The sequence below is a fragment of the Mytilus trossulus genome, chromosome 1 (assembly GCF_036588685.1).
Source record: "Mytilus trossulus isolate FHL-02 chromosome 1, PNRI_Mtr1.1.1.hap1, whole genome shotgun sequence".
Classification (NCBI taxonomy): domain Eukaryota; kingdom Metazoa; phylum Mollusca; class Bivalvia; order Mytilida; family Mytilidae; genus Mytilus; species Mytilus trossulus.
The window spans coordinates 92350567-92403011 of NC_086373.1; the positions used below are offsets into that span (position 1 = coordinate 92350567).

Below are 52445 nucleotides of genomic sequence, written 5' to 3' on the forward strand. Positions count from 1 at the left end.
AGGACACAGATGATGCCCCAGCTTGCACATAACGCTATAAAGAGACATAATTTGATCTGAGTTTTGTGGCTATTAGCATTGTTTTTAAGATTCATAACATACTTCAGTTAGAAACAAAATTTGTCAATTTATTCAATTGTAAAAGGGCATGACGCTAGAAAGGTAAAAGTGATGCCATTTAAGTCCACACTTGATCTGTGTTTTGTAGAAATAAGAAGTGTGTACAAGTTTAATAACATTTGGTTGAGGCCGACAAGTTAGTGATGCCACTAAAATTCAAACGTGATCTGTGTTTTGTAGTAATAAGCATTGTTTACAAGTTTTCAATCATTTAGTTGAGACAAACTTAAGTTAGAGAATAGAAACGAAAAATTCCGCAATTTTCCATTTGTTAAGGGACATAACTCGACATGTATTACACTAAACTTGACACCACCAAAGTTAATCTGTTCTTTGTGGTTATAAGTATTGTGCATAAGTTTCATAATATTTTTTTGAGGCAAACTGTACAACTTTTAACTTTTAGATTCTTGTGTACAATTTGAAGTTTAGTATGGCGTTCATTATCACTGAACTAGTATATATTTGTTTAGGGGCCAGCTGAAGGCCACCTCCGGGTGTGCGGGAATTTCTCGTTGCATTGAAGACCTAATGGTGACCTTCTGCTGTTGTCTGCTCTATTGTTGGGTTGTTGTCTCTTTGGCACATTCCCCATTTCCATATTCAATTTTAAACATACACACGCACAAGGGTAAAACTTAATGCTCCCTCTGCTACTGTGGATTCATTATTATTCTTTGGATACCAATTTTTGTGGTTTTTGTGGGTACAGTTGAACCACGAATTAAAATGATCAACAAATTACACATTTTCTATTGGATATGTATGCAGTGATTAATAAAACCATGAAGTCAAATACCCACGAAAATGCAAGTTTTCCTCAATCCACGAAAATAAATGAATCCACAGTAATATGGGCATAATAAAATAAACAGACATGTGCTAGAAATACATGCAATTCTGTTTGCCCTTTGGGTTAGTGAAAGTGTATGTATCCAATAAACTACCGTGAAAGTACTTTTATTTGTGAGGTACCAATTTTCGTGGATGACTTTATCCACGAATTTAATTGTCCAACGAAATAAAACAACCTTTGTCCAAACAGGCACTTTCTATACTAATAAATATAGTATAGAAAGTCCCTGGTCCAAATCAAGAAATGGAAAGATCCCCATCGGTAGGTTTGACCAATGATATGATCTAGAGATTATATTGAATAATGCCATATCTGAGAATACTTTAAAAGCAGTCACAGAACTACAACTGCATGCAGGATTATAACCATTTAATCTTTAATAACCTTATCTGTACAACTTTTAATCTTTTAATTCTCATAAAAAATATTATTTTTGATCGATGAAAGTCATATTTCTGGTATTGATATGCTAGTATGATAAAGTGTATATTTTATATCCTCATAGTTCTCGATCATATGGGATATAATAATTTCATGCTGGGCTTGATTTTGATAAGAATAATTTGGCAATTCAAGATAAGTTTATAGCATTTGTTAATGTTACTGTTGGTGGTCTTTAATCTGTTGATCACTTTATCTTGGATTAATTAGAGTTATCATTAAGATTTACACAGGTCAATGTTTACTTTGCAATTTCCTTCAATCAAGACTATTTGTAACCTTCGTTTCTAAAGGCTTTCATTTTTCAATTATTTTTTTTTAAGAAAACTAAAATCCACGAATTTAAAAACCCACAATATGTAAATATTGCCCAAACCACGAAAATTGATACCCACGAATTAAAGTACTTTCACAGTACATAAAATCTCTCTTCCATGGATAGGGTTACAATACATAGAACTACATTTGTACTATCAATTTTGATATATTCTGTATCCATTAAAAGTACCATAGCAATAAATTAATCTTTCCGGCTTAACACATATGAATGTGATTAATGCATCTATATTGTGGTATGGTTTCTTTGGCATATAATAACATAACAACATAATTTCTCTAATATTTTATATCAAACATTTTTTGGTGATTTCTTCGACAAAAGAAATTATTCCATAAACAATATTTAACAACAAAATACATTTCAGGTCAGTAACTTTGAAATCTTTCAAGTTTATAAAATATCTCCATGGGGCAAGTAAATAAAAACATGATTATGTATAGATACAGTTCTAAAACTTTGATTAAAGCAGAACTGTATATCAAAGTACTCATATAATAAAACTACAAATATCACAAAAACAATTACTCAAAAGACATAAACAAATGTTATTGTTGTACAAATCCAATAGACAGATTCACTTGAGTCTGTTACACCATCTGTCTTAACTCGTGCAGATGTCCGATTAAAAAAAAACACATTACATTATGTGTTAACATATTTGTACACAGGCTGAAAATAGTGTCCATATTAATGTGTTAACACAAGTACATAGGCTGAAAATTGTGTCCATATCAAGGTGTTAACACAAGAACATAGGCTGAAAATTATATCTGTATTAACAAGCCCATGGAAATAATATCCAGTATACAAAATCTATCCATGAGCCTCCAGAGAATGAAATAAATAACTAAGTCAAATGATAAGATGGCTGGAGATTCATGAATCCTTTTTTTGTCATTGGTAACTATTTTGTTGTTGTCCAAACATGGGGGAAACACCTGCTGAAGCTGAGGCGTTGGGATCTTCCTGCATCATATTGGCTGAAATTATAAAATAAAAGAGGTGAATACGAAACTGAGCCAGTTTTTGTACAATTCATATATAAAACTGTCTTGTAAATAATTCTTGGTATTAAAATTTCATTACATAAAACTTTGACTTACTCATAATCTACATTCATTATATCATATCAATTACAATTTTACATTTTCTTGAAATACTAAATGGAATGAATGGATGTAAAATTGTTAAACTTGAATTTAAAGGCAAGAACATATGTAAATGAATATATGGCAGGGAATTCAACCAACAAACTCTGTTAACATCTTCATGGTTTGAAAAAAGTAAAACCACAAAAATACAGAACTCCATGGAAAATTTTAAAAACAGAAAGTCCCCTTTCCGAAAAATTAGAAAACAAAAGAAACCTGTAATTGATATAAATAAGTGTTTAATGCAATTGCCAAAAGGAGAGATACAGTTTGGAAATAACAATTTAGATGAATAAAACGGTGTACTTCATGCACTGAGAAAATTAAGACTAAAAGGGTCAATTAACTTTGCAAGTACAAAATGTATAATTGTAGTGCTTTAACTATGCTGTGGCAATTTATTACATTGCTGATCAGAGAAATTTAAGAGACAGCATTTTAAATTCCAAATTTGATAGTTGAAGTTGCTTTGTAGTTATGAAATTTCCACAAAGACAAATTAAACTAGTTAAAAAACTAAATAACTAAAACATGTAAAAATAACCAGCTGTTTCAAGTTTCTGTTTTATAGCTAGTTAATTCTACCTACAGCTATAACAAGGAATTGACTGAAATCATATTCTTGTACCCAAATTATTAAATAAATAAAATTTTCATTTTCTACCCTGAAAAAATATCATTTTAAAAATGTATTAGCTTTTTAAAGTCATTATGAACCTTGAAACAACTGCATGATAAGTACTGGTTAACCTTGTGAACTGTTACCATAACCTAAATGTTTTTAAAATTAATATGTGTTACATGTATTACGTTTAACATGTTATGTTTTGTACAAATAAAAAGATTGCCAATTCTTTTTTCTATTGTAGTGATTTAGGGATATTTTGCTTTCAAATAAAAATAAACTGTGTAAATCATTAATTTATTTGAAAACTTGTTCATATACTTTTTAAAAGTGTAATTGTCTTTAATCTCAAGTCCAACAAATTTATAAATGTTCTTTTGAAGAAGGTAAATAACTAGAGTATATATATATTTTTTTAAATAACGGAAAAAAAATCATCCTCTCTATTTGGTTCAGTAATGACAGCAGATATAAATGAACTTAATTTACTTATTTAAAATATCAAACAGTGTTCATAACTGACAAATTCCAACTCCAGAACCCTTCCAGAAAAGAAAAACAAGACATTTTTGCTAAACAACTCAACAGTATAGGACCTTACCTGCATTAAATTGTTCTGCTGAATACCGTGTAAACATAATACCCAATCCTTCAATCACAGCTAGTAATACTCCACCTATAATTACATATCAATGTTTAGTTTGATTATTATTGCAACAGTGAATAATCATAGACTGTTGCCACAGATGCAAAAAATCATTTCGTTTTATATACTGATTCAAAAAAGTGAAATCTTATTTTATTACAAAATCATAACAAAGTGGAATTATGACATGTCAGAAGCAACATGAATGTTTATCACTCACATTCATTAGGATTTTCTTTGTATGGAGCGCCGGACATGTTTAAATATTTTTTTTCCAGAAACAACAAAAAAACAAAATTAAAACAAGAATGTGTCCATAGTACACAGATGCCCCACTTGCACTATCATTTTCTATGTTCAGTAGACCGTAAAATTGGGGTCAAAACTTTAATTTTGAATTAAAATTAGAAAGATCATATCATAGGAAACATGTGTACTAAGTTTCAAGTTGATTGGACTTCAACTTCTTTAAAACTACCTGACCAAAAACTTTAACCTGAAGCGAACGGACACACGAAAGCACAGACGGACGAACGGAGGCACAGACCAGAAAACATAATGCCCCTCTACTATCGTAGGTGGGGCATAAAAAAGTGTTGCTAAACTTTTTTGGCTCAGTTTACTTTAACTAGTACCAATCCATGAGACTGAGGGATGTACTTTGAAGTGTTGAGACAGGACGTAGATATTGTGTCTTTTAATTCTAGCTAGTTCACAAAATAGAAGTTGACATGACATAGTTATATTCCTGATACATGAAATTTGGCAAAAGAATAACATTGATTTTCCAGGTGATAAAAAATAATAATGAAAGATTTCCTTTTTTAAAAGATTTTTACATGGACAAATCTGACATCTACAAATGTGCTGCAGAAGAGAAAATTTAAAACAATAGACACCTCTTGTCAAATAGATCCAATCAACTAAAGTTTACATACCAACAACTGCAGATCCTAACATTGCTCCAGCTCCATCTGAAAATACAAATTCAACATTCATTAAAAAAATGTTTATGTCCTTAAAATTTGTTTTAAAGGTGAAGGTGAGCTAAGGAATATTCAAGACATTAATTGCCCTCCTCTACATTTTTTTTCTGGAATGGCATTTAGGTCCAGATCTGTCTCATATAATTCATAAGAATTCTTATTTTTTATATTTAGTAAGTCAAGTTAAAAGTGTTTGTTTAAAATAGTGTATTGATCATGTTGATGTTAGCAGTTACTGAAAACATAGAACATAAGACAGAAGATGCAATCGTTCATTACATTAGATATTCCTTACCTGAAGATCAGTAAATATCAATTGGACAATGGCAATTAATTTAGGATTGTTATGCAGCATTGGGATATATGTAGTTTCACAATAATCTTAAACAAATTTCTAAAGAAATCTGGGAGAACCCTCACAATATGCTCCTTGAATTCAGGGATGAAAACAGTGAATTAACCAGGTGTTTGGGAGTAGGGAAATAGTGAGCATAGAAGATTATGTGAAAATATTTTCTCATGATAGGAACTTACGTCTAACTGATAATATTGCCCCTGTTAAGGCACCACTTGTTATGGAATTCCAGGGATCTTCCTTTTTCCTGATGTATACTAAAGAGCAGTCAATGGCAGAGAATAAACCACCCCACACAGCAAAATTTCCTGAAATAAAAATTGTATGATTAATTATTAATCAAGATGTGCCTGTTTGAAAAAATCTTACAATGGTACTTCAAAGCAAGTTGAATCTTACTATCAATAACTCACTTTAAGTATTCATTCAACAGGAATTTGATATAAAGCTGTAGATGTGAAAACACATCCATCAATATAACATGCTTGCTCACATGAGGCTCAATACCAAATTTTAGTAAGGTCATATTCATAGATCCTGAAAAAAGTGACATACAATTTTAACATTTTTTTAAATATACGATTTAAACAAAAAATACCATCTTTCTAATTATAGAATTCAATCTGATCAATCTGTGGGATTTTTGTCTTCTGGATACCTACCCCATATTATCTTTTTGTATTTCAATGAGAATTGAACAGGAGTTGTCCGTTTGAAAAGATGGAAAGTTAATAGTTCATGTAACACAAAAAGTTGAAATGTGTTAACCATTCTTTCTTTTAGAATTTTTTAAAAGAAATAAATCTCTTACCTCCAGTAATTGGAGCTCTTTGTCTTAATGTTAAAAAACTTCCAGCTAAGCGTCTGTATGTTCCCTAAAATTACACAAGATAGCATTTTAAATGCAATGGAAATAAAAAGAAAATTATTACTGACAAAATGGCCGAGTCTGTATTAATCAAACTACATGTATATATTATTTTTCAAATTAAACAATTACCAGTATCTGCACACAAAAAATATACTGCAATTATACATGTCTGAATGTTACATTTTAACATCTTTGACAAGAATATACCATTTAATGTCAATGATAGACTTCAGTTCAATGTTACTTTTTTGTATATAAATTTTCTAATCATATAACATACATGTACATTGTATATGTAAAATAATGAAGCTCATCATGTACTATGTCAGGCTATTCAGACAAGGTGTAGTTCATTAATATTGTAGTTAGGCGCTGATTTTACATGTATCTAGACAAGAATATGTTTGAGTGATATGGTCATTAACCCATGCCTGATTTGTACTAAACTATTATTCCTATTCCAAGCTGATCAGTCTTTGCTCATAGTCCTCACTGCTGCGGAGGAAAAGTAGAAAAATACAATTTTCAAGTCTTCAGTATGACTAGATGGGGGAAAGAAACAGACAATCTCCTACAGGGCTCACGCTACCAGGCGACTTGGGCGAAGAAGTCGCTTTCCAGACAGTCACTTCGCTTTCCCTGACCCTCAAATTTTTACCAAGTTGATGAAACATCAATTTTTTAATGATAATCAAAGAAATTCAGACATAAACGTTTCATTATCTTTAGAAAAGAGGTTGAAGCATTGTCTTGGCAGCGTGTAGCAGGTTATTTGATAAAAATACAACTTTTTATCACTTTGTGCTTTTTTGCAAGTTCTAGTGCTTCTTACTTGAAAACGTACATCAACCTAAATTTTCGGCGGCAAAATAAGTTTGTTACTTCATTTAAACGTGATAAATGTTGCCTCCAGTAAATGTTTAATCCATTTATTGCATTAAAAATGTCATGTTCCTTTCCAAATAACTTGTCAAACATCGTTTATTTTTGTAAATTTTCTTGCATTCGTCCGCCATTGACCGATTTCTATGGATCTGAACCTGACCAGCTATGACCGAAATCTGTACTTTTACAACAATTACTACGGACACACGGATGGAACAGCTGACGGAAGAATATTGGTTCCAAAGCGAAAAATTACGTATTCCACACACACTAAAAGACTTTTGGTTACATCTATTTGATTGGTGTATATAATTCCCTATATTTTGTTTATGGATTGTTTCAAACTATTGATTAAAGTTGCTTAACTCTGAGACTACTATAACACAGTAGTCTCAGATTATACTAATATCAATATATTATGGCCCAGCTTAATAACTTTTATATTTTTAGATGAGAAACACTGGATTTCATACACAAAGATAGTTTTGAATTAAACTGTAATTGATATATTATAATTTCTTTACATTTTTTAAAATAAACAATTTTTTTTTTAGAGCTAGATATTAAATATTAAGTTGGTAGTTTCTCACAAGAACCTTAGTAAAACTTAAACAACTTTTAATTTGAAATGTTACTTTAATTGTATACTAAGATATGAATTGAACAATATAAAAAGAACATTATTTACATATGACCCTTTATACTGTAGTAAAATCCAAACATTGGAGCACACCACATGAATGAGCACTTCTCTTTCAAATATCACCACTTCTCCCTATCAGTTTCAAAAAGAGAAGTCACTTCTCCCAATGATTCTGAAGTAGTGTGAGCCCTGTCCTATATGGACATGTCACATGTACAATGAGAAAACCAAACAATTCTTTTAATGAGGGATGATGTTGGTGTGGTCTGTTGTACTGTCCATATTTTCATAAATTACTGTTATCCTACATGTATATACATGTATGCATCATGCAAATACATAAATGCTTACCAGGACTAAAATCTATTGACTTACCATTAAAAAATATTTACCACTTTTTAGTGTATAAAAACTGAATGGTTTACTGAAGTCAAGTTACCTTTGGTGCATTTCTCATTCCTTTAATACCATGAAAGATACCTCCACCAATACAACCCATAGAAAAGGCTCCACCACAGTCATCTACAATTCTCCAGGGACTAAAAAAGATTGTTATGTTTATGTTTAGCAGCTGTTCAATAAAGACTAGTTGTAATGAGCTTTGTGTAAAAAAAATCAATTCTATACAGTAGAATGATAGTATAATTTGCAAAATACTGTGGATTCATTTATTTTTGTGGATACCAATTTTCGTGGATTGAGGAAAACTTACATGTTCGTGGATATTTGATTTCGTGGTTTTGCCGAAGTCTGCTTACAAGCCATGAGAAAATTTGTCATTCGTTGAACATTTAATTTCGTGGTTCAACTGTTCTCACGAAATCCACGAAAATTGGTATCCAACGAATAATGATGAATCCACAGTATGTCAGTTCATGGTCAAGTGGTTAAGACCGATGGCTACAGTAACAGTGCTGAAGATCCCAAGTTCGATTCTCATTCAGGGTGCTTAAAATATCCGTTTATCAGAAGGGTGATTTCCACACACATCTCTGGTACAGACACCAGAGTTTAAACTAGAGTGGGTACTATGGGGGCCTTGGCAGTTAGTCATGGTTGCTCCCGTCTTTGACCTGGAGATCAATCTGCTGTAAATATTGAACATTGTAAATACGTTAGTGACAGATCTCCATTGATCCTGACATGAAGTGTTCATGGATTCCAATGTACCCTCACAGCTTTCGAAGGTTTTTTCAGATTTGGGAGGAATTTACCAGTACAACATACATACATACATTTACAACCTTCAAAAAACTAATATTGGTTACTTTTGAAAAATTCTCATATATCATATGACATAAAAGATTAATCTAGTTTTCATTCAATTCAATACATCTAACTATAACCTCCACTAGATAGAAAATAAGAAACACTTTTAAGAAACACTTTTGAATACGCAGTAATTTTCAGCTTATGCAACTTTCATTTAGGTGCAAAAATTTCGTATGAATGAGAGCTAATGGTGACATTGAGATATATGTTTTCTGCTTAAATCATTTAAGTTTACTCGATATGGGCAAAGAACACAGTATGATTGATTTAAAATTAGAAATTACCATGGATCCCTGGCATATTCGTCCATGTCCTTGCTTTTGGTCTCACGTTTTCAACCACCGGAAGTAAAAGGTCAAATCTAAGAAAATATTGTTCGACAGTACATTTACACATCAAGAAAGTTCATTGCACTGTATAGGGAACAACATGAGACATATAATCCGACAAAAAGTTAATATTATAAAGGACAAGTTAAACTCTATGGATGCTGAAAATTGGCTACGCGATGTGCATAACGATCGAAACTGTGAAAATGGAAATAAACTTAGGGCGTTCAGACAGTATAAAAGTAATCTTCAGCCAAGCAGTTATGTGAAATCCGTCAAATTAAGAGACTATCCAGGCCCTCATGGGGTTTTTGATTATGTGATTACTTGGCCGTTTTTTTAATGATTATTTTATTATTAAGCCAAATATTTCATAATTATTTGATTACCTAGGACTGTATTTTTAGTTTATGATTATTTGATTATAAAGATAAGCAAATATTTAATGATTATGTGATTATATTGGCAAAAAAATGGTGATTATGTGATTACTAGGACCTCCCCCATGAGGGGCCTCACTATCGTAGAACTTTATCAAACTTTCGTTGTGGTTCATTGCCACTCGCCATTGAAACAGGACGTTACACCAAGCCAGTTACACCTTTAAATGAAAGAATTTGTCAGTTTTGTGATGGAAATACGATTGAAACTGAACAACATTTTTTAATGACCTGTAATTTTTATTCGGACTTGAGAGAGAAACTTTTAAATTCACCCTTTTTATCAAACTATGTTTTTATAATCTTGAGTGTAGAAGAGAAATTTAATTATATTATGAGCTGTGATGAAATTCAATTTTTGTTAGCTAAAACATTGCATTTGATGTTTAAGAGGAGAAAGATAAATTTATAACTTTTAAAGAACTTAAATTTTTAATTATTATTTATTTGCATATTATCAGAGACATATAATACTCTCTGATATTATTAAAGATTTTTAAATCAATTCTACCCTTTTTGTACTTTTTAGTTAAAAATTGTTGATCTACGAAGTAATTGTTTTGTATTTTTAAATTTTACTTTTGAAAAATGTATTAAATTGTGTATGCATTTTTAATGTGCATGAGGTAAAAGTGTCTCATATGTCTTTTAAGGCAGGAATCTAATATATTTTTATGCTGTTTTTATCTGATGTATAATATATTATGTATAATGTTAGATTGTGACACTGTAATAAACTAATTACTTACTTACTTACTTACTATATTTCTGTGAACAAGATCATGTATAATATAAGTCCATGGTTATTACCAAACAAGAATGTGTCCTCAGTAGACGAATGCCCCACTCGCATTATCATTTTCTTAGTTCATTGGACCGTGAAATTGGAGTAAAATCTCTAATTTGGCATTAAAATTAGAAAGATCATAGCATAGGGAACATGTGTACCAAGTTTGAAGTCGATTGGACTTCAACTTACTTCGTCAAAAACTACCTTGACCAAAAACTTTAACCTGAAGCTTGACAGACGGACGAACGGACGGACGGACGGTCGGACAGACGGACGGACGAACGGACGCAAAGACCAGAAAATATAATGCCCCTTTACTATCGTAGGTGGGGCATAACAATCACAATTAGCAAATATTCAGTTTGCATAGACAAAATATTAAAACAAATCTTTAAGCATAATTTATTTTATGTGCTATAAAACACACTTACTTTACTTACATCCCTAAGCGCTTTTGCCCTTGGTCTCCTTTCCATTTTAGTTACTATTGTATTGTATTGTATTGTATTGTATTGTATTGTATTGTATTGTATGCAATTAATTAGCAATACAGCAATACAAACATAAGGCAAATAGAATATTATATTGTATTGTATTATATTAACTTGCTTTACATTGTAATTATCGTGTAATGACATTGTTATTATATTGTATTTGTATCTTATTTTATTGTATTGTTGTATTGTTGTATTGTTGTATTTCTTTTTATTGCAATGCAGCAATACAAACACAATATTTTGCATTATATAGTATTAGCTATATGATCCATTATCAGATAATTACATTTTTATTATATTATATCGTATCTTATTTACTTTTATTGTTATGTTGTGTTGTAGTGTTTTGGTATTGCATTATATCATATTATGTTGTATTATATCATATTATGTTTAATTGTATTGTATTGTATTGTATTGTGAAAACGCTTTAAGTTCATACCCGTTTACAATATCAACTTTGAATAGTTCTAAATGAATCCGTCCTAAATGTTGATATGTTGATGAAAAGTACAACCCAATACTCTTCAATTTAAAGGTTGAAAACAATTAATGTAAAAATTACAGCTGACGAAATGTGAAACGTGTGAGTCTTAGAGTCAGGATTTCTCCCTAGCAAGCAATCATTTCCATGTAACTGATAAATCATCTTTCTTTGATCGGGCTAATACATTAGAAAAAGATTGACACATTTAACTTTTCGGGAGTGGTATTTCCTTCTGATTTATAGTGATGACTGATATTTTGCTGCTTGCTGGCCGGTAGTCTAAGATTGCTCAGACGTCCAAATGATGTTTTTCCAGATAAGCTTTGGCCCTGGAACAAATCCAGGCCAGTTCTCGCCCAAACACTTTCGCACCTAATTTTTATGGTTTTGTGTTTAACAAATTTGTAATCATGTTTTGGCAAGCGTATAATCCATACTATACACCTTATCGCTATTAGCCTACTCAGCCGGCTGACCCGACCGCTTGACCTTTTGACGCATACAACAATCACTTTTCCATTGTGGCGTCAGATATTTGATTTATGATGTCAAAATTTTTACGGGAACCTGTGTGATATCTAGTAATGGCGGACAAATAGCGATAATGTGTATATTTGGATTATAGCCTAGTGTTGGATAATCTGTTGAAATTATCAACCGATTATCTATACTATCAGTTGACAGTAACCAGCTGACTATCGGTTATAATCGCATCATTAAACCTTGCCCTTTGTTTTTAAATGAAATCATGCATTTAGTCACATTGTACATGTATGTCAAATTTTATTCCATATCATTGCAGAGTTTTATATATTCATTGAGTGAAATCCCAATCGATTATCGACATCGCAAGGCCCAACCAACTGATTTTCGACTTATTCCGATCATCGGAACACCACTAAAATATACAATGTAATTCTTCGTTATTCAGGTACCCAGTACTAAAATCATAAATCTTTATTGATACATTTTAACATTCAAACCAATATTAAAATGTACAGTTACAACATTATCCAACTCAAACTTATATTTTGACAAAGGGCAGGTGATAACTCTGCTGAATATATTTTAATTCTTTTTTACAGGTATAAGTTGATGATAAAATAGTGCATGTGAAACAAAATGGTAAATATATTTTATGCAAATGTGAGATTTAATTTGCTCTTGGTCATGTTGGTTCCATAGATTTAATATCTGTTTGGGAAGTTTTGCACCATGCGCATGAATTAGATGTTTCATCATATTTTCAAAATGTTCTATTGGTACATGTAGTAAATTAAAGGTGATAGCATATGTTTCAAATAAGTTATTGTAAGGTGTTATTAAAGTTTAAAGTTAAACTTAACAGCTAAAATAACCATAGGCATAGTCTTCAACAGAAATTGAAAAATTAACATTTTGCAGTGGCGTAGCTTGCATGTATGCTCAGATGCTCAAGCATCCACATCATTTTGAAAATATTTTTAAAAAAAATTAGCAGCAGTAAGGCAGTTTAACTCTGAAGTGTCCAAATGTAACAAGGCTGAGGATATGGGGATAACGTCCAGTCATTTTCGAAACAGCATGCCTGGTCTTTCATTTAGGATAATTTAGTTTATGTCATGGATGTAAATATGGTAAACAAGATAGTTGAATCGCAGAATAGTGTTTCAAGTTAGCTTTTGTTCGTAAAAAAAAGTCATCGGATAAGGCAAGCGGAGAGGACTGATACGCAGACCCGTGGACATGTTTCATCTGAAATTGAACCTAGTGAAGAGATGGCTTCTCATTTAACTTTAGCAACTGACAATTAAAACACCATATCCTGATATCGTTTCTTGCGACATGGTAACGACGTGATAAAAAAATCAATTTGTAGTAGATGGTGATAAGTCCTAGGCTTATGAATTCCCGTTTCTATCTGGGTTCAAATATTAATTTTATATTCAATCAGTAAAGAACAAAGATCCAATGTTCCTTGCCATGCACAATTACATGTCATATATATTATTTATCAAAGGGCAAGGAACAAGAGAATCCCTTTTTTTTTTATCTTGTTTATTTTCAATATCTTAAGAGAAATAAATGCATCACCGGAAATGAATTGTGATTTTCATTACAATTTATATTTCAAAGGGTCATAACTGGTTAAAAATATTTGATTACGACTTATTTTCCAAATTGTCAAAGACATTGCTCATGATATGATTTTCACTTAATCTGACGAGAATTGTACACATGAGAGTGCTACAATGTAACAAGACCGGACGATCAGATGTCCGGTATGTTTCCAACGCTTTTAGCTCAGTAATAAAAAAAAAAAAACCAAGGTTGTAGACTCAATTTCCTGGAAAGAGAAGGCACTTCAGTTTCTATATTCCGAAGTTCCTAAATTATACAGAAGTGCCTCTGTAATGGGATCCGTTTTTTCATATGTCAAATATGAGATTGGGTGGGAAACTTTACATCAAATGTTTATGAATTGAATGATGGTAGTTTCGATGAAACAATAAAATTTGGTTAACAATATAAATATATGAACTGGTGCCCGTGGGTATTTAATTTTGAATTTAAAAAAAAATTTAACTATAGGGTCAGATTCTGGGAAGTACATGTGCTTTAATAAAAATAAATTTCTGCATAAAAAGGTCCAAAATATTTTTCGCCTTGCCCCGCTCGGCAAAACATCTACATCAATTCAACCCTGGCTACGCCACTGTTTTGTTATATTAATAAATAACTGAGGAAGCCAGCATGTTTCCAATAGTTAGCTCAACACTTAAGTTACCTGAAGAGAATATTAGTACATCAATGGCAGGAAGCACCTATCTGTCACACTATAAATTTACTGTTTTTATTTCCAGATACCAAAGTTGTTTCAATGGTTGTTTGGTGTTGGTGCCTTCCTCAGTGTGTGGTTAGCAGTGGTATTGGAATATGTTCATGTTCAGTCATCTAGTTCATTTAAATCATTATTTATTATACCAGTAAGTTCACAAACATTATAGACTGGCAGTTTTATTTTTTTTTAAAAGAGCCTAGGCTTATTTATTTATTACAGTGTCTTCCCTAGAAAATTCTTGATGCATGGTGGGTCTCAGAAGAATTTGTAACGCGGAGAGCGTCGTTGTTTTGTAGAATTATTTTTATTACACTAGTGAAACTGAAACTACTATATATATGAAAACACATAGAAGTCTCAGAGTGAAATGAGATGTGCATTAAAACTTCACATAGATCTGCAATACAGTCAGGAACAATACTTAATATTTTCTCTCAAGGCCAGTCTGGATCCAAAAGTTTTTTCAAGAGCCCTTTAGATCTTTTAGGCTCCACTAGGTTTGTTTTAACTACAGGTACATGCATATTTATAGTCTGGAATGTTCTTATATAAAAGCCAAAAATATATGTTTAAAATACCTTATACATGTATCTTGTTTCTGATTATGATGGAAATAATAAAGTAATTAAATATACATGAGTTTTTCAGAATTAAAATCCATTTAACCATGTATTTTCAGACTGGTGAACTTTATATATTTGTAATATTATTGAAATAAAAAAAAAAACAAAAAAAAACAGCCCCCCTTTCCATACTACATGTATTTTAATAAAAAAAAAAAAGTATTATCAGTTTCACCCCAATAAGTTATTATTTTGTCATGAATAAATATTAGCAGTTAATCAAAATGATTTCCAAAATGAAATTCCTACTGTCTATAAATAACAATGAAATTTTATTGTTTCCTGTAAATAAGGGGTTTCCCGAATTTTCCCGCCAAAAAGCACATGGCTTTTAACAAATGTAAACAAAGCATTCAATTTGTGATCATGGATTACAGCTTTAATTAATTTAATTTGGAGATAGATATTCAACTTAAGGTACAGTCAAGCAATGTTTTTACTTTCTTCTGGATTAAAACTAGTTTGAAAGATCAGTTTGAAAAATAAAATAATTTTTGACATCAAAACAAAAACGATCTTTATTCAGTGACCCATATTTTTTTGAACTCTGTTACGGAGGTCAAAGTTACATCATGTTTCAACCCAATGATGTGTATTCTTTGTTCCAACTAATCAACTGTGAAATTTGATATAAATAGTTCGATGTCAAACATATGATTTCAAAACGTAAAATTTATACTGCAAAAGGTTTACTTTTTATTTTTCACGGAAGGATATTTGGAAGCTGTATCAGGATATAATATTTATCATTAAAAGAATTTGAACTACCGATTTCTATTATGCAATCAAAGTCTTGAATGTTGTTCTATCTAATCAATGTGGTTGTAAAATCAGAGCGTTGCATCTAATTATGATCAATTATCAGGCCATTGAGTTTGAAACACCTGTAGAGTTGCCAATTGTCACTTCATATTATAAGCTAATAAAAATTTCACACATAGCGGGATGCATAGCGGGTATGATAAAAGCATGGCGGCCGAAATTTTATGCGTAGCGGTACCGCAATGCATGAATAGCCTAGGGAAAACACTGGGCTAATGTAGTAAGATATAAGCAGAGTTTGTAATATATATAATACGTGAATTGGTGAATTTGCCTTAAATAAAAATGGATTTTTCTGTTGATTTACTTTAAAAAAAAAAGTAAGTTGGAAATTAATCTATATACCTAGGGTAAAAAAAATGTCAACTAATACATGTACAATGTAGTCACCACTTTAAACAAATGTATTACTGACTTTGCTGTTTGCTGTAAAGATTTTGTGCCATAATTTCTCACATGATCACATAAAGACCATGCTGTAATCATTAAAATGTTAACATTAATAACTAGACTTTTTGTAAATTTCTTGAAAAAAACACCAACATAAGATTAGTATTATAATGAGGTAATATACACACTTCTAATTTATTATACTATAGCAATGGGAAATATTTAAAGAAGTTCTGCTATGTTGTCATAATTTTAAAATGGTTTGGCAATTTTAGATGAAAATGCAAAGTTGTAATACCGTAGTATTCTTGTCGAGCCTTCGACATTAGTCGAAAAAGCGAGACTAAGCGATCCTACATTCCGTCTTCGTCTGTGTCGTCGTCATCGGCAGTGTCCACAAATATTCACTCTGTGGTTAAAGTTTTTCAAATTTTAATAACTTTCTTAAACTATACTGGATTTCTACCAGACTTGGACAGAAGCTTGTTTATGATCATAAGATAGTATCCAGAAGTAAATTTTGTAAAAATAAAATTCCATTTTTTCCATATTTTACTTTTAAATAGACTTAGTTTTTCTGCGGGGAAACATTACATTCACTCTGTGGTTAAAGTTTTTAAAATTTTAATAACTTTCTTAAACTATCCTAGATTTGTGCCAAACTTGGACAGAAGCTTATTTATGATCATAAGATAGTATCCAGAAGTAAATTTTGTAAAAAGATAACTCCATTTTTTCTGTATTTTACTTTTGAATGGCCTTAGATTTTCTTCCAGTAAACATTACATACAGTCTGCACTTAAATTTTTCAAAACATTTATTAAATTCATTAACTATCCTAGATTTTTACCAAACATGGACAGAAGCTTCTTCCAATCATAAAATAGTATCAAGAGGAATATTTCTATTGATTTTTTTCCTCATTTTTGTTGAGCCTGTGATTTACAGCAAAAGTAGGCGAGACACTGTGTTCCGCGGAACCCTTACAAATTTTTATTTGAAATACTTATCATGATCTTTAAATATTAGTATCATATAGACAAAGTTAAAATTATTTTTATCTTTTGTAGTTGCCATTGATTGTTCTAGTCTTATTTGCAGTAAGTACATTTGTAGATTGTTTAAGACAAACAGACATTGTAAAAATTAGAAATAAAAGAAACACTTCAGATTAATGGCAATTTGAATTTCAAAAGTTCAACTGATAAATATTGAATTATAAATAGAAATCATGATTATTGGTTTTAGCTTTGTAAGTGCACCTTGTTGATCTTGTGGTAGGGTGCTCACCTCGTGTGCAAAAATTTGCATGAGCAAGAGGGTTTGATGTCCTACTGAGTCAGGTCAAACCAAAAACTTAAAAATTGGTATGTGCTGCTACTTTGCTAAGCATTAATTAAGAAGCAAAAGCAAAGACTGGTCAGCTGGTAGTCAGAATATTTTGTCCTGTAGAATAAGGTGTCTTCCTGCAAACTGTTATCTTGTAATCTTGAGCATTAAAAAATCCTGCTCAGCCTGTCAGTCTTGTACAAAGCATGATTTATATTCATATACAGTGAAACCTGTGTAAAAGGAACATCTTCTATACCCAAGATTTTGTTCAGTTTTATCAGGTTTATGAAGGATTAGGTTTAAGTTTAACCAGCTTTCACAGTAGAAATAACATGTTCTGCTCTGAAAATGCAATCAGTTTGCCTCTTTAGGTTAAACTGCCATTCATCTGTGATAAACTATCTAATAAGGTATCCATGTACTTTTTTTGTAGATATATTCTTTGGGTGTTATCATATATAGAGTGGCCATATTTAATAACTGTGAAGAAGCATCAAAGGAACTTCAAACGGTAAGGTCACAATATATCAGAAAAGTCCATGCTTGAATGATTTATAACTTCATAATTCTCATTCATGGTTCCTTACATATGTCATTAACAATGTCTTCTTTATGACAGTATGGTTGGATCGGTACTGAACTATTCTTCCGAAATATGGGGTTTTCACCGTGCCAACGACATAGAGATTATTCATAATCATTTTTGTAGGTTTGTTTTAAAATTAGGTAAACATGCTCCTATTAGTTTTCTTTGTGGCGAACTTGGTCATCTACCTATGTATGTTTTGAGAAAACAATTAATCTTAAAATATTGGTTACGTATTGTTACATATAAACCAGCTTTTGTATATGATGTATATAAAATTTTATATGACGATGCAAATCATGGTAAAATTAATTGGGCATCTAATGTGCGTGATTTTTTATTTAGTCTTGGAATGAATCATATTTGGATTGATCAGAATAATATTGATATATCGTTTGATGTTATAAAGACACGCATTAAAGACCAATATCTACAAAAATGGTCAGCAGATATATGTGACCGTGAGAAATTAAGTGTGTATAGTAGCATAAAGTTTGATTTTTGTCTTGAAAATTATTTTGGCTATATTAATAATAGTAACATTCTTACAAAACTACGAAGTGGTACATTGAAACTTTTAAATGTTGAAGTTGGTCGCTTCTCTGATATAACCAAGAGAAATGCGTCTTTGTGTATGTTGTAATATGCAATGTGTTGAGAACGAATTTCATTTTGTATTGGTATGTCCAGCATACAGGGCAATTAGAATATTGTTTTTGCCACGCTATTATTGTTCATGGCCTACTATTTTTAAACTATCTTGTTTGTTGAAAGCTAATTTTAGATCTCTTACAATTAAGCTCTGTAACTATTTAAAGAGTGCATGGAAAGCTAGATCTGATATTATTGGTTAGCTACATTATGTATGTTATTATTGTATTGTTCTCTGTTACCAGACTTTTGTCACATTATGTATATTATGTATTGCCATAGCATGTTCTATATGCTTTTGCAAATAAAAAAATTCATTCATTGTATATTGCTACAAAATATTAAACAAACCTATCAAAATTGTTGAAAATACCTATATAAAAAATGGTTTGCAAAGGCAGCAGCTGATTTAGTCTGGTATGGAACTAGACTATAATCAAGTTGGTTATTGGCAAATATCCATTGTCTGCTTGACATTATAATTGACAAAATGATAGTTTATAATCAAAGGTTTAACCTAAGTATATTTATTTTTAGCTTTTGTCATTCTTATCACAACAAAGTCCTTATTTTTTAATGAATAATTCATTTCTAGTTTATAACCCTACAAACTTTCTGAACTATACACTTTTTTGCAAAATTTGATTTCATTAAACTTTTTCATGAGCCCAAAAATCGAAACATATTTTAGGTCAATATATATATTCCGCTGAGACAATTGTTGAAATAAAATTCTACCATAATCTTGTTTACTTTACAATTGTTGAAATAATGAAGAAGAAAAATTCTACATTAATCTTGTTTACTTTACAATTGTTGAACAGTTTCTATTGATATACATTTGACAAACTGAAATTGAGTCAATATAAATCTAAATCTGAACTGAAATAGATAGAGAATTAATCACTTGGACAAGTTTTATAAGTAATACCAATATCAAATTTATAAAGATTTTTTTATCTTTTTTTCAGCAAATAGAGGAAGCCAAAGCAGATTTACAAAAGAAGGGATTCAAGTTTGATAACACATGACTTCACTTATCACTGATTATTTTTATATAAACAATATTTACAAAGCTGTACATATAAAACTGTAAGAAATATTTATTCCAATGAATAAAGCGGATCTGGTATAAATTCTTGTTTCTCATATAGCTTAAGCCTTTCTTTTAGTTGACCAATTTTTATTCAAACTCACAACTGGTCCAAACCCCATAAGGCCACACCAATTTAATTTCTTGTTCTACGGATTTTTGGACTCTGAATCAACCAGGACAGGTGCACAAACCTGCAGCGGGTATGACCGTCACCATACATTATAATTGCAGTTAAAGGCAAATCCTTCAGAAGTTCTTTGTACTTTATTTTTTCTTTATTTTAACAACGAACATTTTTTTTATAGGGAATATAAGTTAGGGGGAAAGAAACCAACGTTTTGTTCTGTACTGGTGTTTCTATTTATATCGGAGCACTCCCGCTAGGAATAAATTGGTTTCATTCTGAAACAAATATTCTCGCAGATATTTACAGTGTTGTGGGGTACTGATAGGTTTAAAATCGTTATATAAAGGCTAGACTGTGATTTTAAAAAACAAATGTTGAGATCTTTATATAATATTTACAAAAAAACGGTGCGGGAAATGGACATGATTTCATTTCCGGATGCGGGAAGCGGGAATATAATAAAAATAAAAAAAATCTGTTTTGAAAAAAATAGGTGCGGGCGGGTCCGTCGAACAAGGAATCAAATTGGTGTGGCCTAAGAGTTGATTTGAAAATTTAAAAAAGCTGGACTGAATAGCTGTTTTATTGACATTCATATCACATCTCCTTATTTTTATGTGGGTTTTGATCATTATTGAAGGCTGGACAGTGGCCTGTAGTTTCCAACTTTTACATCATCAGGTCTGTGGTGAAGAGTTGTGTCATTGGCAATCATACCACATCTGGTTTTTATATTGAAATTTGATGAAATCAAAATTGATTTGATCAATGAAAATAAAGTACCTGAAATGAGTTGTTTTACTTGATTGATTCTAACATCCAACAATTTGTGTCAAACAAAACAAAATTTACATCAATTTGAATGGACTTGGCTTTTTTTTATTGTAAATGTGATTGAACTATATTTATAAGTTTTTGTTATTTGCTCTGTTTTTCTTAAACATAAGCAATAGGTCAATTATATTTGTTGTTTGGAAGAATTGTAAGCTATAAATGTCTGCCTGGCATGGTTTATCTGACCTTAACCTCATTTTCATGATTCATTTGTCAATATCAGTTTTCTTGGTTGATGTTAACTTTTTGTGACAGTTGTAATAAAGCTTAGTATTTAGGACCATCAATGATTAGTAAAGAAGGCGAGACATTTCAGCTTGTGCACTCTTGTTTTTATTACTAAATGCCTTTTTTGGGTTATCAAGGATACCAGTATATAGTTAGCACTCAGAAACATGCCCATCCCCCAAAAGTGTCCATATCACATCACCTATCTGCAAAACATATCTAGTTGACGAATGGTGCCAAAACATGTCCTTTTGTAGAATGCCCAATCATGTCCGATTTTAACGCGAAAGTGCACATGCTGAAATGTCTTGCCTTCTTTACTAACCATTGATTTTATGTTGATAGTCCTAAATATAAAGTTTCTACTAGTAACAAATAAAATTAACACGATAAAAAAAAATGAGGTCAAGGTCAGATGAACCATGCCAGACAGACATGTACACCTTACAATGAATCAATCTATGCATTGAATATAGTTGACCTATTGCTTATAATATCTAATAAACTTAACCATGAAAAATTAACATTGACAAATGAACCATGAAAATGAGGTCAAGGTCAAATGATACCTGCCAGACAGACATGTACACCTTACAATCAATATATGCGTTAAATATAGTTGATCTATTGCTTATGGTTTCTAAGAAACGAACTTAACCATGAAAACTTAAAATTGACCAATGAAACATGAAAATGAGGACGAGGTCAGATTATACCTGCCATACAGACATATTCATCTTACAATCCTTCTTTACAACAAATATAGTTGTACTATTGCTTATAGTTAAAAGAGACCAAAAACACAAAAGCTTAACACTGAGCAATGAACCGTGAAAATGAGGTCAAGGTCAAATAAAACCTTCATGACCGACATATAGATCATAAAATATTTCCATACACCAAATATAGTTGACCTATTGCATATGGTATTAGAAAAAAAGAACAAAACTCAAGAACTGAACTTTGACCACTGAACCATAAAAATAAGGCCAAGGCCAGATGATACCTGCCAGTTGGACAAGTACACCTTACAATCAATCCATATACCAAATTTACTAGACCTTTTGCTGATAGTATCTGATATGTGGACTTTACCACAAATACTTAACCTTGTTCACTGCTCTATGAAATGAGGTCGAGGTCAAATGAAAACTGTTTGACAAGCATGAGGACCTTGCAAGGTACACACACACTACATATAATTATCTTCTTACTCATAATAAGAAAGAAATTGACATTACAAAAAATGTTAAACTTGTTTTTCAAGTATTCACTGAACCTTGACAACGAGGTCAAGGACAATGGACTTATGACAGACAGAAACTTCGTAACATAAGGCATCTATATACAAAGTATGAAGCATCCAGGTCTTCTAGCTTTTTAAGAAGTTAGCTAACCAGTATTGACCATTATTACAAAGTGATTTATAATAACATAATGTTGTTTAATAAGAAATTTGGTTATAATTGCTCTTTTATTGATGTAAACTCATTTTACTCTTTCATCTTTTGTCCTACCAAAGGATGGCTGGAGAATAGAAATAGGATAAGGTCTTCTTTATACCAGTAATAAAACTTGCCAAAGTGGTGCATTTGCTTGGCTGTGAATGATGTAAAAGTATGCAACCATACCTGATAAGAATGGAGTTTTTATCTTGTACCTTCTGTAGGGAGAGTTCCACACTCCCTTGTAACAACTCTTTGGGGTGTCCCTAGGTGGACTGCTGGAAGGCAAAACTTCTTTATTCAATAAACTAATTTTCATTTTCTTGTGGTAGTCCAAATATATATAACCATTATTTCAAACCTCCTTAATAATATTTCACAGGAGTATATTCCTCTAAAAGAATTTACAAGAATACAATAAATTTAACTGTAGAAAACTAATTAATTGCAATTTTTATGTACGCTATTAATATGCATGAAATGTTTGCCACTGGACATAAACAAATCAACAGTCTAGACTTAAATTAGATATTGCAAATAAAACTTGCAGTTAGGCTAAATATATATAAATTGGGATTGAACACATTTCTACCTATAAATTTTGTTTTCTTCTTATAAATCTTACTTTTTATAAATTCAGGTAATTGTGCCCAAAGAACTTAGCATTTTTAAACTGATAGGGGCTTTTATCTCTACTATAGGGGCTTTTATCTCTACTATTGTGTACCCTATTGTTTTCAAGATACTGCAAGTAACATGTTTACTATGACTGTTGTGTAGGCTGATTGTAAAGTGTACATGATCATCTTGCAGAGTAAAGCTGCCCTTGACCTCAATGTCTTGGTTAATTGCTCAAAGAAAAGAGTAGTCTCAATGCTTGAGTGGTCATTTCAGCAATCACTAGATGGTCAACACCGAGTCAGAAACATCTCCTGTGGTGACAGGAGTGTTTGTGCGTTTTGTATTGACACTGTGGGTGGTTTTCCTGTATAAGATTGGTGGTTCTCTACCGGTACTCTTGTCTTCCTGCCTTCTTTGATATAGCCAAAAGTGCTGAATATGTCTGTATACACCAACAATCAAAGGTTAGTTTGAGTTGATAGGTCCTTAACAACATACTGTTATGATTGTAGCATGTCTTTCTGACCATATTTTATGGTTCAGATAGTGTTTCACTTTTAACTGACCTTATCTCAAAATTTAACAAATTGTTGATACAGGAAACAGCAATTTTTTTCAGTTATTCTCAATTTGTAAATTGGCATAACTAAAGATCATTAAAAGTGACGCTACCAAAATTCAAATTTGATATGTGTTTTGTGGTAAGTGTACAAGATGCACAGCATTTGGTTGAGGCAAACTTAGAGAAAAGTTAGAAGGTAGAGAATAGAAACCAAAAATTCAGTATTTTTTTCATTGGTAAAGAGACATAACACTAGAACAGTAAAAGTGGTGCTACCCAAATTCAGTAATTTTTTCATTGGTAAAGAGACATAACACTAGAACAGTAAAAGTGGTGCTACCCAAATTCAGTAATTTTTTCATTGGTAAAGACATAACACTAAAACAGTAAAAGTGGTGCTACCCAAATTCAGTATTTTTTTCATTGGTAAAGAGACATAACACTAGAACAGTAAAAGTGGTGCTACCCAAATTCAGTATTTTTTTCATTGGTAAAGCGACATAACACTAGAACAGTAAAAGTGGTGCTACCCAAATTCAGTAATTTTTTCATTGGTAAAGCGACATAACACTAGAACAGTAAAAGTGGTGCTACCCAAATTCAGTAATTTTTTCATTGGTTAAGCAACATAACACTAGAACAGTAAAAGTGGTGCTACCCAAATTCAGTATTTTTTTCATTGGTAAAGAGACATAACACTTGAACAGTTAAAGTGGTGCTACCCAAATTCAGTATTTTTTTCATTGGTAAAGCGACATAACACTAGAACAGTAAAAGTGGTGCTTCCCAAATTCAGTAATTTTTTTCATTGGTAAAGCGACATAACACTAGAACAGTAAAAGTGGTGCTACCCAAATTCAGTAATTTTTTCATTGGTAAAGCGACATAACACTAGTAGTAAAAGTGGTGCTACCCAAATTCAGTAATTTTTTCATTGGTAAAGCGACATAACACTAGAACAGTAAAAGTGGTGCTACCCAAATTCAGTAATTTTTTCATTGGTAAAGCGACATAACACTAGAACAGTAAAAGTGGTGCTACCCAAATTCAGTATTTTTTTCATTGGTAAAGCGACATAACACTAGAACAGTAAAAGTGGTGCTACCCAAATTAAGTATTTTTTTCATTGGTAAAGAGACATAACACTAGAACAGTAAAAGTGGTGCTACCCAAATTCAGTAATTTTTTCATTGGTAAAGAGACATAACACTAGAACAGTAAAAGTGGTGCTACCCAAATTCAGTAATTTTTTCATTGGTAAAGCAACATAACACTAGAACAGTAAAAGTGGTGCTACCCAAATTCAGTCATTTTTTCATTGGTAAAGCGACATAACACTAGAACAGTAAAAGTGGTGCTACCCAAATTCAGTATTTTTTTCATTGGTAAAGAGACATAACACTAGAACAGTAAAAGTGGTGCTACCCAAATTCAGTAATTTTTTCATTGGTTAAGCAACATAACACTAGAACAGTAAAAGTGGTGCTACCCAAATTCAGTATTTTTTTCATTGGTAAAGAGACATAACACTTGAACAGTTAAAGTGGTGCTACCCAAATTCAGTATTTTTTTCATTGGTAAAGCGACATAACACTAGAACAGTAAAAGTGGTGCTTCCCAAATTCAGTAATTTTTTTCATTGGTAAAGCGACATAACACTAGAACAGTAAAAGTGGTGCTACCCAAATTCAGTAATTTTTTCATTGGTAAAGAGACATAACACTAGAACAGTAAAAGTGGTGCTACCCAAATTCAGTAATTTTTTCATTGGTAAAGAGACATAACACTAGAACAGTAAAAGTGGTGCTACCCAAATTCAGTAATTTTTTCATTGGTAAAGCAACATAACACTAGAACAGTAAAAGTGGTGCTACCCAAATTCAGTCATTTTTTCATTGGTAAAGCGACATAACACTAGAACAGTAAAAGTGGTGCTACCCAAATTCAGTATTTTTTTCATTGGTAAAGAGACATAACACTAGAACAGTAAAAGTGGTGCTACCCAAATTCAGTAATTTTTTCATTGGTAAAGAGACATAACACTAGAACAGTAATAGTGGTGCTACCCAAATTCAGTAATTTTTTCATTGGTAAAGAGACATAACACTAGAACAGTAAAAGTGGTCCCACCCAAATTCAAACTTGATCTGTTGATTGTAGTAATGCATTGTGCAGAAGTTTCATAACATTTGGTTAAGGCAAACTAATGTTTAAGAACAGATACCAATTTCAGGACGTACAGACAGAAGAATGGACAAGGGTAAAACTGAATGCCCCCTCCAAAATTGTTTTTTGTTGACAATAAATTTTCAGGTAAGCAAAAGTAAAATTTGTTGATTAGCCAAGTGCACATATAAAATTGAGAATGGAAATGGGGAATGTGTCAAAGAGACAACAACCCGACTAAATAAAAAAAAAAAAACAGCAGAAGGTCACCAACAGGTCTTCAATGTAGCAAGAAATTCCCGCACCCGGAGGCGTCCTTCAGCTGGCCCCTAAACAAATATATACTAGTTCAGTGATAATGAACGCCATACTAATTTCCAAATTGTACACAAGAAACTAAAATTAAAATAATACAAGACTAACAAAGGCCAGAGGCTCCTGACTTGGGACAGGCGCAAAAATGCGGCGGGGTTAAACATGTTTGTGAGATCTCAACCCTCCCCCTATACCTCTAACCAATGTAGAAAAGTATCTAACATATGTTTGTTTATTGGTGGTATTGTCATCTTTTTGTATATGTATTTTGGGTTCATTGACTTCAATGTTTAATACTTTGGTATCAAGTAACCTTGTATAAAATTTACCCCGTCTTTATTGAGGATGACAACTTATACAACTAATACTAGCGGTATTCTAACTGCTGTTGAAATCATAATATCGTTTCCATACGTAAAACATTTTATTTGTCTAAAACTATGGTCTAATTAATGATATTCTATGTTCTAAATTTGGTTAATATATAGCTTTAATAAATTTTTACACATTTACTTACATTTAACATATATCACATCAGAAATAGAATCTTAAGAAAGGGACAAATATAACAAAAAAATAATCCACAACAAGCAAACATTGGTTCACTACAATATTAAATGCTTATATTGTTCTATGACAAAAATATGGTTTTATTATACCCATGGAAATGTAACAAAAATATTTACAAAAAAACATGATATAACGTAACAAAAAGCATTCAAGCAGTAAAAAGTTAGTATGAAAGGAGAAATTCTCTAAGAGTATATACAAACAGGAGAAAAACATTGTAGAAAAGCTATATATGAATTGGATTGCATTTTGTACAAATTAATGATTGTTGACAATTCATATACATAAAAGCAAAAGTGATAAAAAGCTTGATAAAAATAAAGTAATTTTACTGGATATTCCTTTTCAATCTTCAGTTTTGTCATCCCATAAAAGTTCTATGCCTTTTCAATCTTAAGTTTTAACATCCCATAAAAGTTCTATCAGAAAAAATGTCTGAAAGATTTTAAAGACAAAATGTAGCATTTAATTTTAATAAATGTAACAATAAAATTCCATTTAATATGTTGTCCAGTTTGTAAACTTTTTTTTTATCTGAAAGAAGGGGTGTATTCATAGTCAATATCTTGAAATATCATTTTTATGAATCGAATAATGAACTATTTTGAAATACAATGAGTTGTAATATTTGTTTATAAAGGAAATTACCTTCAATATATGAACAATGTATTATATAAGAGACTGGTCATTTTGTATTGCAGGGTTGTCTTCTCTTAGGCTCAAATTATGTCAGATTGAAATTATTTTTTATTTCACTGTTTCCATTTATTTGGTTTATAGTCAAAACATAATCATCATATTACTTGAAAACTATACAGACAAATGAAAAATTTATATCAAAATTAATGAACCATATCAACAGATTCATGGTGACCTACTTAATATTTAGTATCTAGGTCAATAATCATCAAACAATAATTGAAGTAAGACATTTTCCTTGAGATTCTTAAGATTTTCTTTATAATTTCTTTAGTTATATACCCATATCAAATCACTTCTAATTTATTACAGAGAACTTTATGTGGGTATAAAATTTACTTTCGACATAGAGAAAGCCCCTAAAATATTGCTCTTTAAAAAACAGAGTTGAAGAGACTCTTTTAAAACTTATTGTTTCCATTTCCAACAAAAGCACCTCTAACATATCAGGATGTCCGGTCTGGAAAGATTGCCCTCTCCTTGTAATAGGAAAAGTAAAGATCTCCATACATGTATCACAAACTTATACATTGTTAAGAAAAAAGAATGAAAGTAAATGTGTCTTGTACATTACTCATAACATATTGGATTTACTTGTAAAAATACTGGTCACTGCTGCCTTTTCTTGCAGCTTTATCAAAATATAAATAAATATGTGTTAAAACAACCATTTCAATTTATACAACCACTGGTGATATTTTGTGATGTTAATGTACACAAAAAATGCATAAGATGATAAAAATATTATACTGTGAAGGTTGATATTAAATATGCAAACTGTGATCTTCCAACAAACAATTATATCATATGGCACATATCTTAAGCACAATAGAAAATGTGGGTTTTAAATGTCATGGATATTTTTCTATTTACAAATATATAAATATATGAACATACCATGTGCTCTATTCATGTTGCATTTGAAAACTTGCATCATAGATTTGACCATCTTTGACAGTTTAAAAGTAGTGTAGATGAAAACACTTATTTTGTTTGATAATATTTAAAAGCAGGACCACAATGTATAAAAATATTCTTCAGTCCCTCAAACATTAATTATTTTTTTCACTTTAAATTTATTATCTCCCTTTATCAATTATTTATTCTTTAACAGATTCAAGACAATCAAATACTAAGTACAGAAACACTGAAAAAGTCAAATACTACCCAACATTTATCTTAATGTACAAAAATATAACGTCACTAGAATTCAACCTACTTTTACTAAAATATTATGATATATTTGTTCTATAAGTACCATTCATGTAAAATTCATATTTTTTAATGTAAAATTCATATTTTTGAATGTAAAATTCATATTTTTGAATTTTAACTGAAATCCAGCAGTAATTTACTCCTCAAAAAAAGTTATAACTGTAAGTCATAGGGGCAGTATATGTACTATTACTGTTTTTGTGATGCAGTTAAGTATATATTTGTAAGTTAACAATAGATATCAGTGTCCTTTCAAAATCAAAAGACAATCTAAAATAAATACTTCTACATGTAAATAAGTGATTTTCTTGCTAATTCAGTTTAAAATGTTTCCTCAAATCAATCGTAGCAGTATTTAATATTAACAGAAGAAAAATCTTCATTTGCCAATAATTAACAAGTGTAAAAAAAATCTTGAATTTATGCTGACAGATGCTGTCTTTTTTAAATTTATTTATTTATTGAAAAAAAAAGCAGTTAAACTAGTCAATTTCACTTCATTTTCTCATATATTCGTTTCACTTGCAGTGTACATGTGGATGTAATGCTTCAATCAAATCAAAAAGGCAAACATTAAATATTTCTTCTAATACAGCTAGATACATAAGCATTAGTGGCATGACAAAATCTTCATATTAAAAAAATAAATAAGTAAAAACAAATTTTAATAAAAATCAAGAGTTGTATAAATGCTTTAAAAGTATCAATTCAACATCAATTTACAAACAATGAAATTGTATATATATCTATATATTATTTAATACATCAAAAATAATATTATAACACACAATACACTTTTTACAGCCTCATTTACATGTAGTAAAACACATGATTTTGTATTTGTTCATTTGATATTCATAAAGACAATTTTTTTTAGAGGTTATGGATGGCATGTGATAGAACCATTTTGATTTGCAAATTAAAGGTCAAATTTATGTTTTCCGTGCTAAATTCATGCGACCAATTTCTTGAAAATAATTTGTTTTTCTTCCCCTATAGACCATACAAAACCCCTTCTTTATATTTTCTTGAAGGCGGAAATATAAACAAGACTAACTAGGGTTTCATATTACATTGAACCTGATTATCTTATTTTCCCCTGTTATGCCTGTTGTATATAAAATTGAACTTTTTTACAGTTATTTTCAACGCATGTAGAAATCTATTTTCTATTCCTAAGATTAAGAAAATAAAAATTTACAGAAAATTAAGTGTTTATATCACTGTAGTATAAAATTGAAATCATATTTTATGTTGATTTGACTTTAAAAAATGTATAATTTTGACAGATGAATTTGTAGATGTCCTAGAATGAAAATAGATTTTCAACACATTTTATACAATTAAATTTAACTGACTCAAACTAATATATGTCAAAGATCTTATAAGCATATTTTCAATTTCTACCAAATCATATCTTCATTTCTTAAAAATAAAACATAAAACCTCAGGTTCTATGGTTATGTGTATACTGCTTTAATTAATCTTAAAAATGCAAGTTCATTTGTTATTACATGAGTTTTGATAAAAATTGAATACAAATCTTTACAGTAGTCTTATTGAAATACTTTAAGTACTATGCCACATAATTCATTACCTGAAATGAATTCTTTTTTTAACAAATAAACACCATAATATCTTTTTAAAACTTTATATAAACAAAAAAATTGTATAACAATTGGTTACTTACAATAATTGGTTTCAACTTAATTTGCTAGTAGTAGAAAAATATGAATCATAACCCTGTGGCCTCCTTCCTCCCTTTCAAGCATGCAACTATGAGCATAAACATGTCATTTAAGAATCCATACCCACAAGAAAGCTTAATTATATCATAAAATCTCTGAATAATATATGCACTCTTTACTTAGTCTTATAGGAAAAGGGTCTTCATATCATCATAAACTGCTATTTGGAGGGTACTCCAATTATAACTTAGAAAATTTAAAAAGTCATCCTTATTATGAAGAAATCTAAAGTGCGATTATTACATGTGGCTTTTCTTAGGTGGAAGCAAAGAAAAAAAAATGTGAAATAAAGATGAAGGAAAGATACCAAGTGATTACTTAACTTGACACTGACTCTTTATCCTAATAAAAGTGCTTCAACAGTTTTCAAATGTTTTTCAAAAGACCTGTTTACTCAATTTTACTATTCATGCCCTACAAATGAAGTCCAGCATATTTTGTTAATTTTCAAATTAAAATATGCAATAGTTAAACATTTATATAAATAATTAGAATATTGACTTTTGTAAAAATCATATAAAAATAAAACTTGAACAAAAAATAACAATCAATGCTTTAATAAACAAGTGGGTATATCTAACAACCAGTTTGTTAATTTTTTGAAAACTTTTGTTCAATGTAACAATAAACATGCATCCTACCCCTAATCATAAAGAAATAGACGACAATCATGACAGTTGGCTATATATCAATACATGTAACAGGAATGAAAAAGCAAAAATCAAACTAAACCTGTGTCCAGAAGTCAACACACTTAGCTAAAATTTAGTAAGTGTTTTGCTATAAATATCTCTGGTTATGTTGATACAGCATTTTCCTTAACAAAAACTATTGAAAACTTGTCTGATTAGGTACTGACTTCTAGAGATAAAAATATCTGGGTGTTTTTTTTTATAATTTCAAATAAATCTCCATAAAAAAGTGATGTAATTGCAGATACAGAAAATGTAACAACAAAAAGTTCATATGCTTATACTATAGGCTATAGTTCACATATCAATATTAAATTAAAAATTAAAAAAAATACTGGTTTTTATCACTAAAAATTGGGAAGACACAAAAAGGAGGGTATACAAACATTTTTTAATTTTCATACTCTTTCCTTAAAAAGGAAATTAGTGGATTGGGTTTCCATACTATAAATTATAAGGCCATTAGGTCAGTCAGATTGGGTTTTATTGTAAGTCAGTATTAACAAAATATCCTAACTTTTATTCCTTCACAAAAAAAATCAAATTAGATGATAAACATTATATCCCTTCTTTTGTTTAACAAATTAACAAACAAAAAATAAAATAACCAAGTAAATAATTTTGGCAATATTTCAACTTTTGTTTAATAAACAGTTGCTTGACAATAAACTAACTAACCAAAGAAGCACCACATCTTAAAAATACTAACATTTAAATAATTTTTTTATCATTAAGAAATTTTTCAAAATGAAGCTTGATAAAAATATATACTTAATAGTTATTGTCAGCTCTTTAAATTCATTTCATTAACAATATATAAACAACAGTAGACAAAACCATCATATTAGATATATCTATTCATATATTTTTAAATTTCATTTTAAAGCACAAACTTAAAATAATAAAGTATCTAAATAGGAGGGTTAAAAAGAACATCCAGTATTTAGGAAATATAAAAAAAGATTGCATTATATCCAATAAAAATTTAAATGTCAAGACAAATGAGCTAAATTTTTTTAAAATTTTCTTTAAAAAATTACATGAACAGGGAAAATCCTTAGATTTTTATGAAAAAGTGGGATACCAGCTTTTGGTAGCACATGATCTACATAAATATATGACTGATCACATGATCTACATAAATATATGACTGTTCACATGATCTACATAAATATATGACTGATCATACTGATATTTCAAATACTATTAATAATGATACTTATTCAAGAATTGCTTCTGCAACATAAATTGTAACAAAAAATAAATAAATGCAGTCTCTTAATATACATGCTACAGACAAATTTTCATTCATAAAATCTATGATTCATCATATTATATAACATTGGGTGTCTGTAAGCTTCCTGATTTTCACCTGTGGCAGCAGCTGTGCCTGGACGTGGCACAAAGTCTCGTTCCTGAACCACACTTGCACCTGATGGATGTGTTAATTTAGCTGAGGCAGCCGCTGCCGCAGCATATTGTTTATCTAAACTATATGGACTGTTCTGAAAATAACCCCTTGTGTATTCTCGGTCAAACACAGAATGTTGTCCCGGCACACCTGGTGGTAAGAATGGACTATTTGTAGCATCAGGAATATGCTGAGCATGATACACAGGGTCCCTTGAGTACATGTATTTATCAAGATGAAACGATGAGTTCAACATGTTACTACTAAACATACTAGATGCAGTTGTCTGAGGTAGTGCCCTGAAGTCTGTGATGCCTGTAGATGATTGACGGTATCGTTCATCAAATGTTTTTTGAGATGTATGTGCAGCAGCAGCTCGGTTATACTCAGTGAGAGTTGAAGCCCCAGGATATGTATGCCCACTAAAGTAACTACCAATGTCAAATCTGTCCATTGGGAAAGTGTCATGTGCAAGTTCTGGCCTCTGTGCTTGTGGAAGACCAGGAAAGACATTTCTATCTGCCACTGCACGTCGAGACTGCTCAAACATAAATTCACGTCCAGGAAGATAGTTGTCCTTTCCAAATATTGAAGCTGTAGGAGCTGCTGTTGGCCTATCAATTGTGCGTCCTAAATATGGACTTTGACTCCAATGAGCTGGTCTAACCTCCTGACTAGCCCAAGTGTTGTGAAAGGGATTTCTAGCCATAGTTGCCATAGCAGCAGTGGAACTACTAAACATATCTTCACGAGGTGGCACAGTTGTTGGTCGTCGAAGTAATGATGCATTATTATGTTGAGCTAAGGCATTGTCTGCCATTCTATGCAAATTTTGTAATGCATTCGGGTCACCCTGTGACAGAAAAGGAGTACTCATTCTTTGCCTCTGTAAAATTGCATCATTTTCAGAAAATCGCATGAAAGTTGAAGGAGTTGATACTGAAGGGAATGGACTTTCTGCTGAATGAATAATTGGTGCTTCTCTCGTAGTTGGAGGCATAAATGTGTTCATAGAGCTGATACTTTCATAAACATTGTCAGGTATTCTATCAGATGATCTTGACACATTTTCACTTCTACTACTGTAATGATCCTCAGTTTGACGGTCAATGGACAATATTTCCATTCTCTTATTTGACATGTCGCTACCCTGACTATTTTCTCTGTCATTACTATTTGTACTAAGGTTCAAAGGTGGTGCATTTGCACTGAGATTCAAAGGTGGCAAGTCTTTCTGAGGTGAACTTGGAATCTCAATTGGTTCTGATGTTTGCTCATTTTGAGAATTAATCCTTTCAATTCGATCATCCTCTGAACGGCTAGCCGAATCAAACTGTTGAAGGTATTGTCCTAGATATTCTTTGTCAACTTCTGGCATAGTTGATTCCGATTGAGAGCCATAATCAGGATTGGCATTTGATTGTGGTTCAGGTGGTATTGGTTCCATGATAGGAGATTGAGTATTAGGCAAATTTTCAGATTCCAAATTAGAATATGGAAGACTGGCTTCCCTTTCATCTCGCTTTTCTTCTACTGAAACTTCTCTAGATGGTGTGGCTGTATAGCTTCCAGATAGTGCTTCAACAGAATCTCCTTCTCTCCTATTTTCAAATCCTGTTTGGCTAAGAGTACTTGGCCCATAATCTATTGTTTGGACAGATTTAGGAGGAGAGGACTCAAAGTCCCTTGGTGTATGTGCAGGGACACTATGAATATGTTCTGTAATATTTGATTTGGGTGGAGTTGACTCAAAGTCCCGACCAGGTGTGTCCATCTCATCTGGTCCTGATTCAATATCTCCCTCATCACTGTCAACAACAGGTGGAGGTCTAGGAGCAGGAGGAGGTTTTATATCATCTTCAAAATCTGTGTCAATACCACTACTCATTTTGTCTGATTCTTGTTCACCTTGCTTTTCAACAACAACACTTTCATTTTCAATTTGAGGTTCTTTCTTTTCCTCAGTTTTTTCTTCAGTTTTTGGTTCAATTTTTGCCTCAATCTTTTCATCAACCTTTGCCTCAATCTTAACTTCAGTCTTAACTTCACTCTTTGTTTCTATTTCTTCCTCCTCATCCTTGTCCTCCTTTTCTGATTGCTTGTTCTCCAAATTTGAAACAAGATGTGCATTTTCCTTTAAGTTTTCATCTCCTATATATTCTCTAGTATCATCATCATCTTCGTCGGGATTTGGCGTACTTAATAGAGGAACATCAACAGTGTCATCATCTTCTTCATTCTCCCTTGGAATAGTTTCATCTTCCTCTTTTTCAGAATCATTTTCATCATGATTACTTTCGTCATCTTTCGTTTCATCCTTTTTCTTGTCTTCTTCTTCAGACTCAGAAGGTGGTCTTACTTTTCTAGGTCTTCCTGCTTTCTTCTTAATTTTGTTAATGGGTGATTTTACTACAGGTTTTTTACTTTTTTCTTCCAATGTTACACTTTTAGGTTTCCTCCCTCTTTTCTTTGGAATCTTTTCAACTTTTTTACGACCTCGCCTTCCTTTTGGTGTGACTTCACTTTTTTCATCATCTTCTTCCTTTTTCTCCTCCACAGCTTTTTCAACTTTCAATTTTGATTTTTTTGGTCCCCTCTTTCTTTTCACAACATTTTCCTCTTTTTCTTCCTTTTTTACATTTTCCTCCTTCATGTCCTTTGCATCCACAGTTTCAAAGCTAAGATCAGTTTCAGGTTCTGCATAATTTATTTTCTTCTTTTTCCCTCGCCTGACAACTTTTGGTTTGGGAGTTACTATTTTTTCAATACTGTCTTTATTGTCAGGATATTCTGTATCAGTTGGCTCATCTTCATTTTCAATTTTAGCTTCTACTTTTACTTTTTTGTCTACTTTCACTTTATTATCTACTTTCTCATTTGATTTATTTAAATGATTAATAGGTCTCTGAACAGGTAATGGTAAAGGAACCATTACAGATTCATCACCAAATTCATCGTCAGATTTAAATTCATAGAGATCAACCACTTTATTTGCGACAGGAGAATCAGGCTTTGCATCGTCTTTAATTTTATTCCCAGTAGAAGTCTTAGCACTGTTTGATTTATCATTTACTGTATCGTTTGGAGTTTCAATATCCTCACTTTTTGCTACTGCATTCACGATTGCAGTTATTAAGTCTAAGCTTGAGTCTAATGAATTAACAGTGATGTCATTCTCTGATTTTATAACTCCATCACCAGAAGCAGATTTTTCCTTTCGCTTTTCCCTCTTTTTGAAAACAATGTTATGAATTTTTTGCAAGTGATAACGGAGAGAACTTTTCTGTCGACATTTGAAATCACACATATTACAGGACACTGGTTTTTCATTTGTGTGCTGCCGAAGATGGACTCTCAGATTGTCTGCATGTCTAAATGCTTTACCACAATATGAACAACCATACTTTCGCTCTCCTGTTAAAAAATAGAAATTAATGGTTAACACAGATTTATGTCTCAACTGCTTGTATCAATACTGAATTAATAGTATCTCAAATTCTCAAAATAGTAGACATGTATATTTCATTGCAAACATGTATTTTTTTGATGGGGTCGTGTTGCTCAAGCCTCAGTCTTTAGTTTTCTATGTTGCCTATTGTATATTATTGTTTGTCTTTAGGTAGTCATTAATTTTTTGTCATGCATATATATGTATTGCTTTGTATTTTTGTTTCTCTGAATAATGAGTTTGAAAATTCTTTTGCTACATTTATCTTTTGCCACTCTCTTACTGTATGTTATTTGCACGTTGTTTTTTTTTAATGATGTTTTCATTCAATTGTGGGAGGTTAGGTTTGTAATGCTTCCGAGAAGGTCAGTACCAACATAAATGCACATGTACATGTATGTAACTTAATCCTTTTAATTTTGAAATACATTCACTCAGCCTTTTGCATGTTTTGCTATCAAACCTAATAATGACTTCATGGTTCAGCTAACAAGCAAGCTAACCAAAGATTCTACTTTGCATTCTGATGCTTTGGGATATATATATAACTAACCAGATGACTAATAGTACTTTACCTGAATGTGTTACTAAATGACGATCTAGATGACTTCTTTTGAAAAATGAAAAATCACATCCAGAATGAGCACAAATAAATTTCTTTTCTGCTTGATGATGGAAATCTTGCAAATGATTTTTGAGTAGTTTATGTGACCGAAATGATTTTTCACAATCCTCAACAGTACATTTGAAAGGTGTTCCTGTTTTATGAACTACACAATGACCGGATAATGCACCTGAAGTCCGAAATTCCTTATGGCACTGTTTACACTTGAAAGGTTTGTCAATACTATGCCATTTTAAATGCCTCCTCATATTATCTTCTGAGTGAAACATTTTCTCACAATCCTCGTAAGTACATTTGAATTGCTTTATTCTTGAACTATGAATGTTTACAAGATGTTTCTTTAAGTTTGCTTTGTAGTTAGATTTGTACGAACACTGTGGACAAGAAAACTTTTTCGGACCATCAGGATCGTGTTTTAGGATATGAGATTTCAAAGATGATTCATACTTGAACTCCTTTTCACAATGAGGACACTTAAATGGAACAGGACCCTGACAACTTTCCATATGTTGTTCTAGTGTTATTTCAGCACAGTGTACATATCTACTACACTTTCGACATAGTTTGTGATCCATACGTTCCTTGTGTTCACGGTGCATATGGTCTTTTAACTCATCATCAGACTCACAGAAAAAACTACATCGTAAGCACATGAAAATATTGTGAGAATGAAGATGCTTTGCCAACATTGCTCTTTTGTGTGCAGTATAGTCACAATGTTGACAATTGTACACACTGTCTGTTTTTGATCTCTTTTTTGAAGAACTTTGGTTTTCAATAGATTTATTTTCTGAACTAACACTATCATTAAGATTTTCTTTATCTTCACTTTGATTTTCACTTTGGTTTAAATTTTCCTTCGATACATCATCACATTCTATGTTGCTCTCATTTATTGTTTCAGAATATACACATGTTTTGTCTTCATCTTTACATTCAACATGAGATTCTTCATCCTTCTTTGTTTCATCAGTTGTTTCCAATTCTGTATTCTCATCTTGTCCGTCCATTACCAATTTTGCTTGATAAACAAAGCATTTTTTCAAATGTCTTGTATTAGCTGCCTTTCCAACTGATACTTTCTTACAATAAGTGCAGACAATCTCTTCTAATGGTTTCATTTTCCTTTTTTCTTTTTTCTCTCCTTTCTCAGTGTCTATTGGTTTTTCACTTTTTCCTTCATTATCACCTTGATTATTACTATTAGGTTTTTCACTGTTATTTTCAATATCATTTTCATTTTCAGTTTTTGTATCATCTTTATTGTTATCTTTCACAGTATCTGCACTTTCAGATTTAACTTCTATCTTATCAGATTTAATTTCAGCACTATCATTTTTTTCTTGGTTTTCAACTGGTTTTTTCTTTCTTATTTTCTTCTTTTTGACTTTCACAACAGCATTTTCTTTCAATTCACTAGACTCCTCCATTGTCAAAGATTCATCCTTCACCTTCTCAACACTTTCATTTTTATCACTCGTATCATCTATTGATGGTTTTATTTCACTCTGAGATGAGGGTTTTATTTCACTGTGTGAAAGCTTAGCTTTCTTCTTGATCGCTTTTGGTTTTAAAATGATATCTTCTTTAATCAAAGACTTATTCTTACGAGATTTCACAACCTTTTTACTTTTATTATTATCATTTGATTCATTTGTGACAGATTCTACATGTTCAATATCTTTGTCATTCTTTTCAATTACAAAATCATCATCTTTAATATTCATGAATTCATTTTCATCAAAGTTGAGTTTGCGCTTCTTTGGGGTAGAACAACGTGGGGATTTTGAACGAGATCTTTTTTTCTTGCCAGAACTATCTCCTTCTTCCTTTGATGGGTCATGTTCTTCATCACTTTGATATTTACGATTTTTAACAGGAGTGCGTTTAGAGGAGCGAGGAGAAACATTGAGACTGTCAGACGTGTTAAAACTACTAGATTTTTCTGATTCTTCTTTATGTAATTCATCAGCATCAGTGTCATCTGTCGTATTGGATTTTTGTTTTGATTTAGTTGATCTTGATCTACTTTTAGATTTTGGAGAAATCTTTTCTTTACTTCCCAAATCAACAACACAATTATTATGGACATCTTTACTACCTTGACTCTTATCGTTTTTCTTGTCTGACATTTTCCTCTTTTTTGCATCTTTTACATTGGTTGTTTTCTTTGTCTTTGATGATGGTTCTTGTTTTCTTTTTTCCCCTTCTGGTTCACATTTTTTAATATCATTAATGTCTTCATTGTGATTTACATTATTCTCTACAACTTTCTTTGTTTTTTTAGGTGGAGTCTTTTTCTTTACACTAATTTCTACGTTATCATCTTCCATTTTTTCATGATTCTCATCTTTATCATTTTTATTTTCCTCCATTTTTTCATTGTCCAATTCAAGTTCTTCATCATCAATATGATTTTCCTGAACTCCAGAGTCATTATCCTCGATCATTTCTTCCTCCTTGTCAGAAGAGTTCTCCATAGTTTCTTCTTCCACTTGTACTGACAAAGCTGACATTTTGGAAATGCGTTCATCAAGAGTAACTAGTCCAGGCTCTCTTGACCTAGCTTTGTCAATCCTCTTTGGTTCCTTGTAAGTCCTCATCCTGATTTAAGTCTAACAACAAAAATTTACCTAGCCCATACTATCTTTTGCCCTGTAATGAAAAAGAAAATTCATTGTGATGTAATATTATTGAAATTTATTAAAAACAAGCATTCTGTAAAAATTCCAACTTGATCTATAACTTGTTATGGTGTAAACTATATACAGATATCAAATCAATATCTTCAAGCATGACAAAAAAGTGTTGAAAACTGATAATTTAAGTGATTTTTCTAAGTCAAAGGACCACAACTCTGCACAATATCTTTAGACAGACTGACCAGATCAAAATGTGAACTTGATCTGTAACTTGTCATGATAAAACAATATGCAGGCAGTGTTCTCCCCAGATATTTCATTAAGCATTCTGGTTAACAGGGAAATTTAAAATACTATAATATTTCTAAAAATTATAGCATCACATTCATAACACAATCATAAAACAAATTCAGATTGCATTACATTCAAGAAATATAGCATCACATAATTACGATGCTAAACAGCCCTAGGGATAACACATTATGCTAATTTTCAAATCAATATCTTCAACTATGACGAAAAAAAGTGCAAAAAAACTTTTCTAAGTCAAAGGTCTGTATTTCTGTACAAAATCTTCAGGACGGAACAAAATTTGAACTTGATCTTTAACTTGTGGTGATATAACAATACACCAATTATAAAATCAATATCTTAAAGGATGACCAAAAAAAATGTGGCAAACTGACTTTTCTAAGTTAAAGGCCCATAACTCTGCACAATATCTTTAGACAGACTGACCAGATCAAAATGTGAACTTGATCTGTAACTTGTCATGATAAAACAATATGCAGGCAGTGTTCTCCCCAGATATTTCATTAAGCATTCTGGTTAACAGGGAAATTTAAAATACTATAATATTTCTAAAAATTATAGCATCACATTCATAACACAATCATAAAACAAATTCAGATTGCATTACATTCAAGAAATATAGCATCACATAATTACGATGCTAAACAGCCCTAGGGATAACACATTATGCTAATTTTCAAATCAATATCTTCAACTATGACGAAAAAAAGTGCAAAAAAACTTTTCTAAGTCAAAGGTCTGTATTTCTGTACAAAATCTTCAGGACGGAACAAAATTTGAACTTGATCTTTAACTTGTGGTGATATAACAATACACCAATTATAAAATCAATATCTTAAAGGATGACCAAAAAAAATGTGGCAAACTGACTTTTCTAAGTTAAAGGCCCATAACTCTGCATATAATCATCAGATCCGAACAAAACTTGATCTTGATCTGTAACTTGTCATGATAAAACAAAACACCTAATATCAAATCAATATCTTCAAGCATGAGTTAAAAGTGTGGAAAACTGATTTGCTGGACTGACAGATGGACAGACAGACAGTTGGTGCATACCTTTAGTCCCCTTTGACTTTGTAGCTAGGGGAACAATAAAGAGCATAAATGGGAAGCAAAACTGAACATTGCAATGTGTTAAGCATTGGAATTTAGTCCAGTCAATCTAGCATAAATTTGACCCTAACCTGAAAGTAATTGCAACAGAAGATTTTTAAGTTTTAATCTTTAGCATTATACAGCAAATATACACAGAAAAAAGTCCTATTAAATCTAACTTGAGGAAGACTAAATAATCACCATTTAAAATTCCTATGGAGATTTGCATTGAAAAGGGAGATAACTCTTGCAAAAAAGGCAGAAATATCAATAAAAATTGATACAAACTTATAATTTTACCACTTCTATTCATCAGAATGTATTGATCCTTGACTTTTTAGCAGTCTTTAGAGTATGACAAACAACTCTTAAGGTGTTTTCATATCTTTTATTAAGCTATAATTTAGATTTTGTAATTCATTAGTTGACCATTTATTGAATTTTTCAACATGTCAAGGTAAAGAATCTCAAATTTAATAAAAATGATTAAGCATGTATTCTTCATTTTGTGGTTTATAGTTTCTTTAGATAAGTAAGATGCTGAAAAAATATAATAATCAGATATAAACAATAATGAATTTTCACATTACTATTTCAAAATGGCCACTAAGTTTCAAATTTGAAATTTCTTTAATGAAAAATGCACGAAAAAAAATTACACTACCCATTACAATTTGGTTTTGTACATTTCATGAGCAGAAGATTATATAATTTTGTCAAATACAAACTTATAGTCCCATCAAAGTATCATACTTTACATAAATTTCAAGAAAAACAACCAAAAACTGACCCAAAAAGACTAACTTTTGCAAGAGTTATCTCCCCTTCCAATGTTAATTTCCATAGGAAATTGAAAATGCTGATTTTGAGTGTTCCTCAACTTAGATTTTATGGGACTTTTTCTATGTATATAAAGAGCATAATATTATAGATTAGAACTAAAACATTTGCTTTTGCCATTAGTTTGAGGTTAAATCTTAGTTTGACTGGACTAATTGGTTCAACTACACGTATGGACAAAGGCAGATAACTGCAATATCAATTATTAAATAATTAACAATGAAACCAGAAATATTTTTTAGAACAGACCATGCACACATCATATATTTTTCTTTAAAACTATGGTTTCACAGATTCACATAATTTTTTATATATGAGAATGTAATTCATTGAGTTTGGAAAATTGTCAAGTTTCAATTTAGTACCAATACTACGGGTTAGTTATGGTCAAGAAAAATGGGATGTCCATGGGACACAGATGATGCCCCTGCTTGCATATCATATAAAATTATAAACTAAAAGGGACATAACTGAGGAACAGTAAAAATGATGGCTGACGCTTCACAAAATTGTACGTGATCTGAGTTTTGTGGTAATAAGTGTTGTGCATAAGTATCAAAACATTTGGTTGAAGGAAACTGAAGTAAGAGAAAGGAAATAAAAAATTCAACAATTTTTCCATAAATTTGTAAAAGAGCATTAATATAGAACAATAAAAGTAACACCCCCAATACTCAAACTCTATCTGTATTTTGTTGAAATAAGCATTGTGTATAATTTTCTTAGACATATCATTTGGTTAAGGTAAATTACTGTAAGAGAAAGGAAACCAATTTTGAGATATTAACCGACGGAATAACGTACAGGTGGTCAGGGGTGAAACTTTTTTTTCAATGCTCAAAATCACCACCCATTATAAAATCGTGTTATAGAACTCATCCTTATATCATCAATTATAGAATGCATGCACTGTAATGGGTTACTATCCAGTTTACAATAACGTAACTTGGTAACAATTAGTCTCAGAAGCACAGATTAGTTATTATATATAAGTATACTAGGGGGAGGAATCATTTTTAATGATCACTCTTACCTCTTGTAATTTCTCTTTCATGGGGAAGAACTTACAACTGAACATCCTCTTTTCATGTAATTCATCTGGAAAAATAAAAAATAAACTTGTTATAGGCCAATGTAATCTATTAACCTTTGGGAGCAAATGCAAATGTCCAAATATTAGTATACAACACAAAATACTACTTAATTCACCCTACATAGTACATTGTGTACGTAACATAATAACATAGTAATTTTTCAGTTATTGTTCACATAAAACATAATAAAGCACCATGAATACAATGTATAGAGACAACAACCCGACCATATGGTAGAACAGACAACAGCAGAAACTGCATCATACATTCAAACATGTTTCCCTGTTTCCATTCTCAATTTTATAATGTGTTGCATTTGTCTCTGCTCTCATGTGCATCATAACCTTTCCCCTCTCCCAAAATTGGAAGTTTCTACATTTTTATCATGAGGCCCAGTGGTAGATTCAGGGTGGAAGAAACCAGGGGTTGAAACCCCCCTCCCCCTTTTTTTTTGATGATTGGTGCATTTGAATAGGGACATAGTTGGAACCCTACTTTTCTCCTATTTTTTTAACCCCCCTTTTTAAAAATGGCTTGAGTCGCCTCTGAGGCAATTAATTTGTTTTATTAAATTGAGAATGAAAATGGGGAATGCATCAAATTTAAAGTGACAACAACCCGACCATAGAAAAAACAACAGCAGAAGGTGACCAACAGGTCTTCAATTTAATGAAAAATTCCCACAACCAGAGGCGTCCTTCAGCTCTATGGTTCAAGGTACCCCTTGAAGAGACATATGAACTTTTTAATTTTAATTTTTTGGGGGTTTGTAAAAATCTGGAAAACATTGAGTGTTCACCCAGTCTAATTCCAATATTATACATGCCCCTTACAGAAATTCACCATTTGTATGTGATTTGTTGTAAAATAAACATGTCATGCTTTTAGATTTAAACCAGATGCTCCGCAGGGCGTAGCTTTATACGACCGCAGAGGTTGAACCCTGAACGGTTGGGGCAAGTATGGACACAACATTCAAGCTGGATTCCGCTCTAAATTTGGATTGTGATTAAATAGTTGACACAGCATACATGTAGGTTTCTGACACAGAATGAATGTATTCAAATGAACTTAAAATTTTTGTTTTCTCTTAGAGCAATTCACTATGCTGTTGAATATTAATCCTCTCAAAAAAATGTTTGAAGAAATTTTCTTTTTATTTATGAAATTTCAAATGAGAAAAATTTAACCCAATTTTTTATTCACATCCCCCTTTCCCTTATTCCAAAACTAATTTCAATTAAAATATTCTAATGGAGTTTGCAACAATTACTACTCATTTAAATACATGATGTAAAAAAACTGCTTGTTATCACTGAATGGTAAAGATTATTTAAATTTATCAGTTGGTAGTAAAAAGTGAATAATATTGTATATAACAAAGATTTAAGTTGATTCTGGACAAAGAAAGATAACTCCAATTAAAAAAATTCTTGCAAATATTTCTTGCTTACTATACTGGACAAAGAAAGATAACTCTTAATTAAAAAAAAAATTTGCTATTTCACAATATTGTGAAATTAGATATTTCTTGCCATTGCACAATACTGTGCAATTGAAAAGACTTGCTATTGCACAATACTTAATATAATAATTTTAGATCCTGATTTGGACCAACTTGAAAACTGGGCCCATAATCAAAAATCTAAGTACATGTTTAGATTCAGCATATCAAAGAGGCCCAAGAATTTAATTTTTGTTAATATCAAACTTAGTTTAATTTTGGACCCTTTGCACTTTAATTTAGACCAATTTTAAAACTGGACCAAAAATTAAGAATCTACATACACAGTTAGATTTGGCATATCAAAGAACCCCAATTATTCAATTTTTGATGAAATCAAACAATGTTTAATTTTGGACCCCGATTTGGGCCAACTTGAAAACTGGGCCAATAATCAAAAATCTAAGTACATTTTTAGATTCAGCATATCAAAGAACCCCAAGGTTTCAATTTTTGTTAAAATCAAACTAAGTTTAATTTTGGACCCTTTGGACCTTAATGTAGACCAATTTGAAAACGGGACCAAAAATTAAGAATCTACATTCACAGTTAGATTTGGCATATTAAAGAACCCCAATTATTCAATTTTGATGAAATCAAACAAAGTTTAATTTTGGACCCTTTGGGGCCCCTTTTTCCTTAACTGTTGGGACCAAAACTTCCAAAATCAATACCAACCTTCCTTTTATTGTCATAAACCTTGTGTTTAAATTTCATAGATTTCTATTTACTTATACTAACGCTATGGTGCGAAAACCAAGAAAAATGCTTATTTGGGTCCCTATTTGGCCCCTAATTCCTAAACTGTTGGGACCGAAACTCCCAAAATCAATCCCAACCTTTATTTTGTGGTTATAAACCTTGTGTCAAATTTTCATAGATTTCTATTAACTTAAACAAAAGTTATAGTGCGAAAACCAAGAAAATGCTTATTTGGGCCCTTTTTGGCCCCTAATTCCTAAAATGTTGGGACCAAAACTCCCAAAATCAATACCAGTCTTCCTTTTATGGTCATAAACCTTGTGTTAAAATTTCATAGATTTCTATTCACTTTTACTAAAGTTAGAGTGCGAAAACTAAAAGTATTCGGACGACGACGACGACGACGACGCCAACGTGATAGCAATATACGACGAAATTTTTTTCAAAATTTGCGGTCGTATAAAAACTAGACGTGTCAAAGCGACACAAATGGTAGTCTCACATATCAAAAATCAGCTCAAAATGTGGAGGTGAATAGAAAACCTGATGCTCTGCAGGGCACAGCTTTATACGACCGCAGAGGTTGAACCATGAACGGTTGGGGCAAGTATGGACACAACATACAAGCTGGATTCAGCTCTAAATTTGGATTGTGATTAAATAGTTTACACAGCATAGGTTTCTGACACAGAATGAATGTGGTCAAATGAACTTAAAATTTTGTTTTGCCTTTAAGCAATTCACTATGCTGTTGAATATTAATCCTCTCAAAAAAATGTTTGAAGAAATTTTCTTTTTATTTATGAAATTTCAAATGAGTAAAAATTGACCCCCCCCCCCAATTATTTTTTTCACATCCCCTATCCTTTATTCCAAAACTGATCTCAATTCAAATTTCTAATGGAGTTTGCAACAATAATTAATCATTTAAATACATCATAAAATATTAAAATGTAAAAAAGTACTTGTTATCACTGAATGGTAACGATTGTTTTAATTTAACAGTTGGTAGTAAAAGTGAATATACATTGTAAATTGTATAAAACAATGATTTAAGTTGATTCAACTACCTATTCTGGACAAAGAAAGATAACTCCAATTTAAATTTCTTGCTATTGCACAATATTGTGCAATTAGATATTTCTTGCTATTGCGCAATACTGTGCAATTGAAAATACTTGCTATTGCACACAATACTGTGCAATTGAAGATTTCTTGTTATTGCTGAGTACTGTGCAATTGAAAATTTCTTGCTATTGCACAATACTGAATATAATAATTTTAGATCCTGATTTGGACCACCTTGAAAACTGGGCCCATAATCAAAAATCTAAGTACATGTTTGGATTCAGCATATCACAGAACCCCAAAAATTCAATTTTTGTTAAAATCAAACTAAGTTTAATTTTGGACCCTTTGGACTTTAATGTAGACCAATTTGAAAACAGGACCAAAAATTAAGAATCTACATTCACAGTTAGATTTGGCATATCAAAGAGCCCTATTTATTCATTTTTTGATGAAATCAAGCAAAGTTTGATTTTGGACCAACTTGAAAACTGGGCCAATAATAAAAAATCTAAGTACATTTTTAGATTCAGCATATCAAAGAACCCCAAGGATTCAATTTTTGCCAAAATCAAACTAAGTTTAAATTTGGACCCTTTGGACCTTAAGGGCATACGATACAGTTTTGATTCTGTATTAACAAGTTCATGAAAATTTGCATATAGGCTATTTTTTACCTGATTAAATCAAATATGTAATAAAAAATATACCTTCATGTGCTACTTTTTGAGTAAAATGAGGTCGAAATTTGGTATATTTGCTCAAAATTCAAATTTGTGACCGTAATTTCTTTTTCGAAAGAAAGACATAACTTTTTAGTTTTAAAAGATAAACACAAATTGTTTTTTGTTAGATAATCGTTAATTTCGGTATTTTATAAGTATCATAAAAAATATGCAATTTTTTATTCAGAAATAACTCATATTTATCAAATGTTCATGAATTGAGGAAAAAACGTCATTTTTTACTGCATGTTTATCAAAATTAAAAAAAATCCTCTATTTACAGTTTTATAAAATTTGGGTCACATAATCTCCCTGCAAAATGAAACAAATTGCCGTTTTGAAAAATAGGGGTCCATGAACTCGTTTTCAAATTAAATCTGAATGACAAAAATCAGTCGAAAAATGCATCTTTTCCCGATATGTTACAGTTTGACGTCTCGAAAATAACATTTTACGTTAGCAACGTCATTACCTCCACTGTAACTGTATCGTATGCCCTTAATGTAGACCAATTTGAAAACGGGACCAAAAATAAAGAATCTACATACACAGTTAGATTCGGCATATCAAGGAACCCCTATTATTCAATTTTTGATAAAATCAAACAAAGTTTAATTTTGGACCCTTTGGGTCCCTTATTCCTAAACTGTTAGGACCAAAACTCCTAAAATCAATCCCAACTTCCCTTTTATGGTCATAAACCTTGTGTTTAAATTTCATAGATTTCTATTTTCTTGTACTAAAGTTATGGTGCAAAAACCAAGAAAAATGCTTATTTGGACCCCTTTTTGGCCCCTAATTCCTAAACTGTTAGGACCAAAACTCCGAAAATCAATCCCAACCTTCCTTATGTTGTCATAAACCTTGTGTCAAAATTTCATAGATTTCTTTTTACTGAAACTAAAGTTACTGTGCGAAAGACAAAAAAATGCTTATATGGGCCCTTTTTGGCCCCTAATTCCTAAAATGTTGGGATAAAAAACTCCCAAAATCAATCCCACTCTTCCTTTTGTGGTCGTAAACCTTGTGTTAAAATTTCATAGATTTCTATTCACTTTTACTTAAGTTAGAGTACAAAAACTAAAAGTATTCGGACGATGACGACGCCGCCACCGTGATAGCAATATACAACGAAAAAAAAATCAAATTTTGCGGTCGTATGAAAAGTCTATATAACTGTGATTTACAACAGTTTTCAAAGTTGTAAACCCTTAATTTTTGCAAAAATTAACAGAGCGGAATCACTTAAACTTGATCTGTAACTCGTCATGACTAAGGCCGTGTTCACACCAAACGCTGTGTAGAGTAAACATCAGGGTTTCCACTGGCGGTCGCCATTTTCGCAATTTGCGAAAAAATAATAATTGTGGCGATTAAAATTCGTCATTGGCGAAAGAATTTGGCGAAAGAAATATATATAACGATTTATTTTCAGCCATCTTATTTATTTACTTTTTTCGGGTTTCTCTGACTTTTTCCTATCAGACAATACTCGGAATTCACCTTGAACTCGTTAAGATTTAGACAGAAAATCAATAATCAGCTGATTGCATTTATAGCTATCGACATCAAAGGACTAATTAATAAAGGTGTTGATTTTATGATATGACAAAATGATATGGTTAAATGCATATGGCTTCTGCACATGTCACAAAAGGGATTTATTTACTGCTTTGCGACGCACGTGTTTGAAGCAAAATGTACGCTGTCTCTCCTTCTTTTGAAAAGAAAATTGTTGTTATGACGAAAAATGTTCAAAAGCTAGAAAGGTCTCTGATTTAAAACTTTATCATTTAACTTTCATATAGATCATTGATTTGAGTGGGTACTTCAAAATCGTTTTGGTAACACACGTGTTTCAAGCATATAGTTTTACTTATTTACGATGGTCTAGAAAAGAAAACTGTCGTTATGAAGAAATCTATTCAAAAGGTTGGCATGAGAGTTACACTTCAATGTAATGACTACACCTTACACGAGGGATCAATTTCAAGTGATAAGATTCTTCGTTTTGTTGTAAAAAACACTTATTATTTAGGGGAGGGGGAGGGCTGAAATTTTTTTTTTTTAAAAGAAAAATATATTTGGCGAAAAAAATAATAAAGTGGCGAAAAATATTTTGTTTTGGCGAAAGAGGTGGCGAAAAAAAGAATTGACCCAGGGGAAACCCTGGTAAACATGTTTACAGTTAGTTTAGTGTAGTGTACACTGGTTTAACATTACATTTGTTCAAATCTATACACCTTGTTTAGCTACCTGTACATAACATTTGTTCCCACTTGTAAACTATATGTCATTTAAATGTTCATTACATAGAACTGACTTCAAAATTTTTGGAAAAATTTTCTAGCGGTAAGGGAACAACCATTTGACTTCAAAAGGGGGGTGAGGATGGGAATGGAAATATTCCGATCCCCAATTTGATAAAAAAAAAAATGGTCATACAGATGATAAAAAATTTTATTCTGAATCAAGAGTTTCCCCATACATTATAGTGTTAAATATTGAAAAAAAAGTATTTGATCACCAGCATCGAAAAAAAGGAATAAAAACGTACGTGTGAAAAAAAATCTGACTCAGATAAAAAAAAATAACCCTCCCCCTTTTTTTAAGTTAAGTGGTTGCTACTTTATGAAAGCCATTTTTATAATTTGCAGTAGTTTGAATATACTAGAGATGTCTCGATAACGCATTAAAAACGTTAGATGCAACAGCGTGCTTACAGCCGGAAAAAAAGGATTGAGATATGAGGGATCACTACATTTTTATCTTTTCTGTTCATTTCAAATGATATTTCTTCTCCAAGGAATATTTGGTAGAGGAATAGGGTAACGTTTTTTTATTTATTTATTTTACGTGTTATTTAACGGATCTGAGATACTAGACAAACATATCATTTACCTCACACTTTTTTTAGCCATGCATTTTTGCGTGAATCGTTTGTTGAGTAAAGACCAGTGGCGAATATTTCTGTGTACGTCAAGTCGATTCGGGAAGACCTTTTCAATGAATTAGGCAGCAACTATTTACTTCATTTTTTGTGGAGGGGGAGGGGATGTGAGCTATTGATTTTTTTTCAGGACAAATTTTGGTGACAAGTCGAAATCAATTTTAGCATTACAATGTATATATAATGGCAGCTGAGGGAGGGTGAAACAAATAATTTTTTGTTTCCAAAACAAAATCCATAGCTCACTTCCCACCACCTTGCCTTTATGGTTTATACTCATCTAAAATAGCCCCCCCCCCCCGAAAATCAATTGGTTGCTGCCTTATGGGTTCAGCAATGATGCTGCTTTGAGTCTTAATTAGGGGTTAATAAAGTACGTTATTTTTTTTTTAGCAAAACAAAATCTGTAAAATTTAGACAACTAATAATTATCAAAAATATCAATTTTACTCAAAAATAGTTTCCTCCTTAAATATATAAACGATAAAACTAATGTCCTAAATGCCTAGTTTTGTGTACACTTAACCTACACAAGGTCTACATTGACTATCCACTATGTGTAGGTAAAACATGATTTAAACTTCATGTAAACATTGGGTTTTATCAATGGGAACGCAATTGTGTTTAGTTTACGTGTGAATTACACTAACACAACACCGAATTTAGGTCAATGTGAACACAACCTAACTCACACACCAAAAATAGGCCCAATATCTGAAGGCGTTTAGAAAAAAAGATGTATTACTGTGATTTTCAACAATTTATCAAAGTCTAAAGCCTGTAATTTGTTGCGGAATGATGGAATTTCGGATTTATGGACACTTGAAGGGTAAAACTATATGGCACTGACAAGTTCATTGCAGGGCCATAAAAACCTGTGAATTAAATGATTGAAATTCACAAAATGGGATGGATCAGAAGGTGTCAGTCAAGTAGACCGCATCATTAAGGTAACTGGAACCACACATATATTTTTGTATATGGCGACATTATGGCCATAGTCCAATCTAGAAAAAAACAGTTCCTTAAAAATATCCTGCCATTGCCTGTTTGTGATCACTGTTGTCGAAACAAAGGACATCATTCAAATAGCTGAGGACATGGAGGAGGGAAGAGGTTTGACAGAGAACATTTTAAAATAATGACAGTTAAAGAACAAAAATTTTAAAGACTATAAATGTTGAAGCACAACTCATTTTTTATTAAATAAATGAGGAATGTGTCCGTGTCCATGGGACAAGGGTTAAACTGACGGCAACCTCTGTAAACAAACATGCTCAAAGTTAAGTTTGTTCTGTCATGTAAACTATATGTAGTTTCAGAACTTATTCAGGTTGGAGTAAATGTTGATGTTGTGTACATAACATACTGATGTTCAATGGACCTTATCGCTTTTTCAGATTCTGTGACACTAGACCTGATATTTTGTCAACACTTGAACAATTAACATGATTAATGTCTTGCAAAATAAATCACAATTGCACTGATGTGTCAGAAATTTCTCTTTGGTGGCAAAAATATTATTACTGAACATTTGTGATTGCAATTAATTGTGGACAAATACAAAATAACTATAGCCATGACAGAGATCAACGAATATCATTTCCAACTTTATATTTTTTATCAGATAATTTCTTTAACATAAGATTAAATTAATATTTTTTTTAAATTACAGTAAGTTGTATTCTAAACATTATAACAATGAAATTAATGTGATGAAATTCTGTTAGAGAGTGAAAATGCTTGTGAACATCAACACTAAAATTAGTACCCCGAATGTCATGAATTTATGAGGTTTGCTCGCAAGTAATCATAACAATGATGGTACGTTTGGATAAACATGTCTAGCGACTATTAAATACATTATTGCATGCGATTCTTCTGTGCAGCAACAAGCAGCACTAGCTGGACTTGGCTTGTGAAAACCGACATCCGATAACCCAAATAAACAAGGGTAATTATACATGCATTTCCATCAACACTCTTAATCTGCATTCGGTAAAACCTTATTGTTGACATAAATAGTGTCTTAAGAAATATATGTGACGTGTTTGATTGAGATAATTTACTTGCAATCACCTATATTGAAGCCAATTTCACTTTTTCATAGCATATCTTCTTCTTTTTGCTAAATATAGCAAATTGATTCTAGACAGCGGTAAATAAAATTCTTTAATTTGATTGGATAAAGTTATCGTCGGGATGTGTGTATTACAAATTCATTGGGAACAACATCAAAGAAACTGTCACGAATATAAACCAATGCATAAACAATTATACAACATAAATATCTGTCATTGATCAGTGTGTTGTTACCAATATGCTGTGATGTGTGTTTTTTGTTATCCGTAACAATTTTGATAGACAGTAAGAGTTATCTCCCATTGGTTAATACCTTTAGTGTCAGGTTTAGGTAGATTTATACTTGTATGACTTGTATATATTGAATATTCCCTCAGATAGAAGGTTCTTTACATAATTTGTCAAGATATAGATTTTACTAAGCTTTTTTCATAATATAATAAAAAGTGTGGGTCAAGCTTCTGGTCGTGCAAAATTGCCAAAATTTGCATAGATTGTCCTTAAAAACACATTTGAGTGCATAAAAAAACCTATGAAATAAAATACGAGAAGATAAGTTTTATAATATGCGTTCAGAAAATGAAAAAATAAAAGGTATGCACATATGATAATGAAAATCAAAACTTGTCGGAAAGTATCTATATATATATAAATTCCGTGTAAACGA

General features: G+C 31.4%; 3 protein-coding genes across 6 annotated transcripts; 1 reads left to right on the forward strand and 2 right to left on the reverse strand.

Annotated features, from left to right (window-relative positions):
* Positions 1–2027: 2027 nt before the first annotated feature.
* Positions 2028–9614, reverse strand: LOC134690763 (mitochondrial import inner membrane translocase subunit Tim17-B-like). 2 transcript variants are annotated; one of them, XM_063550819.1, is made up of 8 exons: positions 9476–9614; positions 8359–8458; positions 6332–6395; positions 5700–5828; positions 5118–5153; positions 4135–4209; positions 3626–3679; positions 2028–2737 (listed from the first exon to the last, which is right to left on the reverse strand). In XM_063550819.1, the coding sequence occupies exons 1-7, from the start codon at positions 9499–9501 to the stop codon at positions 3654–3656; spliced, it is 456 nt and encodes a 151-aa protein (XP_063406889.1). In that variant the 5' UTR covers positions 9502–9614; the 3' UTR covers positions 2028–2737; positions 3626–3653. The 2 variants fall into 2 exon arrangements, with proteins under 2 accessions (XP_063406889.1, XP_063406882.1); XM_063550812.1 differs by lacking the exon at positions 3626–3679.
* Positions 9615–11761: 2147 nt separating this feature from the next.
* Positions 11762–20095, forward strand: LOC134690779 (dolichol-phosphate mannosyltransferase subunit 3-like). Of its 2 annotated transcripts, none has more exons than XM_063550829.1 (6): positions 11762–11831; positions 12820–12859; positions 14578–14700; positions 17461–17490; positions 18156–18233; positions 19931–20095. In XM_063550829.1, the coding sequence occupies exons 2-6, from the start codon at positions 12857–12859 to the stop codon at positions 19988–19990; spliced, it is 294 nt and encodes a 97-aa protein (XP_063406899.1). In that variant the 5' UTR covers positions 11762–11831; positions 12820–12856; the 3' UTR covers positions 19991–20095. The 2 variants fall into 2 exon arrangements, with proteins under 2 accessions (XP_063406899.1, XP_063406905.1); XM_063550835.1 differs by having other exon boundaries at positions 11788–11880.
* A 6663-nt stretch (positions 20096–26758) lies between these two features.
* On the reverse strand, positions 26759–52017 carry LOC134690794 (uncharacterized). 2 transcript variants are annotated; one of them, XM_063550848.1, is made up of 4 exons: positions 51776–52017; positions 42687–42751; positions 36712–39416; positions 26759–36102 (listed from the first exon to the last, which is right to left on the reverse strand). In XM_063550848.1, the coding sequence occupies exons 3-4, from the start codon at positions 39362–39364 to the stop codon at positions 32582–32584; spliced, it is 6174 nt and encodes a 2057-aa protein (XP_063406918.1). In that variant the 5' UTR covers positions 39365–39416; positions 42687–42751; positions 51776–52017; the 3' UTR covers positions 26759–32581. The 2 variants fall into 2 exon arrangements, with proteins under 2 accessions (XP_063406918.1, XP_063406926.1); XM_063550856.1 differs by having other exon boundaries at positions 51766–51841.
* Between the last annotated feature and the right edge of the window lie 428 nt (positions 52018–52445).

Bases quoted from the DNA above. Each gene is read 5' to 3' on its own strand.
- LOC134690763 (XM_063550812.1), bottom strand. From the start codon at position 9,501: ATGGACGAATATGCCAGGGATCCATG. The intron at 8,459-9,475 runs GTAATTTCTAAT...AATCTTTTTTAG, and splicing joins GAATATGCCAGGGATCCATG to TCCCTGGAGAATTGTAGATG. The intron at 5,154-5,699 runs GTAAGTTCCTAT...TTGTATTTTCAG, and splicing joins GGCAATATTATCAGTTAGAC to ATGGAGCTGGAGCAATGTTA.
- LOC134690779 (XM_063550829.1), top strand. The intron at 14,701-17,460 runs GTAAGTTCACAA...TATCTTTTGTAG, and splicing joins AATCATTATTTATTATACCA to TTGCCATTGATTGTTCTAGT. The intron at 18,234-19,930 runs GTAAGGTCACAA...TCTTTTTTTCAG, and splicing joins CATCAAAGGAACTTCAAACG to CAAATAGAGGAAGCCAAAGC.
- LOC134690794 (XM_063550848.1), bottom strand. From the start codon at position 39,364: ATGAGGACTTACAAGGAACCAAAGAGGATTGACAAAGCTAGGTCAAGA. The intron at 36,103-36,711 runs GTAAAGTACTAT...ATTTTTTAACAG, and splicing joins TCATTTAGTAACACATTCAG to GAGAGCGAAAGTATGGTTGT.